This window comes from Pongo pygmaeus, chromosome 1, assembly GCF_028885625.2.
Source record: "Pongo pygmaeus isolate AG05252 chromosome 1, NHGRI_mPonPyg2-v2.0_pri, whole genome shotgun sequence".
NCBI classification, from domain to species: Eukaryota; Metazoa; Chordata; class Mammalia; order Primates; family Hominidae; genus Pongo; species Pongo pygmaeus.
In genome coordinates, this window is record NC_072373.2 from 113,839,449 (window position 1) to 113,911,537 (window position 72,089).

At 40.1% G+C, this 72,089-nt stretch overlaps 1 protein-coding gene and 1 pseudogene across 1 annotated transcript; both read left to right on the forward strand.

Annotated features, from left to right (window-relative positions):
• Positions 1-8,512: 8,512 nt before the first annotated feature.
• On the forward strand, positions 8,513-9,425 carry LOC129011748 (heterogeneous nuclear ribonucleoprotein A1-like; annotated as a pseudogene).
• Positions 9,426-25,223: 15,798 nt separating this feature from the next.
• NHLH2 (nescient helix-loop-helix 2) lies at positions 25,224-29,977 on the forward strand. The gene is made up of 3 exons (XM_054461172.2): positions 25,224-25,409; positions 25,822-26,150; positions 27,975-29,977. Exon 3 carries the CDS (start codon positions 27,983-27,985, stop codon positions 28,388-28,390), a length of 408 nt encoding a protein of 135 aa, XP_054317147.1. The 5' UTR covers positions 25,224-25,409; positions 25,822-26,150; positions 27,975-27,982; the 3' UTR covers positions 28,391-29,977.
• Positions 29,978-72,089: the final 42,112 nt, after the last annotated feature.

Below are 72,089 nucleotides of genomic sequence, written 5' to 3' on the forward strand. Positions count from 1 at the left end.
AAATTGGCAGTTTATGAATAAGCACTGTAGCTCAGTTAATACTACTGTATCAATGTTAAATTCTTGGGTTTCATAATTGTGGTTATGGAAGATGTTAATAGCACATCTTAATAGAAATGCACATCTTAATAGAAATATAAGTGCTTAATAGAAATAGCACATCTTAATAGGAATATTAAGATGTTAATAGCACATCTTAATGGAAATTCTTTGTGCTATTTTTATATTTTTGGCAAGTCTGAAACTGATTCACAATAAAAAGTTAAAAAATTAAAAAGAAATTAAAAAGAGACATGAGTTATGCCTGCTTATTGATGCATAACACTTCCATAGTCCACCATCATCTCTCACTTTGAGTATTGCAACACCCATTATCTGACCTCTGTACCTCCACTTCCCTTTTTCCAATCTATTCCCCACATAGTAGTTGAAATGATCTTGTAAACAAAACCAAATCATGTCACTTTCAAGCTCACATACCTTCAGTGACTTCCAACTAAACTCAGAATTAAATCCAAACTCTGAATAGTACATGCCATGGTGTCCACCACCCAGCATCACCTGGCCTGTCCTCTTGTCACTCACTTCACAGTATCTCTTTTCTTCTCACACACCATGTTCTAGCCAGGCTGATTTCCTTTCAGTCCTTCATAAGCACTAAGGTCCTTCCTTCCTCCAGGCCATGCATTTACAGTCTTCTCTCTGGGGTCACTCTTGCTCCAACTCTGCCTGGCAGACTCCCTTCATCCTTCAGGGCTTATCCTAAATACAACTTCTGAAAGAGGCCTTCTATGGCCACTCAATCTAAATTAACCCCTCCTTCCATCACACACCACCCGAAGAAAGACTGATACTCTCTATTTTGTCATTCCATTTGCTTCTTTCATTTATTTTTTCTCAACTTATAATTTTTGTTTGTTGGCTTATTGTCTGTTTCTGTTTCTGCCTCTAAACTATAAGCTTCATGATGGCAAAGACTGTGTTTTCCTGTATGCCCCTAGTTCCGCTCTCAGAATCTGGCAGGTAAGTAGTCAATATTTTTTTAAGTAAATAAATAAAATCCGCAACATGGGCCAAGCTTCCAATTCTGGAAGAAAGCAAAAAGTTCTCTGAACAGCAAACAGCAGTCACAAAGTCTAAGTGGGTGATCCCATTAGAGAGGCAGAATTGCCTTCAGGACTTTACCTAAACAATGCTGTGAAGAATGAGGCAACCATTAGAAGAAGCAAGGAAGTAATGAGTGCAGTCAAGGAGGCAACAGAACAATGACAACAACAACAAAGTGGTCCAAGAGCCAGTTTTTAGGGACTGCTTAGTAACCACAGCATAGAGGCTGCTACTAGTCTGTCTCAAAAGACCCTGAGCATCAACATATAACAGGACATGTAACTGACGTCAATAATGATGACCATAGTCACCATCATTCACTTATTTATGTGCTATGTCTTTTCAAAACAGAAACAAGGCTCCTTAATCATTACCAAAAAAAAAAATTCATATTTAAAGTTGTCCTTTCACAAACAATGCCCATTAAAAACATTTTTGTCAGAATTGGTGATTTTAAAAAAATTTCCTTCCTTCCTTCCTTTCTTTCTTTTCTTTCTTTCTTTCTTTCTTTCTTTTTTCTTTCTTTCTTCTTTCTTTCTCCTTCCTTCCTTCCTTCCTTCCTCTTTCTCTTTCCTTTCTCTGTTTCTCTTTCTCTCTTTTTTGAGACAGAGTCTCACTCTATTACCCAGGCTGGAGTGCAGTGGCGTGATCTTGGCTCACTTCAACCTCTGCCTCTCAGGCTCAAGCAATCCTCCCACCTAGGCCTCCCAAGTAGCTAGGACTACAGGCATGTACCACCACACCTGGCTAATTTTGTTATTTTTGTAGAGACAGGGTTTCACCATGTTGGCCACGCTGGTCTCGAACTCCTCACCTCAAATTGATCCCCCCGTCTCAGCCTCCCAATCTACCAGGATTACAGGCATGAGACACTGTGCCTGGCCAACTTGGTCAATTTCTATCAAAAAATTTTAAAATATGAAATTGATTCTCAAAAGACTGAGTTTCTATCATCTGGAAAATGGGCTTACATAGACACTCTTCTTTCCCTTGGTAGTGCCAGTGTTACAAAGTGCCATGGCCCCAGGCTGGGGATATGCAGAGGGTCGGGGAACAGGTAAAAAGAAAAATCAGTGTGGCACCATGGAGGCTGAGAAGGCTTGGGGGCTAGGATAGCAGCATGCAGTCATCCTCCTGGCCTCTTTCAATGGCCTCAGTTCCCATGGCCCTGGGGCTGCAGCTGAAGCCTGTGCTGCAGATATGTGCAGCTTCCCCAGCCACAGACTCCCACTCCCTGGCTTGGTGAGGCCTCTGGTCCCACCTTAGGGACCTCAGATCACTTCCTCACTCACAAAAGCAGCTCTTTGTCCAGCCGAGCCCCTTGGACCACTGACCCCAGCATCCTGCCCCCAGCTTCAGCTCCTAGCCATCTTCCTGTTGCAGCCTCTCCCACACTCTTCCCAAACTGCTCTGTGCTTTCTCTTCTTAGATTTGACCTCCACTGCCCCTCTTCTCAGACCTTTTCACTGAGTGTCCTGAGAAACTCTTGCTCATGGTAGGCATATGAAAGTTCATGTCCCAGTTTTCGTGACCTTAAGGAAAATCTGTCTCTTCCTTGAGGACACTGAGGCCTTCTCCTGGGGCCCTCCCTCAGGGAGACTGCTTATTCTCCACATCCCCAAGACTTTACCTGTCCTCATTTCCCAAGGCTGCTCCAGACTACTTCCTTCTACTCTCAGGTAAATATCCGGGCTTCTCTCAGGTGGGTGTCACAGTGCTCTGCCATCTTCCACCCCTCTCATCTCCATCACTTACTGACTTCCTGTCCTTCCCCAAACTCATTGAAAACTGACCAGCCTCCCAGTATCCCTGTTCATTTTCTAGTGACTTCAGTTTCCATGTGGACAGCCAGTCCAGCTCCCAGCCTGACTGCTCCCTGACGTCCTCAGTGTCACCACAGTTCTCTCTGGTTGCCCTTCCCATGGGGCAGGGAGAGCTCACTGGAGCAGCCCCGCTCTCTGGACACAGCCCTGCCTCTCCTTCCCACTCTCCTGCCAAACTTTCTCCTGAGTCTCAGAGCAGACTCGATGCCTGAGAGTTGTTGGGATCCTTCTTCCTTTCCTCAGCCCAGACCTGAGAGAGTCCAGATCCTGCTTCCACCACTGAGATTGCTGGTCATCTTGACATTGCTAAACTCAAGGAACATTCTTCTCTTTCTGAAAGTCTCTGCTGCACTTGACACCAGGATCACTCTCTCCTCCTTTTTGTTTTTTGTTTTTTTTCAGAGACGCAGTCTCCCTCTGTCACCCACGCTGGAGTGCAGTGGTGCAATCTTGGCTCACTGAAGCCTTGAACTCCTGGGCTCAAAAGATCCTCCCACTTTGGCCTCCCGAGTAGGATTACAGGTGCAAGCTACCATGCCTGGCCTACTCCGTCCTTCTTACAATGTTTTACCATCTTGGCTTCTGTGATCCCACCCTCTCGTGCTCTTTATTTTTCTCGAAACTTCCTTTGCTGACTTTTTGTGGACTTTTGTCCTCTGAGCCTATTTTAAATGTTGCGGGTCCTTCAGGGATATGTCCTTGGGTCTTGGCAGGATTCCTGGGTCACTCACTGGAATATGGCTCATTTATCCAGTTGTACTTGCCCTACTGCTTTTAACCGTGCGCAGGGTTATGGGGATGATCTCATCCACATCTCATGGTTTCAGCTATTACACATGTATTGAGGATTATTTCCAGCCCAGCCTACTCACCTAATATCCGGGCTTTGTGGTCCGACTGCCTGATGGAAACTTTTGCCTGGGTGTCCCACTGGTCCCTTAAACTCATTATCTTCAAAACCAAACACATTATCCACCTATAAATCTTTTCTTCTTTTGATTATTTCCAACTTGTTTCACGGTAGAGATTTCAGATTCATGTGGTTTCATATCCAAGTAGTCGTGTGCTGCTGTCACCATTGCTATATTTTTGTATCTGTCCCCTCTTCTCTACCCTAACTCAAGTTACTATCATCTCTCAGCTAAATCACTACAGTTGTTTTACCATGTTGTTAAAAGATACTTCAATGCACAGGTCCCTGCTTAACTCTCTAGACTAATTTTTCTCTACTACCTGCCTTTTTATTAATACTTCTTAATCTAGTAGCATTTATTTTTCTTCTGCTTCAAGTAGCTCTCTTATTCCCTGATTACCTAAATAACTCTTACTCGACCCTGAAGACTCAGCTTTCTTGTTCCTTTCTCTAAGAAATTATCTCTATTGCACGATTTCTCTTCATCCCACCTCCCTTTGCCCCAGAGCTGGATTACTTATCCCTCCTCTGATCTCCTGTAATGTGTTGTGTAAACTCTATGTTGGTACTTAGTGCATGACATTTTGAATATTCACTTTATGTCAATGTCTCTCCCATAAGACTAAGTTCCTTAAAGGCAAGAATTACATCTTATTCTTCATTAACTTTGATGCCTTGTATAGTACTTGCCTCATTTTAATCACTAAGTAAATATTTGTTTTTTAAGGTAAGCAAGCTAAGCAAGGACAAACTCATGCACCAGGGAGTGATATGGAGGGAGAAGAGGCCATGGTGATATCCATTTCTGCTTAGGCTTCTGTGGTTCTGTGGCTGCCCCAGTGCATTGGCTTCTGCTGAACCAGCTAGAAGGCACTGAAGACCAGAAGTGACAATCACAGTTAGGGCCAGTGAGTGCGTCTTTGCCTGAATAAATTCCTCAGCCCTCCCAACACCCATGCTGCTGGTGTGGTCAAATTGCAGGGACGGCTGCTCCCACTCCTTATGATCTGAACTCTCCAGACCCTGCTTATGCTCTACTTTGCTTGTGTTGTTCTCTTTGATGGAAAAGGACATTTTTATCTCTGACTACTACAGTGCTCCCCAGTGTTAAGGCTCAGCCCAAGTGGACTTTTTCTATGACTTTTCTCCAAGACATCAATTTGTATTTAACTGCCTTTTTAAAAATCAAATGGATGTCATCAGTATGGTACAATTTAGTTATAATATATTATCTTAGATAGGTTTCTATTTTTTTCACATGTTCGTCATAATTGACCGGATCCATTTGGTGAATGACAAGGCTTCCTGATGTCAGGGACCATACGTTCATTTATGCATCAAGTAAGTATGCATTGCCATTGCATAAAGTATCAGGCCTATACAAGGCATTGGGAGAAACAAACAGTGATTAAGACAGAAGTTCTACTCTATAGAAACATATACACAAGTGCAGCATCGCTTAAGTCGGGGATATGCAAGCCAGGGAGTACCTAAGAAGATCTATTAAAGTGAGAAAATATTAGAATTCCTAATATTTCTAATTTTTGTTTCTAATAGTCTAACGTTTCTAATATTCTAGCAAACTTTTTATCTAAGGAAAGAAATTAAGCTTTATAAATATTAAATATGTGGATTGATCCTGATTCCCTCAGCTGGTATTTATGTCATATAGTCATATATCATGTATGATACAAAAGGATCTTTGAGGCAGAGTGGGAGTTCTCAAACTCATAGGGGTTGACAGTACAAACCTCTGCCATTTAATCACTTTCAGTGTAATGTGATGTATTGCAGTTTGAGTGTGCTTGGTTAAGAGGTTTGCTATTATCTAGCTTTAAGAAAATTAGCCCTCACAAAGAGACTAGTGGCCTAAAAAAATAATTCATTTAAAGATACCATCACTTAAAGGTAATACTAACAATGCAAGCACAAGCAAACAAGAAAGTGTCAGCTGACATTCTCTCCACTCTTAATAATGAACATTTCAGCCATATTTCAATAAAAAACAATGTTTATCTAAACAGATCTAACAAGAACTTGTCCAAAATTTTAAATGATCTAGAATATTAATTAATTAGGAAGCTCAACCTAAGAACACCTTTTACCTTGAGATACACTTACTAATAGTTCAATGTCATCATCACCATAAAAAAATTTAAAAATTAAGCATGAATTTTCACTTCTGCTTTGTATTTAAAAAGCTGCAAAGACTATTGTTCTCATCACAACAATGAGAAAAGTCCAGAAAAAAGCAAAATCATAACTCTATTGAACCAATCAGAAAGCTGAGGAAAATAGAGTTATCTGAGTTTGAAAGAGAGATAAACCCTTCTAAGGAGAGATAAAAGACACACTCTCTCACCTGTAGCAAACCACATGAGAAAAAGCTGTAGGCCACAATACAAGTGGGGAAGAAGAAATCAGTCACATTTTAAAGGAGCTTCCAAAGGCTAAGTGTGGGTTAGTGTGCCAGTCTAGAATATTGAGGGCACCAAAAGGGAATTAATACTCATTCACAAACTCCTATCTGTGGACTCTACTGAGTGCTCATGAAAAAGACAGTGCGTGGGCCTGCACCCACCGTGCAGGGGTTTGGGTATAGGCCCACCTTGTGTGCTGCCACCAGTGTATGTGAATGCTGTCTAGCAGTATAAGGACAGGACCACCCCACATGCTGCTTGTGCCCATATGCACCTCCTAAAAGCAGAGGGACTTGCCTGTCTACACTGACATCGCTGCCACCAGCCCCTGCCCACATGTACCACCGAGGAGACTGTGGACCAGCACACCCAGCCTGCCACCACCACTGCTGGTGCCTGTGTGCACTGCTTGGTGCTCTGAGGGTTGGCCTGCCGCTGCTACTGCCACCACCAACATCACACATGCTGTCTGGGGACCAGAGGACCTGCCCTTCAGGACCTGCCACTGCCGGCACCATGCACAACATCTGGGGGCCCAAGGCTCTGCCCTCCTGAACTTGTCATTGCTGGTGCCCACATATACTACCTTGGCACCTGAGGACTGGCATGCTCAGCACACCACCACCACCATTACCACTGTTGCCCGAGGACTGGCCCATCTGGCATTCGCATCATCAGCAAACTGTCACCACAGCCTCCACTAACAACTGCAGCCTAAGCCACTGAGGAACTCACAGATGCCACTGATGAGCTGATTACAGCTGAAGAAATCATACAAAGGCTACACTACTACACCCACAAAGAATCAATGCCAAAATGCCTTTTCCAACCAACACTATAGAGACATCTACAGGAAAAAGTATTTCACTGCAAAAGCCAACCGATACAACTGGAAGAAGCAACTGTTAAAATAGATGTGTAGATATTAAGGTAAGGATACAAAAACATGAAAAAGCAAGAAAACATGACACCTCCAAAGGAACATTATAATTACCAGTAACAGAGCCCAAAGAAAAGGAAATCTATGAAATGCCTGGAAAAAATTTCAAAATAATGACATTAGAAAAAGTCAGTGAGATAGGACAACCCAAATGAACGGTACAAAGAAATCAAGGAAAGAATTCATGATCTGAATGACAAATTCAACAAAATAAATTATGAGGAGCTTAAGGAAGTCCTACATCTGGAAGCAAAAGAACTACATCTACATATATATGAAAACACACACAAAAAAAACTCATTGATAAAGCAGACACACAAATGAGAAAAAAGGAGTCAACTGTTATTACTACAAAACAGACCAAACTGTAGAAGTGAACAATAAAACAAAAACTACAAAACAATCAGAAAACAATGAACGAGATGATAATAACATGTCGTCACCTATCAAAAACAACCTTCAATTTTAAATTCCTCAATTAAAAGCTATAGACTGGCTGCATAGATTAAAAAAAAAAAACCAATTATATTCTGCCTAAAAAACTTACTTCACTTGTAAAGACACACATAGATTGAAAGAAAAGGAATAGACAAAAATATTCCACACAAACAGAAGCCAAAAATATGCTTCTGTAGCTATACTTATATCAGACAAAATAGACTTAAAGTCAAAAAACATAAAAAGGGACAAAAAAGGTCATTATAAAATGATAAAGGGATCAATTAAGCAAGAGGATATAGCAATTGTAAATATATATGTACCTAACACTGGAGTACCAGGGTATATAAAACCAATATTGTTAGAGCTAAAGAGGGAGACTCCAATATACTAATAGTTGAGAACTTCAACATCTCACTTTCATCATTGCACAGATCTAGACAGAAAACCAGCAAAGAAACATCATACTCAATCTGCACTAGAGACTAACTGAACCTAACAGGCATTTACAAGACATTTCATCCAACAGCTGCAGAATGCACATCCTATTCATCAACACATGGAACATTCTCCAGGATAGACCATATATTAGACCACAAGACAAGTCTTAACAAACTTTTAAAAATCAAAATCATAACAAGTATTTTCTCAGCCCACAATGGAATAAAACTGAAAATCAATAACAAGAGGAACTTTGGAAACTGTACAAATACATGGAAATTAAACAACACGCTCCTAACAATTGGGTCAATAAAGATATTCAGAAGGAAATAAAAAAATTTCGTGAAGCAAATGAAAATGGAAACATGTCCTTTCTGCCCATGGATGTTGCCAAGGAAGCATTGTTAAAGTCTCTCATCCCCCTGCCCTCATGTCTAAGTCAGAGTCTCCTAAAGAGCCCTAACAGCTGAGGAAGCTCTTCATTGGAGGACTGAGTTTTGAAACAACCAACGAGAGCCTGAGGAGCCATTTTGAGCAATGGGGAATTCACGGGCTGAGTGTTAATGAGCGATCCAAACACCAAGCTCTCCAGGGGCTTTGGGTTTGTCACATATACCACTGTGGAGGAGATGGATGCAGCCATGAATGCGAGGCCACACGAGGTCGATGGAAGAGTTGTGGAACCAAAGAGAGCTGTCTCAAGAGAAGATTCTCAAACACCAGGTGCCCACTTAACTGTGAAAAAGATATTTGTTGGTGGCATTAAAGAAGACACTGAAGAACATCACCTAAGAGATTATTTTGAACAGTGTGGAAAAATGGAAGTGATTGAAATAATGACTGACTGAGGCAATGGCAAGAAGAGGGGCTTTGCCTTTGTAACCTTTGACGACTATGACTCCTTGGATAAGACTGTCATTCAGAAATGCTATACTGTGAATGGCCACAACTGTGAAGTTAGGAAAGCCCTGTCAAAGCAAGAGATGTCTAGTGCTTCATCCAGCCAAAGAGGTCGAAGTGGTTCTGGAAACTTTGGTGGTGATCATGGAGGTGGTTTTTGGAATGACAACTTTGGTCATGGAGGAAACTTCAATGGTTGTGGAGATGGCTATAATGGATTTGGTAATGACGGAAGCAATTTTGGAAGTGGTGGAAGCTGTAATGATTTTGGCAGTTACAACAATCAGTCTTCAAATTTTGGACCCATGAAGGCAGGAGACTTTGGAGGCAGAAACTCTGGCCCCTATGGTGGTGGAGGCCAATACTTTGCCAAACCATGAAACCAAGGTGGCTACGGTGGTTCCAGTAGCAGCAGCAGCTATGGCAGTGGCGGAAGATTTTAATTACTGCCAGGAAACAAATCTTAGCAGGAGAGGAGAGCCAGGGAAGTGACAGGGAAGCTACAGGTTACAACAGATTTGTGAACTCAGCCAAGCACAGTGGTGGCAGGGCCTAACTACTATAAAGAAGACATGTTTGAGACAAATACTCATGTGTATGGGCAAAAAACTTGAGGAGGACTGTATTTGTGACTAATTGTATAACAGGTTATTTTAGTTTCTGTTCTGTGGAAAGTGTAAAGCATTCCAACAAACGGTTTTAATGTAGTTTTTTTTTTTTTTTTTTGAGACGGAGTCTCGCTGTGTCACCCAGGCTGGAGTGCAGTGGCTCAATCTCGGCTCACTGCAACCTCCGCCTCCCGGGTTCACGCCATTCTCCTGCCTCAGCCTCCTGAGTAGCTGGGACTACAGGCGCCAGTCACTACGCTGGGCTAATTTTTTGTATTTTTAGTAGAGACAGGGTTTCACCGTGTTAGCCAGGATGGTTTCAATTTCCTGACCTCGTGATCCGCCGGCCTTGGCCTCCCAAAGTGCTGGGATTACAGGCGTGAGCCACCATGCCCGGCCAGTTTTTTTTTTTCATCCATGCTGTTGATTGCTAAGTGTAATGGTCTGATTGTGATGCTGAATAAATGTGTCTTTTTAAAAAATGTGCTAAGTTAGTCTACTCTGAAGCCATCTTGGTGAATTTCCCCAACAGTGTGAAGTTAGAATTCCTTCAGGGTGATACCAGGTTCTATTTGGAATTTATATACAACCTGCTTGGGTGAAGAAGCCACTGTCTTCAGAAACCTTGGTGTAGTTGAACTGACAGTTACTGTTGTGACCTGAAGTTCACCATTAAAAGGGATTGCCCAAGCAAAATCATGGAATTATTGGTTATAAAAATGATTGTTGGGGGCTGGGCACGGTGGCTCAGGCCTGTAATCCCAGCACTTTGGGAGGCTGAGGCAGGCGGATCACCTGGTCAGGAGATCGAGACTATCCTGGCCTACATGGTGAAACACCGTCTCTACTAAAAATACAAAAAATTAGCCAGGCATGGTGGCTGGTGCCTGTAGTCCCAGCTACTTGGGGGGCTGAGGCAGGAGAATGGCGTGAACCCAGGAGGCGGAGGTTGTAGTGAGCCGAGATTGCGCCACTGCACTCCAGCCTGGGCGACAGAGCGAGACTCCGTCTCAAAAAACGAAAAAAAAAAGTTTGTTAGCACATCCTATGCAGTATATCTAAATTGAATAATGGTACCAGATAAAAATATAGATGGGAATAAAGCTTGTGTATCATCCATTGTCATGTGTAATCAATAACCCATTTAATTCTCTTGAAAAAAAAAAAAAGAAAAAGAAAACACAACTTACCAAAACCAATGGGATACTGCAAAGCATTGCTAAGAGAGGAGTTTATACCAATAAATGCCTACACCAAAAAAGTAGAAAGATTTCAAATAAACAACCAATTATGCACCTCAATAAACTAGAAAAGCAAGAGCAAACCAGACTCAAAATTAGTAAAAGTAAAGAAAAGGTAAAGATCAGAGCACAACAAAATGGATAGGGACAAAAAAAAAAGAAAAAAAAGAATCAGCTAAACAAAAAGTTGGCTTTTGAAAAGATAAACAAAACTCATAAACTGCTAGCTAGACTAAGAAAAAAAGAGAGAAGGCCCAAACAAACACAATCAGAAACCAGAAGACCTTACAACTGTTACCACAAAAATACAAAGATCATTGACAACTATTACAAACAATGACCAATGATGTGGCTAACAAACTGCAAAACCTAAAGAATATGAATAAATTCTTGGGCGAACACAACCTACCAAGATTGAACAAGGAAGAAATAAAAAACCTGAAAAGAACAATAATGGATAACGAGATTGAATCAGTAATAAAAGGTTTTTCAGTAAAGGGAAGACCAGGACTGGATGGCTTTACTACCAAACCTGTAAAGAACTAACACCAATTCTTCTCAAATTGTTGCAAAAATAGAGGAGGGAATTCTTTCTAAATCATTCTACAAGGACAGCATTACCCTGATACCAAAACCAGAAAAGGATACAACAATAGCGACAACAACAAAAACCAGTGGTATGAAACACACTGGTTTTGGTAAATTGTGTTTCCATTTTCATTTGCTGCAAGAAACTTTTTTATTCCCTTCTGAATGTCTTTATGGACCCAATTGTCATTTAGGAGCATGTTGTTTAATTTCCATTTATGTGTGCAGTTAAAAAAAAAAAAAGGAAACAGACCAATATCCCATAGATGCAAAACTCCTTAAGAAAATACTAGCAAAACAAATCAAACAACACATCAAAAAGATAAGACACCATAATCAAGTGGGATTTATATCAGGTATGCAAAGATGTTTTAATATAGGCAAATCAATAAATGTGATACATCACATCAACAGAATAAAAGACAAAAACCCTATGATAACCTCAATAGATGCAAAAAAATCATTTTATAAAATTCAACATGTCTTCATGATTAAAAACTCTCAACAAATTAGGCACTGATGGAACATACTTCAACATAATAAGGCCATATATGACAAACCTACACCTAACATTACATTAAATGAGGAAAAGCTAAAAGCCTATTCTCTAAGAACTGGAACAAAACAAGGATGTCCACATTTCACCACTCTTATTCAACATAGTACTGGAAGTCCTAGCTAAACCAATCAAAAAACAGAAAAATAAAAGTCATCTAAGTTAGAAAAGAGGAAGTCAAATTATCTTCCTTTGCAAATGACATAATCTTATATCACGAAAAACCTGAAGAATCCACCAAAACCTCTTAGAACTGATAAACAGATTCAGTAAAGTTGTAAGACACAAAATCAACATACAAAAATCAGTAGTGTTTCTAAACACCAATAACAAACTAGCCAAAATGAAATCAAAAGAGCAATCCCACTTACAATAGTTACAAAAACTAAAATACCAGGAATGAATTTAATGAAGGATATGAAAGACCTCTACAACAAAAACCACTGATGAAAGAGATTGAAGAGGACACAAACAAATGGAAAGACATCCCATGCTCATGGATCAGAAGAATTAGTATTGTTAAAATGGTCATACTACACAAAACAATCTATAGATTTAATGCATTCCCTATCAAAATACCAGTAACATTCTTCACATAAATAGAAAAGAATTCTAAAATTTGTATGGAACCACAAAAGACCTCAAATAGCCAAAGCAATTCTAAGCAAAAAGAACAAAGCTGGAAGCATCATACTACCTTATTTCAAAATATACTATAAAGCTATAGTAACCCAAACAGCATAGTATTAGTATAAAAATTGATACATAGGCCAAGGGAACAGAACAGAGAACCCAGAAATAAACCCACATATTTACAGCCAATTGATTTTTGACTAAAGTGCCATGAACATACACTGGGGAAAGAACACCTTCTTCAATAAATGGTGCTGGGGAAACTGGATATCCACATGCAGAAGGATGAAACTAGACCCTTGTCTCTCACCATATACAAAAGTCAACTTAAAATGGATTAAAGACTTAAGGATAAGATCCAAAAGAAAACATATGGGAAATTCTATAGGACATTGGACTAGGTGAAGATTTTATGGATGAGCCTTTATTTTTTAATTTTTAAAATTTTTTATACCTGGGATCTCCTCTGTTGTCCAGGCTGGAGTGCAGTGGCATGATCATGCCTCACTGCAGCCTTAAGCTCCTGGGCTTGGGTGATCCTTCCACCTCAGATTCCTGAGTAGATGAGACTACAGGCGCAGAACACCATGCTCAGCTAATTTTTTTTTTTTTTTTTTTTTTTGTAGAGACAGGGTCTCACTATGTTGCACAGGCTGGTCTCAAACTCCTGTCCTCAAGTGATCTTCCCACCTCAGCCTCCTGAGCCACTAGGATTACAGGCATGAGCCACCATGCCCTGCTGTAACTAAGACTTTAAAAGCACAGGCAACAAAAACAAAAACAACAAATAAGACTATTTGTTGTCTTATTATTTAACAAATAAGTTAAAAAGGTTCTGCACTGCAAAGGAAACAATTGATAGAGAGACAACTTGTACAATGGGAGAAAATATTTGCAAACTATTCATCTGACAAGGAACTGATATCTAGAATATACAAGGAACTCAACTCAACAGCAACAAAACAAAACAAAAGCCAGTAATCCCATTAAAAAGTGGGCAACAGATGTGAATAGACATTTCTCATAAGAAGACATACAAATGGCCTACAGACATGTGAAAAAATGTTCAACATTGCTAATCATTAGGGAAATGCAAATGAAAACCACAATCAGATATCATCTCACCCCAGTCAGAATGGTTATTGTCAAAAAGACAAAAAATAACAAGTGCTGATGATGATATGGAAAAAAGGGAATCATACACTGTTGGTGAAAATGTCAATTAGTACAGCCATTATGGAAAACAGCATGGAGGTTTCTCAAAAAATTAAAAAATTGAACTACCATATGATCCAGTAATCCCACTACTGGGAATGTATTCAAAGGAAAAGAAATCAGTATATCAAAGGAATACCTGCACCTCTATGTTTATTTCAGTGCTATTCAGAATACCCAAGATACAGAATCAACCTAAGTGTCCATGAATAAATAAAGAAAATGTGGTATATATACAATGGAATACTATTCAGCCATAAAAAGAATAAAAGCCTGTAATTTGCAGTAACATGGATGCAACTGGAGGACATTATGTTAAGAGAAATAAACCAGGCACAGAAAGACAGTTATTGCATGTTCTCACTGCATATGTGGGAACTAAGAGTTGATCTCATGGAGGTAGAGATTAGAATGATGGTTACCAGAGGCTGGGAAAAGGTAGAGGTATGAAAAGAGGTTGGTTAATGGATAAAAACATACAGTTAGAGAGAAGGAATAAGTTCTAGCATTTGATAGCACAGTGGGGTGACTATAGTTACTAATAACTTATTGTCTATTTCAAAACATCTACCAGAGAAGATTTGAAATGTTCCCAACACAAAAAGTGATAAATATTTGAAGTGATGGATGTTCTAAACACCTGACTTGATCATTACACATTATATGCATATATCAAAATATCACATGTACCCAATGAATATGTACAGTTATTGTGTATCAATTAAATCAGGAAGAAAAGACTATGGGTGTCGCAGGTATACAGAAAGTAACCAGTAGGTCTGTGTGGCCAGACACAAAACACCATACACTTCCCTCCCCAGACTCTTTTCTCATGTGAAGCAAAAGCTTTAAACTTCTGGAAGAATGGCAGCAACGACTGTTGCCCAAAGCCCAGGAAAAGATGCATTATGGAGAGTGGTTAGGGGTATAAGAAAAGGCCATCTCTGGGGAGATGCACAAAATCATCTTGGACCTAACATCTCAAACTGATATAAGGCAGAGGTTTTCTACCACTAGGAAAGGTGAAGAAAACTGTTGTTCAAGATCAGCTATTATTAATACAAAGCAGAATTTGGCTGCCACAAGATGGAGTGACAGGAATGCAGAGAAAGGCCCTCCCTAAGACATAGACTGGAGTAGAATAACAGATAAATCCATTTACCCTGAACACAAACCTGGCAAAAAGTAACAAGCAACAGTAGTCTAAGACTGGGGATGGGGAAAATCCATGGTGAGAGATCTTCCCTGTGGTACAGGCATTCAGGAAAGCTGAAAGCTGATGGTAGAGTAATAAACCTGAGAGAAGACTCTGGCATACCAGCGTCCACTCTAAGCACACGGCAAAGGCAGGCCACCAATGGAAGAATTAGAAGCCTGTGGTGCACTGATGGTAACCATAGCAACAACAAAACCTAAACCCAGCTCAACTCCTGACAGATTGAGTCAATTCTCCACATTAATGGCCTTACACAAGAAGAGTCATTCTCATTTTCCACTGTTAACAATATTTACCCCAGTCTCTACTGTTCATGCAAAGTCTGGCATTTGCTCAAAAATTACATCACACACACACACACACACACACACACACACACACACACACACACACTACTTACTATCAAGAAACAATGAAGTCAACATCCAATACCCAGATGTTGAAACTAGCATATGGGAACTTTACAATAACTATGATTAATATGTGAAAGGATATAGTAGAAAAGGTAGCATGTATAAAAGATGGGGAATTTCTCCCATCTTTTTGAGAAGAAGAAACATGTATAAAAGGTAAGGAATTTCTCCCATCTTTTTCAGAAGAAGAAGCACGTATAAAAGATAAGGAATTTCTCCTATTTTTTTCAGAAGACACCGTTCTTCTGAAATTCCCCATCTTTTATACATGCTACCTTTTCTACTATATCCTTTCACATATTAATCATAGTTATTGTAAAGTTCCTGCATGCTAGTTTCAATATCTGGGTATTGCTAGAAATTAAAACCTAATATTGGCCAGGTGCAGTGGCTCATGCCTGTAATCCCAGCACTTTGGGAGGCCAAGGCAGGTGGATCATCTGAGGTCAGGAGTTTGAGACCAGCCTGGCCAACATGGTGAAACCCCTTCTCTACTAAAAATACAAAAATTAGCCAGGTGTGGTGGTGGGTGACTGTAATCCCAGCTACCTGGGAGGCTGAGGCACAGGTGCTTGAACCTGGGAGGCGGAGGTTGCAGTGAGCTGAATCATGCCATTGCACTCCCTCCTGGGCAACAAGAGTGAAACTCCATCCAAAAACAAAAACAAAAACAAAAACCAACCAAGCAAAGAAAAAAAAAACAAAAATAAAAACAAAACTAACAGTGGAGATAAAAACTGCTTTCAACATACTCCTTAGTAGAAGTATGAACCCAGCTGGAAAGAATCAATTAACTGGAAGATCTGTCAACAGAAATTACCCAAACAAAAATACAGAAAGAAAGAAGAAGAGTGGGAGAATGAAATCAGAACAGGGCATTCAAGAGATGTAGAATCATATCAAACATAATAATGTACATATAATTGGGGTCCCAAAAGGATAAGAGAAAGAAAATGGGAAAGAAGAGATATTTGGAGACATAATGAATGGCCAAGAATTTTCCAAAAATAGTGAATGACAGTAAATCACAGATCCAAGCTCAAACAACCCAAAAAGGATATACACCAAACAAACAAACAAAGAAAACCTTACACATACCTAGATACATCATAATTGACCTGCTAAAAATCTAAAATAAAGAGAAAATTTTGAAGGCAGCTGGGGAAAAAGGGTGAGGAACACATTATATACAGCAAAACAAAGAGAATACTTAGTGTAGACTTTTCATCAGAAACTATACAAGCCAAAAAAGAAATGAAGCAACATTTTTAAAGTACTGAAGGAGAAAATAAAAACAACTGTCAACTTAGAGTTCTATACACAAAGAAAATTTTTTGAAAATGAAAGCAAAGACATTTTCATAAAAACAATAGGTGAGAAAATTCAATGACAGCTTACTTGCTTTGTAATAATCGTTAAAGTTCTTCAGGCAGAAGGATTACATTACCAGATAGAAATTTGGATCTACACAATCAACTGAAGAGCTCTGGGAAGGATGAATGAATACTACTTAGCAATAAAAAGGAACAGCTAACTAATACATAACAACATGGATGAATCTCAACAAAACGACTGACTAAAAAAAGGCAGACAAAGCCAAAACATATTGTATGGTCAATATGTAAAATTCTAAAAACACGAAATAATGTCTAGGAACAGAAAGTAGATCAGTGGTTTCCTGTGGGCTGAGGAAACGTACATTCACCATAAAATCCAACAGTTTTATTCTTGGTTATTTACCCAGGAGAACTGAATGCACGTGCCCTCATAATACCTGTATATGCACGGTTATACCAAATTTATTAGCTATATTCTTAATATCCAAAAACTAGAAACCACCCAAATGTCTATTAGTTTGTGAATGAATAAACAAATTGTGCTACATCTATACAATGGAATACTACTCAGTAATAAAAAAGAATAAAGTACTGATACATGCAACAACATGGATGAATAATAAAAAAAAACTTTGTACTAAGTGAAAGAAACCAGACTTGAAAGTCTATACTTCCTATACTAAGCAATTCTATTTTTATGACATTCTGGAAAAGACAAAACTATTGGAATGGAAATCAGATCTGTGGTTGTCTGAGGTTGGATGCAGATAAAAGGACTGGCTACTAAAAGGCACAGGGAACTTGCCAGGGTAATGGAAATGTTCTATATTTTGAGTGTGTTGTTTATATGAGTGTATACGTTTGTGGAATTTGTAAAACAGGACACCTCTGAAGGATGAGTTTTACTGTATATAAATTATACTTCAGCAAACTGATTTTAAAAATTAGGCATCCAAAATAGGAAAGCAAATCTCTCAAATTTTTCAGTGATGTTTAAAATTATACCACACTCAATCCAGTACTTTAAAACATTTCACTAAGTATAAAGATAAATGTTTAGAAACCTCTTCTAAAGTTTCTTATTTTATAGCAAAAGCCAAACTGTTGGGGAAATAGCTGAAATAATACTCAGAAACCAGTAAAGTGATAAACTAAAATCCTTTCTCATATTGACAGATTCCATTGATAGACACCTGGGAAACACTCCTGAACATTCCTGAAAATTTGAAGAAACAAATATTAGATCAATTTATGCAGTGTTGTGATTATGTAAGTTTGCTGTTTATGTGGATTAAAAAACAGCAGCTATTTCTAACATGTTTGAGCTTGTGGTACTTTATAGATTCTGTCTCAGAATCTTTTGAAATACATGAAGAACTCTTTTTAAGGGGGTATAAATGGAAAAATATATGGGAGCAGATATATTCACAATGGAAATGATCTTTAATGAAAGAATAATTTATGGAAAAACTATGGAAGTGTAACCACTGAGGAAAAGGCTGCTTTAACTCAAATAAATGTAAACAGCCTGGAGTCAGAGATACCATCACAAACAAAATTTATTTACCAAGTAATTACTATGCAAGAAATGTGCATAATTTGAAGCCAAAGTATACAAGATGTACCCACGTAGTTAGTTTTAGAAATATGAGTCTTTTAAAATATTATAGAATCTTTGCAATAAATGAAATGGGAAAATACCATAAAATTCTACTGTTTCACAATGAAAAATGCTGTTTGGCAAGTGGTAAAGTATGTAAAGAGTACTTAAAGAGTTGCTCAACTTTAAGATAAGTGTTCCAAAGTCATTTTTTGTGACAATGTCAATGGTATGCTACCAGCAGATAAAAAAAATGAATGCACACGCAACGTGTCTCTTTAAGTACATATTTTTAAATGAATTAAATGGTAACTTTTAAAAACATTGTGCAATGGAGAAGGCATTTTGAAGAGATCTAATTTAGAAATTTTCCCATTGTTATGTGATTTTTGCTACCCCAAATAATGAAAATGTGACATATGTTAAAATCTATTATATCTGAACACTTGAAACACTTGGAAGCATAAATATCTAAGCTGTTAAAAATTGTTCCAAATCAAGAGTTTTATGGATTTTAAACACATTGTTAAAAGAAAAACTAATTCACATTAGAAAGATACTATCCAAATTTCAATAAAACTTTAGAATATTTCATAGATAAGAAAGAAATAATGAGAATAATAATTTAGTTAACACAATCAGTGATTAACTTCTGTTAGACTTTTGATTTTTTTCTTATAGCACATACTTTATTCTTTCATAAGTAAATAAATGATCTCCCACAACAATGTGTATATGTCTGAATGGGCTGAGGGATTGGAAACATTCTTTTATTAATATATGTTTAGTGAAAATAAATAGCTCTCAAATTATGTCCTATCACTTATGGTGTTTATATAGATGCTAAAATATTTTTGTCACAAAAGAGTTTCTATTTTTTCCCACGTAATTATTACTAACGGGATAATATTGGCTTCTATAAAATAAATTGAAATTGTACTTTAATTTTAAAAAATTGGCAGTAGTTATCCACCACAGATATCAGCTCACCAGCACAAGTGGACCATAGATAAGTACAGAGCAAACTAGGGGATACCACTGACTATCTTTAACCTCTGATTGTGTTCACTCCTACCACAGTTCAGGTCACATAGATGGTAAGTTTTCAAAAGTACTGCTACAACTGGTGATAGTCTCTTCTATTCCTTTAAAGAAAGCAAACAAATAAAAAATGATAAAAACCCTCACCATTTAAGATATAATCAATAACAATAAAGAAAAATATATACTAGATAAAATAATAAATAGAGAAGCACAGTGAAAATAGGAATTGTTGGGGCTCAGAAAATGATAACTTAAAGTATGGCACTTTGGCATGCTGAGTACTTTGAACAAAAGGTGACTGAAAATCCCTTAAAAGCAAAGTCTCTCTCTGGACTTCTCATGCCCTCCTTTCTCTTTGCTCCGTTTTCTCCCCCAAAGGCAAGCCATAGAAACTAGAATTTCTCTTCCCCAAGGTGGATCATAGAAACTAGAACCCCTCTCTCCAAAGCCAGCCATAAAACCTAGAAATAGTATTCTAACATTCTCCCATTTTTGTGTGTAAGAGCTGGCCATAAAGAAATTCTCTGACCTACTCTGTCTGCAAGTAGGTTATAAGACCCTCATTCTAGAAGGGGTCTTGCCCTATCCCTGGAAAAAGGAATGCCACACAGAGAGACCAAGTAGAATCTTAACAGGCAGGCTTTCCTGGGTTTCCTCATTCAGTCTGTTGCTGTAAGATCATTCCCTTTTTGTCCAGTCACATTTCTGCATGGCTATCCACTCTGCATCAAATCTAGGCATAAAAATGGACAGTTTTCCTTTGGATCTTTGGGTCTTCATTTTGAAGACTCCTGTGTCATGTAAAACTCTGCTTAGATAAATATGTTATGCTTTTCATGTTAACCTGTCTTTTGCTAAAGGAGTGTCAGCTGTGACCCTTATGATGGGTGAGAAAAGACATCATGCCCTTTACCCACTACAGTGACATAAATATCACACATTATGTCTTCTGAATTTTCTAATAGCTTTATTGAGATACACTTAACATACCATAGTTAAGGTACACAGCTTAATGTTTTTTAGTATATTTACAGAGTCGTGAAATAATCACCAAAATCTAATTTTAGAATATTTCCATCATCCCAAGGTGAAACTCTGTGTTGATTAGCAGTCACTCCCTGGTACCTTTCTTTACCCGATCTTATCCCTGTACAGCCATTAATCTACTCTCTGTTTCTATAGATTTGCTCATTCTGTACCTTTCCATATGAATGGAGTCACGCAATATGTGGTCTTTGTGTCTGGCTTCTTTCACTCAGCGTAATGTTTTTGAGATTCATCCATGTTGTCACATGTATTAATACTTTCTTTCTTTTCTTGCCGAATAGTAGTCTATTGTATGGTTACATCACATTCTGTTTATCCATCCATCAGTTGATGGACCTTTGGGTTGTTTCCACTTTTTCTTATTTTTTTTTAAATTGACAAATAAAAATTGTATACATTTATGGTGTACAATGTGATGTGTTGATATATGTTTACATTGTGGAATGATTAAATCAAGCTAATTCACATATCCATCACTTCACATGCTTATCATATTTTGTGATGATAACATCTGAATTTTTGTATTACATCTCTTTCTGCTGTATCAGCCAAAAAACAGATTCTAAATAAATTGATCTTAAAACCAGATGATCAAATCATTATCTCAAAGGGTTAAACAATGAGTTTAACAAAATTAAGCTTATTGCTCTCAGAAGTTATACATGATCAATAAAACCTTATGCTGTTAATTGGTTTTTGTGCTGTTAATAAATAAAATTAATTATTTTATTAATATTATTTTATTAATATTATTTTTAAGTTTGTCATATATTAATAATAAATATGAATATTTAAATTTATAAATATATCTATTGATAAATACTTATAAATTTTAAAATAAATACTTTTAGCATATCTTTGCATATCATCTTTTTGTATATCATAATTATATAGTATACTAGTACAGTAGTACATGTACAAAGCTTATACATGTACTACTGTACTAGTGTATTATGTAGTTATAATTGGGTATATACATATAAATATACATATACTCAATATGTATGTCCCAAATTTTTATCTATGGGGTACAAAATTTTTAAAAATAGATTGGAAACAGCTGTCTAATGAAGGTAACAAATAATTACAAAGCCTTTGTAGTCCAACAGTATCTGGCAAGGTACTAGATGTGCAGTAAGTATTTAAACTACACTGACACTGTATCAGTCCATTCTCATGCTGATATAAGAACATACCTGAGACTGGGTAATTTATAAAGGAAAAATGTTTAATTGACTCAGTTCCTCAGGGCTAAGGAGGCCTCAGGAAACTTACAATCATGATGGAAGGGGAAGCAAACATGTCCTTCTTTACAAGGCAGCAGGAGAGAGAAGAATGAGAGCTGAGCAAAGGGGGAAGCTCCCTATAAAACCATCAGATCTCATGATAACTTACTCTTTATCATGAGAATAGCATTCAATTACCTCCTACCCGGGAATTATGGCAAGTACAATTCCAGTTGAGATTTGGGTGGAGACACAGCCAAACCATATCACTCACTAACCACCCCTGAATGTAAAGGTGGCAATTTATCTAAGTTTTGTGTGTATGTGTATTTCTCCCTTGCCATATGCATTTTGGTGAATAGTTCTGTGTGAGTATATCTGTGTAGGATACAATGACAGAAACAGTAGTATTTTGTGTTTGAGAGTGCAGTTTCTGAATTTAGACCACCTGAATCTCTATCTTAGCTCCATAATTTATTAGCTATGTGACCTTGAGTAGATTACCATCTTTTCCATGTCCTAGTTTTCTTATACACAAAATCGGGACAACAGTACCTACCTACCTCACAGGTTTGTGGTGAAGGTTAAATAAGTTAATATGAGCAAAGTCACTATACCTAGGTCTGACACATGGAAAATGCTCATTGTAGTTTGGCCACCAGAGCTATGGACACACACACACACACACACACACACACATACAGCTGGGTGAGTATATCTGGATATGTTCTGGATATGTTTATTTTTCTATGTCAATATATATCTGTTCCTCAATATGTATTTATACTGAATAATAACAATAATAATGATAGCCAACACTTACTGAACATGAGTTCTAGGCATTAGTTTAAGCACTTTACATAGATTATCTTGTTCACCTTCAGAAAAAAACATGACATAACATTACATAACATGCTTTGATTATTCCCATTTTACAGATTAGAAAACTAAGGTCCAAAAAGCTTAAGTAAGTTACAACTAAATTCACACAGCTAGCATATGACAGAGCCACAAAGCCTGACTTTTTAAGTCACTACTTATCACCTCCCCATTCATTTAATAATATTATTTAGTATTACTCTTATAGTCTGTAATATTATAATTTGTATGGTGCTTAGTATTTTATCAAATATTTTCAAATACATTAGGTCTCATAGCAAGCCTGTGAAATGAGAAGTGCAATATTATTATTCTCATTTTTATAGGAAAGAAAATTGTTAGAACTGAACCATGGGTGTCCTTTAGTGGAAGCGTTTCTACGTTACAAATATCTGGGGTACCTCTGTACATAGAGTCACAGCATAAATGAACCGAGTACCTATAATGTGTCAAGCTCAGACATTAGTGCTGGGGATATAAACTACAGACCTCCCCTGGAAGCATCATAGCCTAGGGAGAGAGACCAGTGTGGTAACCAAGAACCAAGAATCAGTACACAATATGTAGTCTCTAAGGGAGACATGAAAGGAGTGCTTATGGAGCACAGAAGGAGGGGCCATCTGTGCCAGAGAGGTCTTAGAAAAGGCAAAGGGGTGGGGGAGGGGGAGGCTTTCCTGGAAGAAAGAATGCATGTGTGTGAATGTGAATCCATGTCTGTGTCTATGACAGTGTGGCTAGGCATCACTAAGTATGGATCTGAGTGTGTACCTGTTTATATAGGCTTACTTCTGTAAGCATTAATTTTTGTGTATGCTGGCTGCTGGTATAGAATGAGTAAGCTGAATATAAAAGAGAATTTGTCTGGTATCACACACACCATAGCAGAATTGGACCTGCCCTGATATGCACACCCCATCATGACCCCCCAACACCAGGGGAACCAGAGATGCTGGTCCTTTCCCACTGTAGCAGCTGCCCACTCTAGAGCTATGGTGATTAGACCTACCAGTTTTTTTCAATCCATCAGTCTGGATGTATGGTGGTCTAATAGAGCCAGCCAGCTTGTATGAGTAAGGGTCGGGGGAAGGGGGAGGAGGTACAGGTATCTGTGGGTGTGCATCTGTGTGCACACTTCTGGTTGTGTGTGAATGCTTAGCATTGGCTGTTCCTAACTAGAGTGAGAAAACCTCCATTCTCCCTTCATCGTCACCACCTTGGGGTATTTATCTACTCACCCGTTTCCGTTGCCACCTGTATGGGACCGGCTTTTGTCTTCACTTTAACGTTCTGGGGATATCTAAAATATACCTCTGTGCTGGGATTAGGCAGAAGCAAGGCTGGGGAGTGTTGGTGCCCTTATTTGTTGGAGGCACTCCCTCTTTTCCCAGACCCCTGCCCCATTCTGGTCCAGGAATCTCTCAAAGGAGCAAAAATGTGGGCAAAGGCAAATAGTACTTGTGGAAGCCATGAAAAACCCGGAGGGTCACTCCTAGGGGTGGGCTGCTCAACGTTCCTCCCCTGGTGATAAAATCTGCTTTTAGGACAAAATTAAGGAAGGCAAGTGAGGACTCCTCTCCCCACAAATGTTCCCCTAGGAACTGGCGGGGTGGCAGTAAGGCTACAATGCTCTTTTATTTCTTTAAGCTTGTATGATCAAAACAAGCTAAAATAATCACAAATAATATGTTATTGATATTAACTATGAGTATCTTCATAAAGTGGCAAAATAATTGAACTAGATTTTATTTTTTATTATAAGGTATATAAATTCAGGGCCATGGGATCATGTAAGGCAAAGGCATTATGTACTGGAATACACTGGTAATTTGTGTTTACATCTTAGCACAAGCACTGCCACACAGTTAAATATATTAGCATGTTAAGATGGGCAAGAATGAAGTGCAATAATCAACACATGTAGCATGTCATATTTCAGCTTGAATGAATGAGTGGGTGGAGAGAAAAACAAACATACAGAAAACTAGAATTATCTCATATAGTGGTCCTTGAATATGTGGATTCTCTTTCTAGTTCCACCAATGGCTTAATCTATTGAAAGGTTCTTAACCATCTATTGATAAGTTAGTCTCATAGCAGATCATTTCTCAAAAATGTTAATATGCTTAATCAAACCTTACTGAAGTATCTTTTAAAATGTAAATGATCTCTAATAAATGTTAGCTGTTGCATGTCTAAATACTTTATTGCAGCATCTTATATAGTATATATTTCCATGTTCTGGACACAAATATTTTTCTAAATATTAAGGGAAAGTGGTAGCTTTGTAATATGCCAGGGGAATTTTTTGAAAGTCAATATATTGTTTATTTGTACTTAAATATTTCATCAATAATCTGGAAAAGAGAAAGAGCCTGACTATGGCTAGAGACTGTTTAGAGGCTAAGATTTCTACCATGAACTGCTTTCAACTGTTATATTTTATGGCACAGATTCAGTGGGAATCTGATCTGCTAAAATATTTGGGCTGTGAAAACTCCCACACTGTGACAGATGTCAAGTCCAATTAAGTGACTCATGTCCAGGTTTCTGTCCAATAGGATTTCCCATTAAATATCAATTTAGGGGAAAAAAATTCCATCCCCCTTCCTAAGCCTTTATCTCTTCCACCATCTCCAGGCTGAATCAATTGGTACCAGGAGAGCCCAGAAGCCACACACGCATCTCTGCCTCTTTGCTCTGGCTCTCCCACCCTCTTCCCGTCTTTCTCTGCTTCCTTGTCACTGTTACTCCAGGAGACGTTCACTTTTCACCAACCTTTCTCCAAGCATCTCCAAGCCACTGACTATATATATTTTGCTACAAGGTAAAGAGAAGAGGGGGTGGGGATGGGGGATATAACCAAACCTTGAAAGACTTTGAAACTGGAAAATAGGTGTCTATTTATACAACATACAAGTAAATGAGGGAAGAGGAAGAGGCAACCTTAGCTCCTAGTTACAGTATTGTGTTCCTGGGAACTGGGGAGATATCAGCTGAACAAAGCCTTATCTCAAAAAAAAAAAAAAAAAAAAAAAAATCACTTCTGAGCAAGATCACATCTCTGTCCTGCACTTCCCAGTTTCTGCTCAGCCGTATTAAGGGAAAGAAAGGCGTCCGATAGGAGTGGAATGTTATCTTAACCATCTTTCTTATTGATTATTCCGCTATTAGAAAGTGGAGAAATCAGCCCTTTGATGTGATTGTGTTTATCTCTGAATCTCTTTTGTTATTTTTAGAGACCTAGAAGAGGAAAAAAGGCACGAGACTTTTCAACACATCGTTTAAAAAAATCATCAACGAATTCCTTGAAATGTTTGAGAACAATTAAAAGGAAAAAGCGTTTTTTAAAAAATCTATCAACTAAGTGAACAATCATTCATATCGTCTACATCCTGAGATATTATCGTCCCTCGCTGCGGACACCAGCGAGATGACAGCTGCTTTTTCATTTTTGAATGTAATACATATTTGCTGCTTTTAATATTTTCCGGAATCTCCCCTCGCTATTCCCTGGAATTTTAACTCTAAAGATTGGAGAACAGATTATCAAAAAGGCTTTTGCAAGGTAAGACTCCTTTAAATAATTTTTTTCAGCTTGAAATAAGTTAGATTATTCATACTGCATCTATAGATGCAGTTCATTCCATAAAGAGACAAAACGCATACACGACATACTATTTATGAATATTTTTAAAGATCTAGAGGCGAATTTAATATGCTTTGAGGGCAACCCAGGAACTTTTTACCAAAACTACAACTATTTAGTGGCTTATTGTGATTTTCCATTACTCGTCTATTTATTTCTGCCCTTTCAAGCTGACTGTATAGGTGCAAGTTGTTCTACTCATAAACGTACCCGAGAAAAGCCCGTAGGGAGTCACATGCAGTTCACTGGGAGCATTTGTTTTTATTTTGCCGTAGAGGACCTGATTTCCTCGCAGGGAAATTAAAGCTGTTTTGGCCCAATTCGCTCCTCAGCAAGTGCGGTGCTGGGAACCCATCACCCATCCCCTTGCTTTTGTTTCTCTAGAAGCAAACCCTCCTATACGTCGCCAACGCGGATTTCTCCCGCGCCGAGCGTCGCTGTGGCTGCCCACGCAGGGGCCCCGAGTTCGCAGCCGGGTCCTCACTCCCGACGCCCGTGGGCGGTGCGTGCAGCCCCCGCGGGGGCCTTTCTCCTCCTGCCGGGACCTTTCTCGAAGCCCGAATTACCCGGGAGCCCAGCGGTTCTGAGCGGCCCCCTCCCAGAAGGCGCACAGTCGGGGCCAGTGCTCCAGACGCCCCGGAGAAGCCTGGCCAGGTGGCGTTTCCAAGAAGGCACAGTTAGAGGAAGGCTAAGCACCGACATGCCCGGACTTGGCCAGGCCACCCGGGGACAGCTGCGGGCTGCCGAGCTCCGGTTCCGGGAGCGCCCGAACTTTGCCGGCAGAGATGCAGCTCACGCCGGGACAACACACGCTGCACCCGCTAGCTAGTCCCCGCCTGCCCCGCCCCGGGCCCTTCCCTTCTCTTCCCTTCCCTTCTCTTCCCTTCCCTCTGCATCTTCTCCTCCCTCAGCGTCCCGGCTGCCGGCATTTTCCCGCAAGGTGGTCGCCAGACTACCGGGCGCATTGTCTGATCCCACGTCGCCGTGTCCCTAGGTCCTCTATGTGTGTGGCTGTCTGCGTGACAGATGGTGCTCCGGAAGCCTGCGAGGGCATCGGAGTCAATTTTCTTTTTAAAGGCTCCCCCACGTTTGTTTAGTCATTTCTTTATGATTTCGGAGAAGCGCGAGGGGTCCAAGAAGGCTTCCCGCCCCCAGCCGCTGGCTTTCCGCCTGCGCTCCAGGATGGGGATTCCTGACCGCTCGCACCCCAGAGCCGGGCGCCCCAGGCGCAGCCCCAGACCAGCGCCAGGACCTCGGGCGCCGCGGCTGCCCGGTTGCTTCGCCGGAGGCCCTCGGGGCGAGAAGCCCACTCCGCGTCTCCCCGCCCCCGTGAAAACCCAGATGTATTCGTTGTTCGGAATCACTCGTTTGTCTGGGAAGGGGACGAAGGGAGGGAGGAGGAATAGCGCGGTTGGCATTTGGCCGGAAGAGGCACAAAAACCCAGTCGCGACCCCACAGGCCTGCGGTCGTTCCCCAGGCCCAGGGCCACAGGCCCGCTGTGGCAGTCTGCAAGGCGAGGTGTCGAGTCCAGTATGCGGCCTGGGTCAACCGCGTCCCCGCCGGCTCCCGCGCCCTCGAGCCAGATCCTATCGGCGCCCTCCCGCGTCGCGCGCCGGCCTGCTGTGGGGAGGGTCCCGGGCCACGCGTCCGCTGGGAGGGCCGGCGTGGTAGGCCTCGGCAGCCATCCTTCCAGCAAAATACCCTGATTCCTTTTACTGATTAATTTTCCGACCCCTCCTCAGCCTCCAAAATGATGCTGAGTCCGGACCAAGCCGCAGATTCGGACCATCCCAGCTCGGCGCACTCGGATCCGGAGTCCCTGGGTGGCACGGACACCAAGGTGCTCGGCAGCGTGTCGGACCTGGAGCCGGTGGAGGAGGCCGAGGGCGACGGCAAGGGCGGCAGCCGGGCCGCGCTCTACCCGCACCCGCAGCAGCTGAGCCGCGAGGAGAAGCGCCGCCGCCGGCGCGCCACGGCCAAGTACCGCTCGGCCCACGCCACCCGCGAGCGCATCCGCGTGGAAGCCTTCAACTTGGCCTTCGCCGAGCTCCGCAAATTGCTGCCCACGCTGCCTCCGGACAAGAAGCTCTCCAAGATCGAGATCCTGCGCCTGGCCATCTGCTACATCTCCTATCTCAACCACGTCCTTGACGTGTAGGGCGGGGTGCGCCGCGGGGGGCCGCCTGTCCCGGCGTCCGCGAAACGCGACGGATCCGGGCGGCCGCCGCTCGGGTGGCGGAGGCTGCGGTGGCCCAGCGAGACGGCCGCCTCGAGAGACTCGGGCCGGGGAAGAAGCTCGCTACCTGTTCTCTCTGGTCAGCAGGGCGACGAGGGAAGGTTTCCGACGCAGGCAGGTGGGATTGTCTGGCGATCCCGGGGGCTCGCAGGGGGGATTTTCCAGGCCAGGAGAACCTCGTGGAGACACCCGAGATGAGCCACCTCTGGGGCTCCCCAAGGGTTGTGGCTTTAACCCACTGGAGACTTTGAGTACTCCTACATTCATTCGCCACAAATCTTAATGTGTTGAAAGAATGAGGGCAGAAGTTCAGAATATGCAGGCTCCTAACTTTAGGCTATCTGGAATTTTTCTAATGGACAAATCACCAAACACTGGGAAGGAGGAGAGAAGAGGGATCTCTCCCATAGAGATGGAAGGCACGGAAAGGTGCGACTGGAAACTTTCCTTTCTGTTGTGAAAATAAAGATTATATTAGAATCCAAATAAACCCTGAATATTTAGTAAGGTTAAAAAGACAAATTGAGAACAAATAGACACACTGTGGGAGGATCTGAGCTTGGTGAGATTTCATCCCCAAGATATGACACCAAGGTAGACAGGAAAATCCATATTTAAATGGAAAATTTAATATCTGATTGCTTTTGCAGGCGAAGTGCCCCTTTATATATCCAAAAACATCTATTTGTGACCTTAAACATGTGGACCCATAGGTGCAGTTAGAAAAAGACAACCTATTTTTATTTATGTTAGAAGGAGTAGAGTATTTTTTTCAAGACATTTATTTTTCAGAGTGGTGATACTTTTACTTTGGATACTCTGTGCCAATTTATTTATAGTCAAGTGTTTACACTTTTTCCTGTGGAATAATTATGTCTAACTTTTTACGTGTTTGTTGAGATTATACTGTGGTCTTTCTTTCTGCTCTAATTATATTGCACTTGTATAACCAATTTCCCACTTCTCCCTGTTTCTAAACATATTTTATATATTAAGATGTTTGTTCTTGAAAGGTTCTTTTGTTGTGAGATCAGCAACACTAGCACTTCACTATTATAGTTTTTTAAAAAGTGTATTATTCTTATCTGTAGTTATGTCTGAGAAGTCCTTTACAAGCTGTTTATAAGGAGAGTAGCTTCTTTGTGTGTGTGATGTTTGTGCGTGTGATGAATTTAGCAAATTAAGTTATTTTCCTAAAAAAAAAGAAAAAAAGAATTCAGAACTACTTTCCTCTGTGACACCAAAAAGAAAAGTCTATAACCTGAAAATGTTTCATGTTCTCTGCTGTGAAACTCTTAAAACAAGGAGTGTATTTTAGAGACAAGGGAAAAAAACCACATCTGCTATCCAAAGATTTTAGTCTTTTTCAGGGTTTTTTTGTGTCTCTGTTGCTTTATATAATGCAATATTTTGTAGTGAAAATAGATATAATCTGGTTTCTATCTGACGAGTTTTTCATATCTCATGAATGGTGCGCTGTTTTGCATATAAATAAAGGTATCAAATAAAGTCCTCTCTTTTATTTTAAGCACACTGTCTAAAAATAATGGACATGTTAGCCGAGCATGAAATATCTTAATGGACTCAATTCCTTAGAAAGGAACTGGTAAACACAACAAAATCTTAACATAAACATATTTATGTAGTGAAATATTTGATGCTCAAATTTGAACATGGATCAGTCCCATAAATAGATGCCCTACATATGATGGTGACATAGATCATTCTACAATGAGGAAAAGAAGTATAGTGTTTATATAAAATATCACTTGAATTGTGGATTCTTTGCCTCTAAAAGAAAACTTAGTAACTCTCTAACCCAGCCTCTTCAAATTAGAGTTGGGAAACTGAGGCCCAAGGAGTGACCTACACTAAAACACATAGCTATTTAATGGCAGTGAGAAGAAGATTCCTGATATGATGACTCTCAATCCTCATGGCACTTCTTAAGAACAAGGTGTGTATTACTATTGTAATACTCAAACATCTAATCAGTACACAGATTCAAGACAGGGCACCTGCAAACAAGAAAAAAAAATTGAGCCCTGGACCAACCTTGAGATAAGAAGAATGACATCTGCAAAAACCTGTGGCTAGTATAAAAATGCAAAATATATTGCTTACAAATAGAAGACATAAATGACTTAAAAACTATATGTACATATGCATATATAGAATATTATGAAGTATGAGTCTATATCACACCAAATCTCTGGTTTCAGAGTAAATGCAGTTAGATGGATGCTTGGCCTCATGCATATAAAATGTCTGTGGGATTGCTGGTATTCTTCACTTTTCACCCAGGTGTCTTCTTGTCAGCTTCACAGATACCTACTAGGTAGAACCTCATCCTCTCCCTTATATGAAGGTGTATAGTAGGAAAGTACTTCCTAGTGTGTGAAAAAGAACAGCACCTTCTGTTGCCTTGTATCTGGACAATGTCCTGGCCACTAGAGCAATGACTGGTTACTCTGTGACCTGCAAAACACATGAGTGCCTGTAGGCCGTCTCACCTCTAGGCAGTGTGGAGGGATAACTACTCCTAGTTCTTATAGCACCTCTCTATTATACAAGACAATAATTAGCTCTGCTCCTATGCCAAGGGTATGAAGTCAACTTCTAACCTCTGGAAACCTTCCAAGTGCCTCTCTTTCCCAGTTTAGGGGCTCAACTTCCAACTGACCAACACAGTCCTCCCATTCACATGTAGGAGGAACCTATTGATACACTCCCCTAGACAAAAGGCCCTTGCTTTGGGATTTGGACAAAGGGCAGCATCCCTTCCTAGCTATGCAGCCCATGTGATTTCAGGAGAGGATCTTTGCAATGTCATTTCAAATCCAAAGCTGCTGAGCACCCTCCAAGAGAGACAAGCATGGTGGCAGTCTGCTAGACCAGAGGGTGACTGACTCATTCCCTGAGCACAGCGCAGAGACAGTGATTATTCACCCATCCGTGAGGTCTCGATTCTTCTTTGAATGACGATGGTGAGCATTCATTCTTACATTTAACCTTTGCTTATTGAGGACCCACTGTGTGCCAGACATTGTTCTAAATGCTGAAAATAGAGCAACACATGAGACAAAGTCTACTAGAGAAAAGCAGTACACTGAAGCAAAAAAAAAAAAAAAAAAACCCAATATTTGATTTTAGATATTGCTAAATGCTATGAAGAAGAATAAGCAGGGTAAAGAACACAGGATGGGGGCTGGATGTGCTGGTGCTGGGTAACATTTTAGAGAGGGCTGTTGGAGAAAGCCTTTCTGAGGAGATACATTGGTACCCTCTGCCTAGAGACTTAGGCCTGCTGGACCAGCTTATACAGTTGCTGCCACTGGCACTGCCTTTTCTTTTCTCATCCTATTAAAATGTTCTGAGTGCTCATGCTACCAAAACAGCCTGTGCAGGTCACTTACCTTTCCACAGCTGGCCCCAGCCTCATCCTTTACCCTGAGCTTGGTCTTTCACCAAACAGACCCAGAACCACATGTCTTCCTGCTGTCCCTTCACCTTCTTCTCTTTGCCCACAGCCACTCAACAACTTGCCAGGCCATTGCTGCTCCCCAGAAAGCCTAGCCCCAGCTGGCCCAGTGGACAAGGCTGCCTGTGCTGAATATTTCTCCACCCAAATGGCCTTCCCCTCACTTCTACCACTGCCCGGAAACTTCCAGAGAACAAGGGCAAAAGTATTGGGCAAAACAACCTTCCTCTCCAGGGAGAGGGGAAGAGGAGGGGCAGTGTATGATGGGATGGGATGGTAAAGGAAAGGCCGACTGAGGAGAGAGGAATGGGTAAGGAGGAAAATGAGACTGGGTGGGAGTGGGGGACTCTGGAGGGAATACCTGTTTCCCATAGGAATGCTGTTTGCGGGGGCTCCCTCCAGTGGCCCTGCCCCATGAACATGTGTCACCAGAGCACTATGATAAGGTGAGTAGCCAGAGCCAGCCTCTGTGGTGCTGTGATTTATCCAACTCTCCTCACTGCTGTCTCTGGCTGCCAGTTTTCTTGCTGATGTTTGGGGTGGAGACAATTTAAGGGGAGAAGAGGGCCAACTTAAGAGCATGCACAGCCAATACCCTTTTCCATATTTAGATGTGCTATCTCATTTATCAGTATTAGTAGTAGAAATAATAGCTAATGTGGGTTGAGTTTTTACTATATGCTTACTAAAGTGCTTTGCATGCATTATCTCCTGTAATTCTCACAACCACCCAGTGAGGTAGGTACTTTTATTGTCTCCATTTAACAGATGAGTAATTTGAGGCTTAAAGAAATTAGATGACTTGCCTAGGGCCATGAAGCCATGTTTATCAGTTTATCAAAGTGCCTGCCCCTACCCATCATACTCTAGAGTTGTCCTTTGATAGAGGGGTAGCTGTGCCACGCACACACCCTCCCCTTGGTGCCTGCACTGCATCTTTCCATCCATGTGCCTAGGGAAAGCTTCAGCTCATATAATGCCTAAGGAGTGCTGCGTCTGCAGTACACACATCTGCCCAACCAATGGGACCAGTGGAGGCCAAAACCAAGCCTGTGCTCTTGGCATACATGCTTGACATGTATGCCAAGTCAAGCATCTGCCTTGGCTTGAAGTTGAACTATCTGGAAGAAGGGGAGCGTTTTTCCACTTTGCAAGAAAACACTATAGGATAATGGTGGTCCTGTGACAACTCCCCCACCAGGGCACCATCACTGGTGAGACTGGCTCCATCCATACTCCTCTGCACCTTCCAGTCCATTCTCACGCTGCTTCTAGACCTATCTTTAAAAATTAGCGTGCCATTCTTCTTTGTGAATGTTCATTTTATTTTTTAATAAAACTCAAGTTCCCAATCTAGGCATAGAAATGTTTCACAGTCTTATTCCAGACCCTCAGTAGTGCCATTTTCAGCCACTCTCCAGAGATTAAATATTCCTGCAAACTCGGTTTCCTCACTTCCCCAGAGAGGACAAGTCTTTTTCTTTTATGACCTGGGCCTTTGCATTTACTTCCCCTTTACTCACAATACTCCCCTAACCTCATTTTTTACCCGGAAAATTCAGATGATTCCACTGTGACCCAACTCAGACCACACATAACCACACGTATCATTACAAAGCTTTCCGTTTCTTTCAGAAACATTAGCTGCTCCATTCTCTGAGTCCCACATACATACATCGTTATAACTGAATTTACCTGTTCCTCCCATCTCTGTGTTTGAGACTCAAGACTCTGGAGCCAAGTTCCGGCCCTGGCTCCAATTATTCTAAGTGTATGACATTGAACATGTTACTATATCTCCTCAAGCCTCCATTTTCCTCCATAAGATGGTACAATATATGTACCAATCTCAAACGCATGTTATGAGGTTTCCATGGGATAATGTATAGTGCTTATCAGAATAGGAATACATGGGAAGTGCTCAATAAATGTGAGCTATTTTTATTACCTTTGTATTTATAATATGCACAGGAATTAATATAGGATAAGCTAAAATCAGTTTTAATTCTTTAATATATTAATGATTTGTGGTTTCCACCAACTATGTCCATCTGCATATGATACATTACTAACTCAACAGTCAGCCAGAAATCATCCTGGCCTTTTAAGACAGGAAACATAGGTAAATTAATAGTGATCCATGGAATACACCACACTTGCACACATGTAGAGTTATCTACAGGTCTGAAAGCCCCACTCGACTCATGATAAAGGCCCAGTCTATGCCTTTTCTCTTTTACCTTGGTTTTTCCCATAGCACGAATGCTGTGATAAGCACTATAGCAGACTGGTCAGGAGCACAGACTCTGTCAAAGCTAATTTTTAAAGATAGGTCTAGAAGCAGAGGGCCAGGTTTCAGGCCTGCTCACCCATGATAGATCAGGCGGAGGGGGATGAGCGGGCACTCACATCCAACGTGTGTGTACGAGCAATTGCCAAAGTTAAGGAGGACAAGGGGTAAATTTTTTTTTTTTTTTTTTTTTTTGAGACCAAGTCTCACTCTGTTGCCCAGGCTGGAGTGGTGCAGTGGCACAATCTTGGCTCACTGCAACCTCCGCCTCCCAGGTTCAAGCAATTATTCTGGCTCAGCCTCCCGAGTAGCTGTGATTACAGGCATGTACCACCATGCCCGGCTAATTTTTTGTATTTTCAGTAGAGACGGGGTTTCACCACATTGGCCAGGCTGGTCTTGAACTCCTGACCTCAGGTGATCCGCCCACCTGGGCCTTCCAAAGTGCTGGGATTACAGGCGTGAGCCACCATGCCCAGCCAGACAAGGGGTACATTTTTAAGATAGAAGGAAAAGAGTCATCAGGGAAGGTGGGTTAGATCAGCTGTGAAAGCCCCCTCAAATATGCAAGTGCTCACAGATGATTTTCAGGAAATGCTGTTCGTTTTACTGTGAAAATGGTATATTTGTTGTTAAAAGAAAAAAGAATACTTATCTTTTAAAAGATACTTACTGATGTCTTCATGGATGAAATGATGTGATGTTTGGGATTTGCTTCAAAAAGTCTTAAGGAGTAGTGAGAAAGACAGGATAAGAAAATAAATGAAATGTACTTATTGGTGTTGTGTATATTTGAATCCATTTCACTATTCTCTTAGCTTTTGGAGATGTTTTAACAGTTTTCTATGAGAGTGTTTTTTAACACTCAGAAAATTTGTGCCAGTTGATTTTTACTCACCAGGAAGTCGACTCCAACCTGAACTAAGGCCACCACCCCCTTTCGCAGAGCTCCACCCTCTAGCACAAGTCACCTCATGCCGCTCAGAGAACCATCTCCAGCCCTGGTTACTTTTTGTGAATGCACCAGGTATTGCTCCACAGAGTCATCTCTGGAGAAAGTTTTTTTCTTTGTCTTTGGTCAATGATCCTCTGTCCCTCTTGGCAGACTGACTCCAGTGGCCTTTTATTTTCAGTTATTCCATCCTAACCCCAGGGAATCCTAAGAGGACCCACCCCCATATACATATCTACCAATCATACCACCTTTCTCCTGATTCCAGAAGCCCCTGAAATCTTCCCTTTTTCTGATATATTGCTGGAATGATCAGCAAGGAGTTGAAGAACTCCCTCCTGACCTGGAAATGCTTACTGAAATGAAGCAGGAAATTCCAACATTTTCTCTCTCCATTATCTCAAGAATAATTAAACTGTTTATTGTTAAAAAGGTTTCCTGCCATAAATGCTAATATAGTGAGCGCTATTGAGCTCTTTACAAGCACAAGACATGTTCTAAGTACTTAACATGAGTTAACTTAATTAATCCTCCTAACAATGCTACTGGCTAGGTACTATATTCTCCCTATTTTACAGGTGGAAAAACTGAGGCACAGAATTAAGTAATTGGTTCAAGGCCACAGCCAGTTAGTAGGAGATGGAGAATTGAGCACAGAAGCCTATCCATGGCCCAAAGTTGCCCTGCGGGATGTGCTGGGGTAGCTGACAGCTGGGGGCTGGCTAAATACAGCCACAGGTAAATGGGAAGTTATCAGGGACTGCTGGAACATGTTAGAGTGGATATGCTGCCAGATCCCAATTTAGGCAGATTTTAAAGATTAAATAAAAATCGGGTGGACTCTTTCAGCCATTGGTCAGGCACTAAAGTCAGGAGGGAACTTTGGAGTAAGGACCTCCTAGACCTCCCTGGCAGCAGCAGCCTGGAGCCTGAGGGTCATTTAAAACAGGCCTGTGCCTCTCTTTTTTTTTTTTTTTTTTCTTTTTATTATTATTATTATTATTATACTTTAGGCTCTATGGTACATGTGCGCAATGTGCAGGTAAGTTACATATGTATACATGTGCCATGCTGGTGCGCTGCACCCACCAACTCGTCATCTAGCATTAGGTATATCTCCCAATGCTATCCCTCCCCCCTCCCCCCACCCCACAACAGTCCCCGAAGTGTGATGTTCCCCTTCCTGTGTCCATGTGTTCTCATTGTTCAATTCCCATCTATGAGTGAGAATATGCGGTGTTTGGTTTTTTGTTCTTGCGATAGTTTACTGAGAATGATGATTTCCAATTTCATCCATGTCCCTACAAAGGACATGAACTCATCATTTTTTATGGCTGCATAGTATTCCATGGTGTATATGTGCCACATTTTCTTAATCCAGTCTATCATTGTTGGACAATTGGGTTGGTTCCAAGTCTTTGCTATTGTGAATAATGCTGCAATAAACATACGTGTGCATGTGTCTTTATAGCAGCATGATTTATAGTCCTCTGGGTATATACCCAGTAATGGGATGGCTGGGTCAAATGGAATTTCTAGTTCTAGACCCCTGAGGAATCGCCACACTGACTTCCACAAGGGTTGAACTAGTTTACAGTCCCACCAACAGTGTAAAAGTGTTCCTATTTCTCCACATCCTCTCCAGCACCTGTTGTTTCCTGACTTTTTAATGATTGCCATTCTAACTGGTGTGAGATGGTATCTCATTGTGGTTTTGATTTGCATTTCTCTGATGGCCAGTGATGGTGAGCATTTTTTCATGTGTTTTTTGGCTGCATAAATGTCTTCTTTTGAGAAGTGTCTGTTCATGTCCTTCGCCCACTTTTTGATGGGGTTGTTTGTTTTTTTCTTGTAAATTTGTTGGAGTTCATTGTAGATTCTGGATATTAGCCCTTTGTCAGATGAGTAGGTTGCGAAAATGTTCTCCCATTTTGTAGGTTGCCTGTTCACTCTGCTGGTAGTTTCCTTTGCTGTGCAGAAGCTCTTGAGTTTAATTAGATCCCATTTGTCAATTTTGGCTTTTGTTGCCATTGCTTTTGGTGTTTTAGACATGAAGTCCTTGCCCATGCCTATGTCCTGAATGGTAACGCCTAGGTTTTCTTCTAGGGTTTTTATGGTTTTAGGTCTAACATTTAAGTCTTTAATCCATCTTGAATTGATTTTTGTATAAGGTGTAAGGAAGGGATCCAGTTTCAGCTTTCTACATATGGCTAGCCAGTTTTCCCAGCACCATTTATTAAATAGGGAATCCTTTCCCCATTTCTTGTTTTTGTCAGGTTTGTCAAAGATCAGATAGTTGTAGATATGTGGCGTTATTTCTGACTGCTCTGTTCTGTTCCATTGATCTATATCTCTGTTTTGGTACCAGTACCATGCTGTTTTGGTTACTGTAGCCTTGTAGTATAGTTTGAAGTCAGGTAGTGTGATGCTTCCAGCTTTGTTCTTTTGGCTTAGGATTGACTTGGCGATGCGGGCTCTTTTTTGGTTCCATATGAACTTTACAGTAGTTTTTTCCAATTCTGTGAAGAAAGTCATTGGTAACTTGATGGGGATGGCATTGAATGCCCTCTCTCACCACTTCTATTCAACATAGTGTTGGAAGTTCTGGCCAGGGCAATTAGGCAAGAGAAGGAAATCAAGGGTATTCAATTAGGAAAAGAGGAAGTCAAATTGTCCCTGTTTGCAGATGACATGATAGTAAATCTAGACAACCCCATTGTCTCAGCCCAAAATCTCCTTAAGCTGATAAGCAACTTCAGCAAAGTCTCAGGATACAAAATCAATGTGCAAAAATCACAAGCATTCTTATACATCAATAACAGACAAACAGAGAGCCAAATCATGAGTGAACTCCCATTCACAATTGCTTCAAAGAGAATAAAATACCTAGGAATCCAACTTACAAGGGATGTGAAGGACCTCTTCAAGGAGAACTACAAACCACTGCTCAAGGAAATAAAAGAGGATACAAACAAATGGAAGAACATTCCATGCTCATGGGTAGGAAGAATCAATATCATGAAAATGGCCATCCTTCCCAAGGTAATTTACAGCTTCAATGCCTGTGCCTCTCTTTGAGGTCTGTTGCATATTCTGTGTCTGTGTCCCTCAGGCCCCTGGTAGAGAGGGCTCAGCTGACCTGAGTGGTTAAGTGACTTGCTCACAGCATCCTGTAGGCCTTTCACACCAATCCTGTGCTCCTTCCACACATAGACCCCACACTGTCTACCCTGGGCTGCGGCCTGGGGACTAATAACAACATCAGCAAAAACTGCATAGGCATAGCATTCACCCTGTGCGAGGCACTGTCCATTATTACCTCATTTAATCCTCTAAAAATTCAGTGAAGTAGAAGGTGTTATTATTCCTAAATTATAGATGAAGACACTGAGACACGAAGTTAGGTGATATGCCCTAGGTCACATTGCTAGTTAGGATTGAAACGGGAAAATGAGTCTTTAGGGCAATACAATTAAAAAGCAAATACTTTGATAAAAGGAAAAAAAATATGTTTCCTTTGTTGTGAAAAGAAAAATAAACGACAGCAACTGAAAGTGAGAACAGCTTTTCCCTTAAGCGGCGTGGGCCCTGGACTAGAAATGGACCCTGCTCAGTGGACTTGTCCTCTGGCGCCACTCGGAGAGTGCGAAACTTCAAAGGGACTGCAAAGGAGCAGGTGAGGGAGGCCTCCGTGTGGGCCGGTTCTGCGTGTGTCTGGAGAAGGCACTGTGCTGACATCATGCCTTATATAAGCTCTGGATCAAGCCTGGGGGAGGAGATCCCGATGAGTCACTCTCACCAGAGGATCCTGACGAGGATGCTTAGACTTTGGGAAATATTCAGAAAGGCTTAGTGGTTACTGCCCTTGCACGATGCCCACTAAACGGAGAAAGAAATGAGTGTCCTTCTTAATTTAGTCTAGATATGGGCACTAAAGGCCTTACACAAAGAAAGTGATCCCCTCCAGGATCGCACACCCATCTTCGGCCGGCAGCCGTCTACACAGCCGCACACCTCCATTGCCTTGTTCTTTATACCTGGCTCTGGTTCCTAACCTCGCTGTCAACACAGCCTAACGCCAGGCACTTGGTGTTATTGTGAGGTGGTGTGAGTGGAAGAAACTATCACTTGCTGCAGTAGTAGCTAACTCTTGATTTTTTAAAAAAGTGTAAATCTGAGACTGCGAGTTGTGGGTGATGTTTAATGTGAAGTTCGGGTGTCCCTGGATGGGCTCGGTGAGTGGTGGGCAGCGTCTGCCTCGCAGGCCGCGCTCCTTTCCGCGTCGGATCTGCATGTGGGCCGGGATTTGTCTTTGGCTTCTTGTCTGGTTTGGGATGAGACCCTCGCGTCCCAGGGGAGGGGGGCAGGTGTTGCTCCAGTCGAGCGAATGGAACCAAATTACAGGCCCGTCTGTCACCTCCTCTGGGAGAAGGTGGGGGAGGCGGGACGGGCGCAGGGTGGGCGGGGGAGGGGCCAGGCGGGCCCGCGCGGAGAGCGGAGAGCCCCGCCCCCAGCCCGCCGCCGCCCGCGCAGCCTACACGCCAGGCCCAGGGTCTTCGACCACAGCTCCCGGGCCGCGCCACCTCGCTCGGCAGGCGCCTCAGACCCGGCCGCGTGTAAGGGGCGCCGGCGAACGCCTCACACTGGAAGTGTTTTCCACTAAATTGACTGACGTGTCTTCTGACGGCACTGACTCGGGGGCTGCGTCTGTCCTGCTGAAAACAGAAACATTCTCCACACAGATCTGTTTCCCTGGGTCTTCAGTCTAGGATAAGCGGCTCGCTCACTCACGCACTCACTCTCAGGACGCCACACCAGTGGGCGTCTGTGGACACAGTGATCCCTGCCCCAGGTTGGCTCGCTCGCCGCTCCTCTCAGGGCGCGGACCTCAGGGAGAGCGGGCGGACTCGGACGCTGCAGGTGGGATCGCGGCCACGGAACCTTGGAAGTCACTCGGAGGCTGCCGGACGTAACCGGCGATAATGATGACACCTCGCTGTCTGCGGCAGTCTCGGGAGAGCGTCCCTCCACCGAAGGCCCCAGTGGGGCACAGCAGTGTTAGTCTGAGCTACCTGAGAAAAACACCAACAGATAACGCCCGCCCTTTGTGGACAGCAGTGGACAGGAATAATAAATTGCCGTCATTTTGTTTGCTCTTATAAATAGAGCAACAAAGACTATAGGAGAGAATGAGGGGAAAACAAGATCTCAAACCAGACAGAGCGTTTCTAATAAGAAACAAGTTCTTGTCAAATTCTCCAAACTCGAATGGAGAAAACTGTTTCATATGCCTTGTTCTTTCTCCTTGCCTCTGGGGTGGGAAAGGCTAAAGAAATTGTCAGTTCCTGGGAGCTCTTTCAGTAAGAAAAGAGCTGAGGCAGAGAGGGCGGATGTACTGCGGGCCCAGGAAGACACACATTCCTTCCCCTTTTCTTTGACAATAAAGTGATTGACAGAGATAATTTCCCATGTGAGAGGATAAAAACATTGCGAGCAGATAATGGCCCGTGTTTAGATTGTGGCTGATAAGACTCTGTCCATCCCATGTCAAGAGATGACTGAAAAGTGAAAAATTAATTCCATTATCCAGCTGTTGCTGCTGTGAAGTGCCAAAATACCCAGATGTTTCCAAACATCTGAGTATTTGACAGCACGTTTTTACTATAGATCCAGATGTTTGGTATTGTGTAGACAAAGACCAAACCTAAACACGGAAAAGAAAAATAACTAACTGGGAATAAGGAAGCCAAGAGGTGGTTAAGAGGACAGCAAGAAGGGGAATTGAGTGGTGATGGGAAAGAAAAGGAGAAATTAAAGACAAAAAATGTAAAGAAAGGTAAAATATAAAAACCAGTAAATTTTTTTAAAAAGAACAACATTCTATTTCTTCATAGCCCACACCTTGGCCTCATTCTTACCTGGCTGCATGAAAAGCATTTCTGCTTGTCCAGGTCTGGGTTACATGGCGGGTGGGGGGCGGGGGGTGGGGGGAGGCCGGAGGGGAAGGTTTAAAAGAATGGGAAGAGAAATCCTGAGGAGACCTAGGGAAGCAAACTTGGCACTAATGCCTGGGCATTAGGCTTACCCAGGGAGGGCAGCTGTATGAAGGGGAGAGGCTACAAAATGGAAAAGTGATTAATATACTGGGGTGGGGGCGGGGGTGATTTTCACACTCAGAAATGAAAAGCCAAAATTCCAGTCAAGGATATTCACATTAAGCAAAGCACTGAAATGTCTTGATCAGTCAACTTTGTTTCCAGTTATCAGTGAGGATGTTGAGCTCCGTATAGATAGAGCCAATGATAGTGTAACAGAAGGAAAAGGGTAATTGAGTGGGGGAAGGTTGTGCAGTTTGGTGACAGATTTAGAGGAGGGGACATCATGTGATTGAGATGATGGTGGGAGTGTTAGGCTTTCAGCACAGCTCACAAAGGCTCCTGTAATTCCCAAGCTGTCTGTTATCTATGAAATGCAAATCAGGAGGGGAGTGACATCATGTCGGATTATGGCCACAGGGAGTAATTATTTAGACATTAAAGGCTATTGGAGGGAGTGGTTGACAATATTAATGATGTCCAGATGGACAGAGTGTGATGCTAAAACTATTTTCTAGTACAAAGAACAAGAGAATTTTTATCAGGTTTACTCTTCTATTGGACAGTCTATCTTTTGGAGGTTTGCCCCTCAAAGAGATGGTGATACTAAGAGATGGCCTCTGGAATCAAAGCACAGAGGGGATTGTGGACGGAGCTATGTTCTCCAGCTTCTCAGAGGAAAGGCACAGTCAATATGTGAAACATTCACACAATAATTATGATGATTAAAAAGGGAAATTATCTAAGGATAGTGTATGTAACAAGTCCCTCCATCTCATTCTTCCTCTCTTATCCAAATATAGCAGCACACAGGAACTTCTTGCTTTTCATGGTATTGTTCCCTCTCCACCTCCTGCAATACAAACACTAGTACAGACACCTTGGTCCTTAATGCTGGTATCAGTTGTATAACCACAGATAACAGTATTATCAGCCATCGATTTTTAAAAATGGTCTACATGAGGCAAAATGCAGCCTTGCTAACACCTTAGCATAAACAAAAAAAGGAGGAAGCCACAAACCAGGACTCAAATTGGGAAAGATTCACAGGCAATGGGAAGATCCAGAGGCCACGTATGCTGATCTGGGCTGTAGACCTGACAATGCCACTGGAAGTTCTGCCCTCTTCCCAGAGCAGATAACCAATATTTGAGTGGGAACTCACAGGGGTCTCCAAACCAGCTGCCTATCTTTCTGAATCATGTGAGAATGAATGATGCAGCCAAAATAAACAAAAATGTGCCTCTGACATATGTGGATTCTTGCATGAAAATAAAGGGACCAAGGGCACAGGTAATTTTTTTTAGCTTTTTACATGTAAAAGTTATGAAATTGGTAAAGAAAGGAGGATTTGGAAAGTGAATAGAAACACCCGAAGACAGTTTCAATGATTTCCCTCACCCCTGTCCTCCTTAGGTTGTGGCTTACAATACCAACATGCAAGGCTTTTGGGAAGGGTCAATTTAACGTGATTCCCCTAAGCTAGTAGGCTTCTAAATGGTCCCATAACCCCTTGTACCGGCCTCTACCATAACACTGATATCACTGCACTATACTGGCATATTTATTTCTCTCACTTCTCTCCTAGGTTGTGAGCTTTTCAAAGGCAGGTAATCTGACTTATCAGTACCTGTGATGTGCCTAGTATATAACACGCCCTCAATATTATAATACAAACTAGAAGAACATCATAGCAAGCTTTGCAAACTGTTCAAGATGGTGTAACAAGGAAATCTCACAGGGAGGGAGACAAATGTTATGAAAACATTAAATCTATTATTATGGAGGATAATAACTATGATATATAAACAACAACAACAGTGGAGAAGGTACCCAGTAATTATTAATAGAAAATAGTTAGAAGAGGATCAAGAATGAAATGTGTTGTCTCAACCACAGGCCAGTAATTCAATTCAGTTATTTCAATTTAATTCAACAGATACTTACTGAGTACTTACATGCCATTGTGTATCATATACAGTATGAATAACTGTAAAAGGAATATACAATTTTACAGCAAGAAGATAAATATTTTATAGAAAGTATTTAACATTTTGGTGTTTGGGGACACATGAATAGAAAATGTCAGTAGTTCAAGTGGAAAGCAGTACAGCATCATGGTTTAAATTGAGGGTTGACAATACTCACAATATGAAAACGGCATAAAATTCAAATTTCAAGGTAGGTAAATAAAGTTTTATTGAAACATAGCAACACTTTATTTATGTGTTGTTTTTGACTGTCCTTGAGCTGACAATGGTAGAGTTGAGTAGTTGTAAGAGAGACTTTACGGTCCACAAAACCTATTACTATTTGGTCCCTTACAGAAAGTTTGCAAACTCCTGGTGTAGAGGAAGAGCCCTAGAATTAGAATGCCTGGTTTCAAATCCCAGTGCTGACACTACTTGCTAGTCACAAGATTTGAATAAGTTACTTTTCTCTTCTTTGATTTAATCATCTATAAAATAGGTATAATAATAGTACTTTCTTCAAGGGACTTTTGAAGGAAAAAAGTGTTCAAAATGGTGTTTAGAGTGTGTCTAGAATACATAAAAAGTTCTCAAAACTCAACAATAAGATAACATACAATTCAATTAAAAATGAGGCATAAGATTTAAACAACCACTTCACTAAAGAAAAGATATGAATGGCAAATAGCACATGTAGAGTTGCTCAATATTATTAGTAATAGGGAAATGCAAATTAAATCCATGGGAAGATATCACTATACTACTACTAGATTAACTTAAAAAAAAAAAACTTAGGATACCAAGGTCTGGCAAAGATGTTAAACAATTGGAACTCTCATACATTGCTGGTGGGAATGTAAAATGGCCCAGCTATTTTGGAAAATAATTTGGCATTGCCCTTCCTACCCTTATCAATGAGTCTTTACTTTGTGCTTCGCTTAGGTGCTATAGTCACTTACCTGGATTCCTTAGGTCTTAGGAAGGTATTTTTGTGTGTGAATAGTTGTTCAAATTGATGTTTTTGTGAGGGGATGAGCACTAGGAAGTCCTATTATGCCATCTTGCTGATGTCAGTCTTAAGTACATTTGACACTAGAATTAAGAAAGATAATTCAGAAAATAGAAAACTATTAAAGTAACTGAGTAGTATTCTCAGGAGATTATATTAGTAAAGATGTTGTATTATTATTATTATTATTTTGAGACAGAATCTCACTCTGTTGCCCAGGCTGGAGTGCAGTGGTGCGAGCTCAGCTCACTGCAACCCCTGCCTCACAGGTTTAAGCAATTCTTCTGCCTCAGCCTCCTGGGTAGCTGGGATTACAGGTGTGTGCCACCACACCTGGCTAATTTTTTTTATATTTTTAGTAGAGACGGAATTTCACCATGTTGGCCAGACTGGTCTGGAACTCCTGACCTCAGGTGATCCCCCTGCCTCAGCCTCCCAAAGTGTTGGGATTACAGGCATGAGCCACTGCGTCCAGCCTCAGATATTGTATTCTTAAAAGAACAAGATAAGAGAAAGTAAAATCAGAGATCAATATAACTTTTTAGAGTAAAACAATATAATTCATGCAGAAAAACTAGAAGTTAGAAAATAAAGACAGGAAAATCTTTCACAACATTGAACAAAAATATGAAAAATATAAGAGAAAACATAAATCATGGATATTAACATCTGAAGATCAAAAATAGTAATTCTAGAAAGAGAAAATGAAATCAATGGAGGGGAGAATATTATAAAGAAGTAACACAATAAAAATTTCTATGAAGAAAAGGATACTTCAGTATGCACATTATTAGGAACTTTTAGATCTTCAAAGATACACAGAAAATTCTGAGTTTTCAGGAAGAAAAAAAAGGTATCCTATAAAAGAACATGATTTGAATTGCTATCAGCAATGTATTATGCCAAAAGAAAATGAAGCAGTATCTTCAAAGGGTTGAGGGAAAAATGATTTTGAAATTGGAATTGTATACCCAGCAAAGTTATCAATCAATTGTGAAGACAAAAATAAAACCTTTTTTAAACATGCAAAGCCTCAAGAAGTTTGCCTTTCACATGCCCTTTCTTAGTAAATTATTTGAATACATACTGCAAGAAAAATAAGGGCTTAAACAGCAACAGCAAAACCAAGATAATATGAAAGCCAAAAAAGAGTGAATGCTGTTTAGGAGAACAAAGAAGCAAAGTCCCAGGATGATAATGGCACAACTAATCTAGAAAGAAAATAGTCCAGTTTGGAGCAGAGAGAGAAGGTATTAGGATGGAGGTCCCTCATTATCAAAGGGATTCTATATACTTGAGGTCTGTGGAAAAATAAACTTGAGGGTATGCAAAAGAAATTGGAAAGGTCACTAGAAACATCAGGAAAAATACAAAGCTTCATACAAATATTAAAGTTAAAAATATAAAGCAGCTATCCAAATATGAGAAGTTAGTGGGCTTCAAGTAGAAAACTGGAATCTATTCTCAAAGGCAAAATGTGTTAAAAAGGCATGGTCCAGATGTGAAACACCAAAATGTAACAAAATATTTAGCAATTAGAATATTGCAAGAAAGGAATGAGTATTTAGCTTTGATGTCAGAAACATGTCTTTTGAGAGGCACAGAGTTTGGGACTTTGGGACCATAGTGCACTATACCACTTTGCATTGAATATTTGCATGGTCCTAAACTGTAAATGTGGTTTGTAGTTTGTTTTTCACTTTTTATTCTGAAAAATTTTGAACACATATAAACATATTGTACAGTACAATGAACTCCTTATGCCTATTACCCAGCCTCAATGCTGATCCATCTCATGGTCGATTTTCTTTCATTTATACTCCCAACTCCCTGTATTATTTGGAAATATATTCTAAGTCCTTATATCATGAAATCCATAAATAGTTTAGTATTTAGCTCTAAATGATAGTTTTTCAAACTCTATACATTGCGTGATATGCCCCCTAAGTCTCTTTTAATCCATAGGATATTTCTTCTTCTTTGCATTTATTTTTATTTATATATTTTTTTTGTAGAAACCACATAGTTTTCTCTATTGAGTTTCTCACAGTCTGGATTTTTCTAATTAAATCCCCATTGTGGGGATTTTGCATTTTCTATAAATTGGTAAGTAGATCTAGAAACTTGACCAGATTCAGTTTTCAATTGTTGGCAAATCTGCTTCATAGGCAGTGGTATGTGTTTCTATCAGAAGGCTCATGATGTCTAGTTGGTTCTCTTTTTTTGATATTAGCAGCCACTGATGACCATGGCTTAGGTTCGTTAATTCATTAGCAGTTATAAATTGTTTTTCTAATTCTATTATTCTTTCTTCATCTATTATTTGGGACACTTTGTGAAGATAAACTTCTTGTCATCAACCATTTGGTTAACCTTAGGTACTGCTCATCAAATAGGAAAGACAGGATCAGTTGTTGTTTCTTTACATTAATTTACCAGTTTTCATTAATGAGTTGATTCTCTAGCATCTTCCAAAGGTGACTAATAAGATTTTTAAATATGTTTTCTATGTGTTATAAAATCATGGTTTTAAAGTAGATGATGTGTTTCCATCCATTGCAGTTATTATCCTTATTAATACTTAAATTGTCCCATTCTTGGCCAATGACAGCCTTTTCAGGTTGGCTTCTAGGTCTTTTCAACACGATCTCAGTAGTGTTTCATAATATTCTTGCCTTTGATATGACAAGATGTTCCAAGTTTGTCTTATACATTTCCTTCCTCAGATCGTGAATCAGCCATTTCTCCAAGGTACTCTAGTTCTTCTTAGTGCACAGTGGTGCTTATAAACCACAATCTGTGAATAGGGGTCCTCATTGCTACTAGCTTGGCTGTTGCTACCAAATCTTTTCAATGTAAGGAGCTAGGAAATATTTTTGATTCCTTGTTTTGTTTTAGGACAAATTATAACTTTCAATTCAAAGTCAAGACTACAGGGCTTTTAGTCGCCTTTTGATTTTATATCTCTATCTCCTTTCTTTCATGCTGAATATATCAGTTCTCAATGACAGCAATATGATTCCTTTTTTATTTGCCTTATCCTACATAAAAACAGTCTTAAGAATAACAGAAACAATATTACTGTAAAAAATATGATAATTGAAACAGTCTAAGATTTTTTTTTCTGAGAGCCCTTTTTGTCTTAGAGTATATACTACTAGATAAAATTGTCATATTTATTTTATTTTATTTTATTTTGGTGACAGGTTCTTGCTCTGTAGCCCAGGCTGGAGCACAGTGGTGCAGTGAGCTATAAAGCTCACTGCAGCTTTGACCTCCCCAGACTCAAATGATCCTCCCACCTCAGCCTCCTGAGTGGCTGGGACTACAGGCACATGCCACCACACCCAGCTAATTTTTTCTATATTTTATAAAGACGAAGTTTCATTATGTTGCATAGGCTGGTCTTTAACTCCAAGGCTCAAGCGTTCCGCCTGCCTTGGCCTCCCAAAGTTCTGGGATTACAGGTGTTAGTCACTGCACACAGCCTATTGTACTTTACAGTTACTTGAAATAGTTTCTCTCTGTGTGGTAATGCTACCAACTGGACTTATGGTTTGGATCATTTATTTCACTTTTGCTTTTTTAAATTTAGTTTTATTTTAGAATTATGTTAGAATATAGAGTTTATTTTAGGATTATTTTAGAATATATTTCAAAGGCCATATCTATAGAATTAGGTATATTTTAAGAATTTATGTTCCCATGACCCACTCCACTCTGTTTCCTCTCGCTATACAGAAACTTGTTTTCATGGTTTGTTCTTTTTTTATTCTGCAAACAAGTGTGTGTATATGTATAGACAAATATCTGCACTTATATGTGTATGTGCATATGTACATATGTATGTGTATATATAGATATATATGCACACCTTCCCACATACTTGTGTATATTAATATCACTTACTTTCTTAGATAAATGGTGGCATACTATATGTATTGATCTTCATGTTGTGTTTTCATTTAGTATATCCTGAAAATCACTCTATAACAACAGGTAGAAATATTCAGATTCCCTTTAAAAATATTTTTTGCCCAAGTCTAATGAGGTATCACTGAAAGAAAATAATAAACTACAGGTATTTAAAGTATACAATTTGATCTCTTTTGACATGTGCATACACCGAAACTAAGATGACAAACATTTCTATTACTTCCAGAAATTTCCTTGTACTTCTTTATAATTTATTTCTCCAACTACCCATTTCCAATCTCTGATCAGCTTACTGTCACCATAGATTAAATTTCATAATCTAGAATTTTATGTAAATGGAATAATAGAATATGTTCTTTTATTTCTGGCTTCTTTCACTAAGCACAATGATTTTAAGATTTATCTATGTATCAGCAGTTTGTTTCATTTTATTCCTGAGTAGTATATTGAATGGATATACCACAATTAGTTAACTCATTCACCAATTTTTGGATATTTGGATTGTCTCCAGCTTTTGACTCTAACACATGAAGCTGCTATGAACATTCATGTGTCAGTACTTGTATGGACATATCATTTTATTTAAAAGTTAAATATATATGTATCACACAAGTCAATCATTCCATTCCTAGGTAATTACTTTTTTGTAGCTGCTCAGTGCTCTGTTGCGTAGATGTATCATAGCTAATAAGACAAGTTCCCTATGGGTGGACATTTAGGGTGTTATTAGTCTTTTACTATAATAAATAGTACTGCAATACAACATCTTGTGCATATGTCTTTTGGTATTTTTGTTAGTGTATACATAGGGCAAATTCCTAGAAGTAGGAAACCCCAGGCTTTTCTGAGAAAATAGCAGCAGAGGAGGGGCTAATAAGCAGAGAAATCATGTAGTTCCATGCTTTCTCGTAGTGATTCGATTCTGGACACTTATCAGAGTCAAATTCGAAGGTGAACCAGAAATATCTAAAATTGTATTCAACACTCTCCTAGCCCAAATAATGAGAAAATCAAGGACAGATGCACTTTGAATTCAAAGTCCCAATAGGCTAAAATTAAAAGGATGAAAAAAGATATATTATGCACACAGTAATCATAAAAAATCTGATTTGGCTGTATTAATATCAGACAAAGTAGACTTTAAGGCAAGAAGTAGTGCCAGAGATAAAGAGGAACATTTTATAATAGTAAGAGGATCAATTTCTCAAGAAGACGTAACAATCTTTAGTCATACACTAAATTTTCTTTCCTTTTTTTTTTTTTTGAGATGGAGTCTCACTCTGTCGCCCAGGCTGGAGTGCAGTGGTGCGATCTCGGTTCACTGCAACCTCCGCCTCCAGGGTTCAAGCGATTATCTTGCCTCAGCTTCCTGATAGCTGGGACTACAGGCGCGTGCCACCATGCCCAGCTGATTTTTTATTTTTAGTAGAGATGGGGTTTCAACATGTTGGCCAGGCTGGTCTCGAACTCCTGACCTCAGGTGATCTGCCCACCTCGGCCTCCCAAAGTGCTAGGATAAAAGGTGTGAGCCACTGCGCACGGCCCATATACTAAATTTTCATATGTAGTTGAGTATTCCTACATTTTTAGAAAGTTTGTTTCATTGTTCTGTCTGTCTAGTCATAGGCAAATGCCATCCTGTTTTCATTATAGCTCAGAGAAGCTTTTAATATGCCTTAATATCTGGTAGGTCTAGACCCTGGCACCACTACTGTTCTCAAAGGTTTTCTATCAATTATTGTTTATTCCCCCTGCAAATGGACTTTATAATCAACTTGTGTAGATACAGAAAAAGAAAAAAAATCCTGGTGGTATTTTTTATTGTGTTACATTGGGTTTATAAATTTAGGAAAAAAAGATATTCAGTCTTCCTTTTTAAGAACATGTATTTTCTTCATTTATTCATCTCTTTTGTTTATTAGTTTTTGACTTTTAGAATAAAGCTATAGACAAATAGCACACTTAATAGTAGTTACAAAACAGAATGTTATCAATCTTATTAAGGTTAAAAAAAAAAGTATAGCTAATTGCAGTTGAGGGATAGAAGGAGAGGAGAAGGGGTGGAAAGAAGTATAGGGATTTTAATATCCTCAACTTACAAAGTAGGAAATCAGAGTTTACAAAACAAAAAAGAGGGGTTTATGTATTTTTAATAAAGGTAGAGAAATAAAAAAATAGTTATATAACTAAACTGTAGGAAGGAAGAAAGTCCAGGAAGGTGTATAGAGCTAAAGCATTGTCCACCTTGACAGAAGTTAACAGGTGACATCTAATGTGATACTCCTGTAATTTAGAAATATGGAAGGAACCACTCTAAGAATTCAACACAAAAACAATTAAAAGTAGTTGCCCCTCAGAGAGCAGACTTGGGTAGCCAGGTAAGAGCCTGTGGTATTTTATTACAAACACCCTTTTGTACTATTTGATTTCTTAGCTATTTGCATATAACATCTAGGTAAAAATATTTTAATAATTATAGTATATCATGAATTAAAAGATAGCTGTATATTGCTCAACTTCAAGATAAATATTTTATTTATTTACTTATTTCCTTAAGTAGGAGAAAGTAATTGAGTAGTAATTAGACATCTCTTCTGCCTGGATATTAGAAGATAATACACAGTTAACGATCAGCCTCCTACTTCTGATATAATAGCCTTGGGGAAGCCAGACCACAGTAAAATGATTATTTAATGGACAGTTGTGGGAAGTAGGTACCCTTAAAGACCTGGGCCCTGTTCTCAAACCTGGGCTGCTGCCACTTAAATTGCCTTCACCGGACCAGCACCTTTAAACCCAACCTTGTTTTGGAGGTTTTTCGCCTGAACAGCAGACAGGAAGTTGCACACCAATTAATGTGCAATAATTCCCCACCCTAGGAAGAACAAGATGGATTGAGGGTGAAGAAACAAGAACTAGACAATGAGTGTCTTTCTATCTTTTTCATCTTATCCCTGTACTCCAAGGACTTTTTTTTTCTTTTTATTAAGTTCCAGGGTTTAATTGGATTGCTCATGCATACTAGGGGAAAATAAGTAGGCTGTAAATTTCTGAAGTGAGTTTACTGAATTCAGTCTACAATCACAAGTGGTGATTTGGGGAATTATTTAATAGATGATGGTGTAAAAGGACGAGGCTCCCTCAGTTAGTGTTAGAAAAGGCCCCAGCCTCAATTACACAACCAGCGCCTAAATCCTTCCATGACCTCCCAGCAAAGCCTCTCTCCACTTCCACCTGCTTTCTTCTGGCCACAGGTTACCCTTTTATGCCTTTTATTTTTTATCCTTTAGGGCTGTCCCTTTACGTATTTGGATTAAAAATATGTGGGGTGGTGAATAGAGGTGGGGTTTGGGGAATGAGTAATAGAGTACAGAGTGCCATCTCTAGTCTTTTATCATTTTCCCCGTTTCTCCCAAGTTACATTCCAAGTTTTAAATTTACCACCAGAAAGATGATTATTAAGAGTGAGCATGGAGGCCCATGCCTATAACCCCAGCACTTTGGGCATCCAAGGCTGGCAAATCGCTTGAGCCCAGGAGTTTGAGACCAGCCTGGGCAACATGGTGAAACCCCGTCTTTACAAAAATACAAAAATTAGCCAGGCATGGTGGTGCGCACCAGTAGTCCCAGGTACTTGGGAGGCTGAGGTGGGAGGATCACTTGAGCCTGGGAAGACAAAGTTACAGTAAGCTGACATGGAGCCACTGTACTCAGGCCTGGGCATCAGAGGAAGACTCTGTCTAAAAAAAAAAAAAATAAAAGATTATTAAGTAGACTGGATTCTCCACTTTCCTGGCCTGCATATCTTCTTCCTATGGTGAGCCTACAAGTGAATTGTAATTTGAAGAGCGCTTGGTGATTATGGTGATCATGAAATAAAAGTAAAAAGAGCTGGAGAGAGCAGAAGGACAGCTTTTCCCATGAATAAAGGAAAATCGCAATATGACAAGCACCCTCATATCTCCCAGCCTCTCACCCCTGGCCCTCATGGAGCATCTTGGGTATTAGCTTTCCAGGAAAGTGTCCAACCAGGGCTAAATAGAGTGCTACTTTGTTTTGGAGATTATTCAAAGCCAAACTACTGAAACAGTACACTTTTGTGTTTCTATTCCGCTCATGATGATCGAGTGTGGAGGCAGTTAGCACAAGGTCCCAAAGACTTCATTCCTGAATGCTGTGATTTGAAAACCACTCCATCCTACTTAACTTTCCTGATATTTGTCATTGAGAATTACTGTGTGTTTATTCCGGGAAAATGAATCATGGTTGTAAACATTTGCCTGGAACCAAGAGGCTGTCAGTCTGGGCATTGGAAGAATTACTAAGGACAAGATGACCTAATGTGACCCAGATATGGGAGGCAAGGAGAAGAAAAAAAGGAGAAAAATAATAACAAGAAAGGGGAGGGAAAAGGCCAGCAGCAATGATGGAAAACTAGAAAATTTTGTGTCTAAGAAGGAATTATGACAGAATACAAGTTGGGGGACAAGTTTGCCTTTGCCTCAAGCTCCTCCCTCCCTTGCCCTTCCCAGGCCAAAGGACCAGACTACCCTCAGAACCACCTGCAGAAGAATCCCATTCCCTCCCACGCTAAGTTTCTGGGTGCACAGTTAGAGGTCTTGCCTCTCTCTAACCCTGTTTTTCACCTGGCTTGGGATAATGCAAAGATAATGCAAAGAGTTGGAGCCTGTGCTCAGCTCTGTTAACTACTTGTGAGAGGTGGACACAAGCACAGGCCTGTAGTCAACATTTGTTTGCACCATGAATTTATTATTTATTATTGTGTCCCTGAGACAATATGACCCATAAAGAGGTGGTGCCAGTTAATCTTAGGTCAGTCTCCATTCAAATAAAGTCCACATTCTCTTTGGAGGGCAGACATCTTTGCAAGACTACTGACTACCAGACATCTCCAGCCTTTAGCTTAGGCTTGATCACTCTGACTCTGATAAGCTTCTCCTTGGCATACTAGCCTCACACGCTCTCTCTAAGTCTACTCCAACAGGCTTTCTGGCAACTCTATTTTGTAGGCTTGGTCTGTCGCACCCACATATTTTCTATTGCTGATTGCCAAGATGCCTGTAGCCAATGTTTGCTTGCATCATGAATTTATTCTCTAGTAGGAGGAGGGATAAGAAGTTCAATAGCAGAATTAGTATACAAAAAGGGCAAAAAGAGGTAGGGTGGAAATATAAATTAAACTCTGTGGGATCCCAAGAGAAAAGATGATTAATTACAACTAAGTGAATCAGGAAATGCTTCATGGAAATGGTATTCACACTGGGCTTCTGTGGGCAGGTTTCAACAGGCAAGGCGGGAAAAAGGCATTCCAAGTGAGAACAATGTAAGATGGGGACAGAGCTGGAAAAGTTCAGTGTAGGTGGAGTTCTGATCATCAAGGGCCTTCAATGCTGTGCTCAGGAATTTGAACTTCATTTCATAGACAGTTGTGGACCAGTGGAAGCTTCTAAGCAGAGGAATGGTATCAGATCTGAGGATAGTGACCATTTATTGAGTACTCACTATAATCTAGGCCTCATGCTAAACACTTCACAGGAATTCACTTAGCCTTCATAATCACCCCATGAGGATGGTGGACTTGGACGGTAGTTTGAGAATGGGTTAGAAGCAGAATGAATGGTTAGGGATGATATAGTAGGAGAGGCCATGGTCTCAGTGATTTAGTCTCTTGTCCCTAAATTGTAAAGTTTACTAATAATGGCAATAAGAACTGGAGTTAGAAATCGGAGGTGGCAGAATCAGAGGACCTGGTGGCCAGTTAGCTCCTGGGGTCAAAGGAAGCAAGTGATTAGGGGGTCTAGTAAACAATGCCAGCAGACCCTTGTCTTGGGAACTTAGCTCCCCTACCTTCCACCAAAATCCCAATCTCAGGAGAAAGGGGCATTTTGCTATCCACTGAATATGAGACTTGAAGATTCAGGAGATTATAGCCATGAAGGCTTTTCCAGTTCGTCCGGGTGGGAGATCGGACAAGATGTAGAAGCAAATCAATTAGGGGCAATAAAAACACTTCCCTATATGAAGCACTAACCATGTGGCAGGCACTGCACTAGGCACTTCATAGACCTTATCTCACTGAATATTAACAATAACCTCATGATTATGGTCCCTGCTGTACTCTAAGATATCCGAGATTTAGACAGATTAGGTAACTAGCCTGGGCTCACATACTGAGAAGAATTGAGATACACACCCAGAGTCTGTGCTTATGACAGTGCAAGAAACTGCCTAAGAGGAAGACAGACTTCTCAAAAAGCAGGCAAGACAAGTCTGGCTCAAACTGGATTCATTCTCATGTCTACTAATGCATTTATTAATTTACCCTTTCATTTATTCATACACTAAACAATTGCTGAACACCTGCTCTGTGCAGGCATTGTGCTAGCTATTTAGGATAAAAAAAAAAAAACTAATAAGACACCATGCCTGTCTTCAAGGAGAATATTCTAGAAGTGAAGGCAGGCAAATGAACAGATAATTATAATGCACAGAGGAGGAAAGCAGCTAACCTGGCTTGTGGGGCAAAGGAAGGGAGTTGGAGAAGACTTTCTAAGGTGATACCTGAGCTCAGTCCAGGAGTAGAGGGTGGCTAGGCTAAGGCAAGGAAGTGAGAAGAGAGCAATGTTCCAGGCAGTAGGACTGGTGCAAAGGGGTTTGGATCATAATCCTGAGAGACATGATCCAAAATGCCATAATCCTGAATATTGAAATCCCAAAAGATTTAAACCCCTGAAGTCTAAATTACAATCACAGTATAGACGTATTATTTTAGGCAGAACTATTACCTTGTTATTGTCTTCATTGGAAATGAGGTATGTTTAAGGAGATGTGTGTGAGTGCCAAGTTGACAAGGGGTGAACTTGTGGACTTAATTTTAAATGTCAACTTGACTGGATTAAAGAATACTTAGAAATCTGGTAAAGCATTATTTTAGGTGTGTTTGTGAGGGTGTTTCCAGAGGAGATTAGTGCCTGAGACTGAGTGGATTAGCTGGGGAAGATCTTTCCCCAATATTAGAGGACACCATGCAATCGGCAAGAGTCCTGGAGAGAACAAATACAGAAGGCTATTGGTATCTGAGAGCTGGAACAGACTTTTCTTCTGCTGCCTTGGACATTAGAAAACACTGAAACTTCCTCAACAAATGAAGAGATGTCCTTTTTGTGCACCTGTATTTATGAAAGATAAGATTTCTCGAGATCGGCCGGGCACGGTGGCTCACACCTGTAATCCAAGCACTTTGGGAGGTCGAGGCGGGCGTATCACAAGGTCAGGAGATCGAAACCATGCTGGCTAACACAGTGAAACCCCGTCTCTACTAAAAATACAAAAAATTAGCCGGGTGTGGTGGCAGGCGCCTGTAGTCCCAGCTACTTGGGAGGCTGAAGCAGGAGAATGGCATGAACCCGGGAGGTGGAGCTTGCAGTGAGCCGAGATAGTGCCACTGCACTCCAGCCTGGGCGGCAGAGCGAGACTCCATCTCAGAAAAAAAAACAAAAACGATTTCTCGAGATCTCAGCTCTTTGAGAAAGTGCATATGATGAGTTGGTGACCCATTGCATTTTTTGATCCATTTCATCAAAAGACTTAGGTTGTTCATCACAGTGTTTCAGATGATTACAGTTATGAGGCTGGGTGTACACAACTACCAACCATAATGATATTTATATATACATTTCCCTTTTTGACCTATTTCTTTATGAATACAGTTGTCTGCTCATCACGATGTGACTGTCAGTATACCTGAGTAGTTATGCTTGCAAAAATGTATTACTTTTTTCTATTTCATTGTATAAAGTGGCCTGTGAGTGTTCTGTCATTTTTATATGTATCTCAAATAAAATATCTTTAAACTAATTTTAAAACTACTTTTCCCAGAATTGTAATTTTGTGATTTTGATTTTTGGGGATTTCAACATGTGGGATTATCATATTTGAGATTGTGTCTTTTGGGATTATGATTGGCTCTTGGTGCAAAGAAACAACAGACAGAAACAACAAGCTCTATACTGAGATCTACAAGCAATTTGGATTGTCAAAGGCAATGATGAGAGGCAGGGGAGACAAGAGGCTGGAGTAGGGGCAAGAGAATGTTCCATTCAGAGTCATGGAGCTTGGATTTCATCCTACAGGCCATGGGGAGCCACTGAAGGGGAGACTTAGCTTCATTAAAGCTCACTCTGACTGTAGTGGGACAACAGTGGGCCAGGAGGTTGGGGAGGAGCCTGTTGCAATGATACAAGTTAAGGATGACGTTGATCTGGACTAGGGAATGCTGACAGAGGCCCAGAGGAAGGGCAGGTCTGAGTAATGTTTAAGGGTGAAATGGGCAGCACTTAGGAGTGATGCTGGGTGGGGACAAAGGGTTGAGGCCCCTTGAGGATGACTCATCCTTGAAGGAATCCTCCAGCAGGTTTCCCACTCTCAGCAGTAGCATAGGTAGTGTGGACACTATCAACCCTTATGCCCAGCACACATGGTCTGACCAAATGTGCATGGTTACCAAGACACTGCTATTGTGGGGAGCTGAGTCTCTATGCAGAAAGGCTTCAGTCCTGAGGCCACTGGCCAGAAAGAGTCCCTCCCCCTCCAAACTACCCCTTCTTGCTGGGAAGGAAAGCGTTAGCTCAGGAGATCTGAGTTGCTCAAACCCTATACATTCCCAAGAAAGGCCTGATTTCCGCAACGGCCCTTGGCCAGTTTCCAGGAGATGAGCTCTGAGTCCCTGGATATTCTGCCTGATAAGGGACATTTTGTTTGCTTGAGGCCTTGGGTCACTTGTTACCAGTTGGATCAGATTGTGCTAACAATGTGACTTGTGGCAAACACTTGCTTTTGGTCTAGGAGTGCTGGAGTCTGAGAAGCTGAAACCAGTCACACAGGTACAGCATGCCTACATGACAGATCCCCAATAAAAACTCTAGACACCAAGGCTTGGGTGAGCTTCCTTGGTTGGCAACACTTTATATGTGTTATCACACACTGAGGCTGAGAAAATTAAATACATCCTGTGCAGCTCTATTGGGAGGGGACACCTGGAAGCTTGCACCTGGTTTCTCCTGGACTTTGCCCCATGTATCTTTTCCCTTTGCTAATTTTAATCTATATCCTTTTGCTGGAATAACCTGTAACCATCAGTACAACAGCTTTCTGAGTCCTGTGAATCTCTCTAATGAATTCTCAATGAAGCCTTGAGCACTTGGGGACCCCTGACACACACCCAACTCTGGAGTGACAGAAGAAGGGACTGTTGGGAAAGCATGCAGCCAGAACCTGGCATTTCACCACAGAGTAGGTTCTGTGCAAACAACACAAGTGGGGCACTTATGTATTGCACAGAACAGATGGGCAGGAATGAACACTTGCAGAAAACACTGGGAGGATGTTTCCCAGCTTATCCAGTGTCCAAGGCCACTCCGCTCTTCTCCAAGTGGCCTTGGGGGGTCTTGCTTTGTTTCTGACCTTTTGTCCAACACAGCACTTCACCTTTTAATTTTCAGCTTTTCCAAAAAGTCTAATTGTCCTTTTTCAACTCTGTAGCATATTTCTTTTGCCAGATAGTCATGTCCAAACTGGGCCCAGGACTGTAGGCAATTTTCAGATACTGTAAAGCAGAATTTACACTGAACAACAGTTGCAAGAATCTACAGTATGTCCTAGAAATGCAATATATTGCTGTGCCAGCAACTTATAGGTTATTTGAATAACATGCTGTAAACAACTGGTAAATTAAACTTCTCAGCAATGGGTATAATCCACAGCCAGAAAACCTGAGGTTTGATTTTATGCAAATACAAGCTTTTTGTGCACAATCTTACACCTTACTTTTATCACTCTGTCAGCTGGTTTATAAACCATAAGATACATTTAATAAGTGGTGCCCACCTCCTCTACACTTTATCCAGACGAGGACTTAGATTAATAGGTATGTCTGCTCACCATGTAGTCCAAGCCCGTTCTTGTTTTTCAATGACAAGCCTAGGCACTATGAACATTTTACATTCCAGTTAACATGATGACATCCTTGTATATATTTGGAAAGCCTCTCTGAGGTCTCCCCACAACCAAGTGTAACAGCACATGTAACAGCACACTCCCTTCCCCTGGCCCTGCCACTTCCTGGCTTGGTTTTCCCTTCATTATCTCCCACTCTCCACTACTGTTGGGGCCCTCAGTTCTGCACCTAGGTTAGTGGCAAGCAAGACAGGAATTTCTTCATTGTTTATGACCTCGTAGAGGCAGCGTTCTATGCAGAATACAGAAAGTCGGTTATTATAAGCACACAGAAATGCAACACAGAAAATGAAGTAATACAAAGTGATTGAAAGGGTGGGAGGAGGGGATTCTAGGATGGGCCTCCAGAAAGCCACCACTGGAACTGCTGAGTTCAAAGACACGCTGCCCTGCCTGCTACCCAAGGATCCACATCCTCTGCTGCATCCACCACCTCTTGATGCCAGGAAGCTAGGGATGGATACTACCACAGGACATGCCCTCTGTCCTCAATCTTGCTTACCAGCAACAACAGCAAATGGGACAGGAAGGCAGCCTCTGCCTTGCTTCCACTATTCAAATCTCACTTGTGCATGTAAATGGCAGAACTTAAGTGTATGTAAGACCTTGCTTGCAAGGAAAGCTTGAGAAATGAAATGTTGAATTTTTCAGCACTCACAGTACAGGAAGCAGACCAGGAGGTGAGAGGATGGAGGTTGAGTCAAGCAGTTTGCTATATTCACAACAAGCTGGTAAGGTCCCTTTAAGATCTAACATTCCATGTCTGACCAGGATCCTGAGGAAGAAAATGCAGTAATTTTAAGGAAATAATACAGAGAGGGAAATGTGCCTTCTACTACCATCTCCTCTACCACTACCATCTACAGGAAGAAATAATTTCCAGATCACATGCTGGAGTGAAGAGAAACCCAAAGAAACTTGAATCTGAAGCTTTGCCTCTACAGTTTGGAGGCTTTCATGGGAAGAGTACATAGCTTTTTAAAACTATGATTTCAAACTTATGAGCTGTTTCACGTCTTGTAAGAGATGGAGGTGGATATATAACAAAATTTAGATACGTAAGTAGAAAGTAGGATCCATGCCTGTAATCCCAGCACTTTGGGAGGCTGAGGCAGGTGGATCATGAGAGGTCAGGAGATCGAGACCATCCTGACTAACATGGTGAAACCCCGTCTCTACTAAAAAATACAAAAAATTAGCTGGGTGTGGTGGAGGGTGCCTGTAGTCCCAGCTACTCCGGAGGCTGAGGCAGGAGAATGGCATGAACCAGGGAGGCAAAGCTTGCAGTGCGCCGAGATAGTGCCACTGCACTCCAGCCTGGGCGACAGAGCGAGACTCCGTCTCAAAAAAAAAAAAAAAAAAAAAAACATGAGAGAAAGAAAGAGAGAGAGAGAGAGAGAAAGAAAGAAGAAGAAAGAGAAAGAAAGAAAGAAAGAAAGAGAAAGAAAGAAAGAAAGATAGAAAGAAAGAGAGGGTACTTGGGATGGGGGTGATGGGGTGGAGACTTGTCTAGTGAGAGAAACACATCTGGGACATGTGATTTTGAAGGATATAACAGAACTATTTACAGGATAACTCTGAACGAAGAGTTCAAGAAATTTGAGAGTGTGATTTTAGGAATTCAGATGAAAGAAGAATGATGGGAAACTAAGAGTTGGAGAGTTTGTACAATTCAATATCATTGTAACTTGCAAACAAACAAAAGATTGTTTTAAGGCAGGATTTATTAACCTCAGCACTACTGACATTTTGGGCCAGATAATTCTTTGTTGTGCAGGTGTCTGATCACCAGCAATGTCTCCAGACACTGATAAATGTGTCCTGAGAATAAGGGGTAGGGGGTTGGGGGTTAGGGGATAGTTGGGAGCAAAATTTCCTCCAGGTAAGAACCACTGTTTTACAGTTTAGGCTTGGGTATCAGTGTGTAGACTCACATTAGCAATGGGAATAATAGGGAAGAGAACAAAGTTGGTAGAATTTGGAACTTGGAAAGTTAGCAGTTTCCTTTTAATCTTACATATTTGTTTTAAGGGTGTCTTCAGGACCTCAGCAAACACTTCCTCCTAGCATTTCCTGTTCATTCCAACATCCCACAGGTAGCTTCATTGATAAGGGCTCCCCCTACTGGGCATGATGTCCTTAGGCCTTCAGTTTCCAAAAGCTAAGATCTTAGCTAGGCTACTCGAGCAACCACCCCCTTTCTCCCCTGTCACTAATGTACTAAAGAAGTTCAGAGGCCATCTACCATCCCATTAGTGGAATAGTTCCATGTAAGGGCCTTTTAAAGTCCTAGTTAGATTCAAAGACTTCCTGGAAGAAAGGACAAAGTTCAGTGCAAGCATCAGTGACCCCTCTACTCTGAAATGAGATATCAGGGTTCAAGTCAGCCAACAGTCATACAAAACATTGTTACCTGGAGTATCTCCTTGCTTCATTACCAAAGCATGTGCTTATCTGTATCCTCAGTGAGTCTCTGCCTGTGACCATGTGTCTGACCCTGAGAAGTGTTTTCTTAATTCAACAACTGGAAAAGGTTCTATAAAAATATCCCTTCCTTTTCTCTCTTTATCTCCTCTGTGGCACCATGGACTTGGGAAACCCAGTCATGGCTAAAATACTACTTGTTTCTGAGGCCCATACTGAGTCCAATAGGGTGGCAGAATTTCTAGAAGGAATGCCTTTGATATTAGCAGGGCTTTAAAAGCCCCTGAAACACCCTAGACATATGTAACCCAAGAACCAATTTATGGCATGCATCCATTGGTTTCAGGAGATGTTAGGGGCAGAATTCATTCATTCAATAATTATCGAATACCAACTATATGCCAGATATCGGGTTAGGTGCTGAAGACAGGAAGAGATATGACCCTGACTTGAGGGAATTTACCATCAAGTAGAGAAAATTAAGGAATAAATTGTTGTACTAGGGAAGCACAGCATGCCAGAGAAACACTTTCAAGAGTGCAAACAAGGGTTATCCATGACATCTAAAACCACTAAGTGAAAGGTTGATGGAGGACTTTATAATACATGGTTCAGCTAAATGGCATCAGAACCCAATGATCAATTCCAATATCTCTAAAAGTGAAACAACCAGTAATAATGTTCCCAGCAATGTGATGGAGATAAAAAGCACACAGCTTTAGAGCATACCATTTAGAGTATTACTGTAAAAAAAAGGTACATAATCTAGTTAAGTCTCTGGATTTAACTACTCATTTACAGTAAATACAGGGAATAAAGGAACATGTTAAATGACACCATGTGGATACAATCAGGCAAATTCAGAATGAGAGAAATTCTACAGGGCAAATAACCTAGTTTTTTCAATAAATAAATTGAATGAAATAACAAAAGAAAGAAAGAAATAAGAGAAACTGTTAGAGATTAAAAGAGATTTAAAAGTCAAATCAATCAAATGCAATGTGTAGCTGTGATTTAGATCTTGATTTAAACAAATTAACTATAAAAAGACATTTTTGGGACAATCATTTAAAATTGAATATAGACTAGATATTAAACAACATAAAGGAATTATTATTAGCTTTGTTGAGAATAATAATGGTATTTTGTGTGTGGTTTTTTAGAGTCTTTATGTTAAAGATAGATAAAAAAGAACTCATAGATTAAATGATATGATGTTTGGGTTGGCTGAATACTCCAGATATATTCATGTATTACTGTTACAGTTAAAAAGTAAGTGAAAAGCAAAAGAGAAAAAAAGGAACCTGGCCTTTCTTATTCGTGATTAACATACATTAGCATGCGAGAGGGACCTCATTTAATCTATGGAAATGGAGTGAAAGGCAGGGCTATAGAAACCAGGTTCCAACAGGTGAAACCTTCAAGAGAGAAGCAGGGAACAATGTGGGATGTGTTCTAAGCCCTTGCATCTAAGAGTGGTTCATGGCCCAGCAGCACTGGCATCTCCTGAGTTATTATAAATGCAAAATCTCAGGCCCACCTCAGACCCACTGAATCCAAAGCCATTTTAACAAGATCTCTAGGTGATTCACATGCACATTAAAGTTTGAGAAACACTGCTCTAGGTGCATGCTCATGTTTTAATTCAGTTGTTCCATTTTCTAACTCTGAAAGCTCTTAGTGACCAAATCTAAGATTTCATGCAGGATCCCCTGAGAGCAAAGATTTGTGTATTAACCTGCTGCAACACCTACACTGGTTCCCTTACTAATGGCTGATCCACCAACTATTCCTGGCCCCCAGCCACACAACATCCTCCCCGCCATGCTTCCTAATTGGTAATCTGCCACCCATGACCTTGGCCAGATGGTGTATTGCCTTGGGACCCCTGGCCTCATCAGCTGATTCCACACTCAGGCAGAACCACATTACAAAGGGAGGCTAGTGCCCAGAGCATCCATAGAGATAGATGGGCCCCCAAAGATTGTGGCATGCAATTAAAGGGAAAGAACTCTATTAAGTATTTTTATGAGAGGTTAAGGCCCTTTACAGATAGGGGTCATCAGACCTGCCATTAATCTAGTCTTGCTCTGTCCTCCAAATAGAAAATACTTTACATATGAAGAGATATGAGGAGGGCATAGGGGCAGCTCTGGAGTGCTCCAAATCCATTCAGATAAGTGGGACTTTTTTCTACCCTCCCTCTTCTCAAGACAGGAAGGAAGGTTTGTCTCCATTAGTGTTCTCTCTCCTTTTGGGCAGAACCAACGTGGGAGTAGCATCTATGTCTTCTTTGTGATTAGCTTTTGTTCATGCACATGGCTGTTTAATGAATATTGATTCTGGTGATGGGTCTGATTAATAGGGTCTGAGGTATTTCACACTTAATACCTGAGTGGAGGTGAGGCATGTGGCATATTTCAATTCTCGGGGAACTGGCAACCACATCCTAGCCTGTTTTATGAAGTGTCTCAGAAGCAATCTCTTCCATATTTCTGAACATTTGCCATCAATATGCCCAGAATCTTCAAGTCTAACTTTTTCGGTGTTGCTTCAGCTGCCTGAGGATCAAGAAGACAGGGCTGAGTAGTGTGACTGTGTATGGGTAGTGGTTTAGGATATGGGTTTAAATCCAGTTTTGTCAGCTGTATAACACTGAAATTACTCTCTCTATGCCTCAGTTTCCTACATGTAAAATGGGGATGATAATGACATCTACTTCATTGTTTTCTTGTGAGGATTAGATGAGGTGATACATATCAAGCATCCAGAACAGTACTTGGCATAGAATGAGTACTCATTAACGTGATTTGTTATGACTCTCTACTTTCTAACCTCAATTCTCCAACACCAAGTGGATATCTTAGAATTCAAATCAATTTTGACACTGACTACCCACAGTTAGAGCAGACTGTACAAGTTAAGGGCAAAGTTATTTGCTTTTGACACTAACTACTCGAAGTTAACATTAGATACCACAAGTTAGAAGGCAAGGTCCCCAATAAGACTGCCCTTTCTTCAGATGTCAGCTGAAAGTGGTGTCCTTGGATACCTGCAATTCTGTCTGAGTTGGCTACAAATTTAGAAGTTCCCATGACCACATTCTAGTCATTTATTAAATGACTCACAGAATTTACTGAAGGCACACTAAAATTAAGGTTTTATTATAAAAGCTACAATCGGAGAACACCCCAGTGGAAGAGAAAAGCAAGGTCTGGGAGAAAGGCTTGGAGCTTCTTTGCCCTCTCTGGGTGTGCCAGCCTCCTAGCTTATCAACCTCTTCACCAACAAGGAAACTCCCCTGAACTATGGTGTTCAGAGTATTTATCTAGCGTCTCATTACATAGGTATCATTGATTAAATGATTGGCCAAGTGATTGAACTCAATCTCTAGCTTATTTGCCCTCTTTGGAGCTGAGGAGGTGAGGCTGAAAATTCCAACATTCTCATTACATCTTGGTGTTTCTGTCATGGTCAGCCTCTCCCTTAAAACTAAGGTTTTACCATGAGTTGCCTCATTAGCATAAACTGAGGTATGATCAAAAGGGGCTCTTATGAAAACAAAAGACACTCCTATCATTCAGAAAACTCCAAGAAATTTTGAGCCAGGAACCATGGGCAAAAATCAACTACACTCTTTATTATATCATATTCAATAAATATTCTGAACATTTATCTTGAGCTAGGTACTATTGTAGGCATTGGGTATATAAGAATAATAATCTATGTTTTCAATGGCTTTCTTTAAATCATAAGACAGTGCCATATTCAGATCATGAATTGGGATCACCAACCTTGCTTCACCTTCATAACTAATCATATAGAACAGCATCTCAGGGGTTTTGAGAATCAGAATATTTTCAAGCTGTGGGGCACTTAAGAATTTGTTAATACAAATCCACTCCTTCACAGACGGAGAAACCAAAAGTTAATTGACAAAATTTTACCCCATGACAAATGTCATGGCTGCCAATCTGGAGCTATTTCCACTACACCATGATCATGGGATCAGAAACATTGGCATCTTTGACAACGGAAGGCAGTAGATATTTACAATCCTTTGGATTAAGGACCTACTCATCTTCCTCTACCCACTTACTTATTATGGCCTTCAGAGTTGGTTCAGATGATGTATAGTACATGCTAGGGAGAACTGTGGTCTGGAAAATAGACTACCATTGCACGTTCCCTTCTCTCTCTTCTTCTTCTAAGTAAATCAGCTCTTCCACCACCAAATTCCACTGCTGGAGTAAAGATCCTAAAACTTTAGCTAGTCCATTCAACTCAGTATTTTGGGGGACATCTACTATGTAAAAAGGATTCTACAAACTGTTGAGCACACAGAGCTGAATAAGCCTTTGTCTTACATACTATATGTACTTAACTTGAATGCAAAACCCAATGTGAGAAATGTGGTACCAAAAGCATAATTTGCTATTAGAATATAGGGGAAAGGGAGATTAATTACTGCAAAGAGTCCTAGTGAAACATTATTTTACAAGGTACTGACTCCCCTGTTAGTCTGAAGGCCAATGAGGAAGGATGAAAAAATATGTTTAGTATCTCCTATGCCATGCAAAGATATATTTTATTTTACTCTTCTTCAATATCCTAAATGAGAAAAGTTTTCAAACAATTTTGATTATGCACTCCAATTTATAAAGCATTCTGACAATGTTATAAATATATACATATTTAGTTATGTATAAAATATGAAGACGTACTGATACGTTGTGTAAAACACAAAATGTTGTATGACAATAAAATGATAATTTTGTAAGATTGCATTGTTCAAAGATGGCCATATCAACATAATTTGTTCCTACCTTTTCATCTTGCAGTGCAACATTGATACTACTTGACTGAAAGGCTATGTTCCTTCCCCTTGAACCTGGCAGAACTTTATAACTGTGCTGGCTAACTAGACTAGGTCATAAAAGAAGATAATGCTTCCGCCTAGCTCTTTTTCTCTTGGGACACATGCCTTGGGAGCCCTGAGCCAGCATACGAGAAGATGGCCCACATGGAAAGGAGCTGACAGTTAGCATTAGCTCCCAGCCTTCAAGCCAACCAAACTGACACCATGTGGAGGAGAGACAAGCTATCCCTGAAAGCTTTCCCCAACTTGCAAAATAGTGAGCAAAATCAATATTGTTGCTGTTCTAAGCCAGTAAGTTTTGGGATGAATTGTTCTGTAGCACAGTAACTGGAAAAAAATAAGAAAGATGAAATTAACATTTCTAAAATTATTTTTTATTAATGATATGGAAACTTTTTGTACTCTTTTATAATTATAATTCACAATAATATTTTTAGTGGGAGTAATGTAGTTGGATACACTTTATTTTTAAAAATCAAATGTAGTTTAATGTTTTACAATGTAGTAATTCAAAATTGTGATTCTAAGCCCAGTTTATTTATCCACTAGATTTTCATGGCAGATATGGCCAGAAAGATACCTCACTTCATGAAAACATAATACACACCATATAGCTCATACCCTGTGGTTAATGATACAAAGCTGTATTTCAGAAACTCCTGATAATTTTTAATTTTTTTGGCTGACTTTTTTCAGAGTTTATTATTCATCTTGGCTTTAATCTAATAACATGGCTGACAAAGAACTCAGGCTAAGAGTAGAACGTTGGCTCTGCCATTCTGTTGTTTGCTTTAGTCTGCTATGTCTTTGCAGGAATCTCTCAATGCCACTAATTCATTTAGTGAGACAGAATTTGGTTAAACTAAAGAATATACAGTTGATTCTAGAACAACCCAGGGGTTAGGGAAACCATCTCCCCATCCCCCCCACCCCCCTATCCTGCACAGTTGAAAATTTGCATATAACTTTGACTACCTCAAAATTAAAGTATTAATAGCCTACTGTTGACCACAGCCTTACTAATAACAAGTAGTCAGTTAAACATATTTTACATGTTATAGGTATTATATACTGTATTTTTAAATTAAAGTAAGCTAAAGAGAATAAAATATTATTAAGAAAATCATAAGGAAGAGAAAATATATTTACTATTCATTAAGTAGAAGTAGATCATCATAAAGATCTTCATCCTTGCTGTCTTTATTTTGAGCAGGCTGAGGAAGAGGAGAAAAAGGGGGGTTGGTCTTGTTGTCTCAGAGGTGGCAGAGGTAGAAGAAAATCTAAGTATAAGTGGACCTGTGCAGTTCAAACTCCTGTTGTTCAACGGTCAACTGTAATTGCAAATACAGGCATACCTCACTTTTTTGTGCCTCACTTTTTTGCACTTTACAGTCTTTTTTTTTTTTTGTACAAATTGAAGGTTTCTGGCAGCCTGTGTCAAGCAAATCTATCAGCTCCATTTTTCCAGTAGCATATGCTCACTTGATGTCTGTGTCACATTTTGGTAATTCTCACAATATTTTAAACTTCTCATTATTATTACATTGATTATAGTGATCTGTGATTGGTGATCTTTGGTGTTACTATTGTAGTTGTTTTGGGATGCCATAAACCTTACCCATATAAGAAAGTTATCTTAATTGATAAATGTTGTGTGATCTGACTGCTCCACCAACTAACCATTCCATGTCTTTTTCTGTCTCCTCATGTCTCCCTATTTCCTGAGACACAACAATATTGAAATTAGGCTAGTTAATAACTCTAAAATGGCCTCTAAGTGTTCAAATGAATGGAAGAGTCACACAGCTCTCTAAATTGAAAGCTAGAAATGATTAAAGTTAGTGAAGAAGGCATGTTGAAAGCTGAGATAGGCCACAAGCTAGGGCTCTTGCACCTAATACTTAACCAAGTTGCAAATGCAAAGAAAATGTTCTTGAAGGAACAGTTCTTGAAATTCTTGAAGGAAATTAAAAGAAAATATGAATGATAAGAAAGTGAAACACCCTTATTGCTGATATGGAGAAAGTTTTAATGGTCTGAATAGAAGATCAAACCAACCACAACATTCCCTTAAGCCAAAACCTAATTCACAGCAAGGCCCCAAATATCTTAAATTCTATGAAGGCTGAGAGGTGAAGAAGCTGCAGAAGAAAAATTGGAAGCTAGTAGATGTTGATTCACGAAGTTTAAGGAAAAAAACCATCTCCAAAACAAAGAAGTCCAAGATGAAGCAGCAAGTGTTGATGCAGAAGCTGCAGCAAGTTATCCAGGAGATTTAGGTAAGATTATTAATCAACGCAGCTACACTAAACAACACATTTTCAAAGTAGATGAAATAGCATTGCATTGGAAGAAGATGCAATCTATTGCTACAGCCACTCCAACCTTCAGCAACCACCACACTGATCAGTCAGCAGCCATCAACACTGAGGCAAGACTCTCCACCAGCAAAACAATTATGACTCGCTGAAGGCTCAGATGATTGTTAACACCTTTTTAGCAATAAAGTACTTTTAAAATAAGGCATGTACACTGTTTTCTAGACAGAATGCTATTGCATACTTAATAGACTTCAGTATACTGTAAATATAACTTTTATATGCACTGGGAAACCAGAAAATTTGTGTGACTTGCTTTATTGTGATATTCACTTTATTGCGATGATCTGTAGCTGAAACTGCAATATCTGAGGTATGCTTGCTTCTCAGTGATCTGCTCACACCTTCTCTGTTTTCCACTTCTAGTGCCTCCTCATCACCCTCTGGATAAATATCCAAGCCCCAACCTGGCAGACCATATTCTCCACTCCCTCACATGTACCTGGACACAGCATTTTTTAATCCATTACAGCCTTTATTTAGTGTCTCACAATTAATGGTCATATAATAAATTGATATATCTAAATTCAAGTCTCACAGTGAATGGTTATAGAATAAATTGATAAGTCTAAATTTAAGTCAAATGTGAAGAATACATTGCCTCTTTAAAATGTATATATACCTCACCAATGATAACAGACAGAAGAAGTCCCATTTACTTGTATAATGACCTCATACGAAATGGCTGAGAAAACTACAGAACAATTTTTTTTTTTTTTTAAGTAGCCTGAAACTGCAGTGCTAGGGGCACGGGTTGGGGGAGTCCTTGTCATACCTAAGGAGTCTGTCCCAACCATGGCATGTTTGTCTCTTGTGGCTACTGTGGACAGCATAGTGAAAATCCTCCAATGGAGATCATCCAGTAGTTAGCTTTGATCATTTTCTCAACCTTAAATGTACTATATCATTATGTGATTTTTCCAGTGGGTTTTTCCTGCCCACTGCACAGACAAAATCAATTCTCTGAGACCACAGCATTGGAGTAGAGAAAGAGTTTAACTGATGTGAAGCCAGCTCATGAGGAGGAACTGAATTTATCACTCAAATTTGTGTCCCTAAAAACTAAGACATTAGGGGTTTTAAAGGATAGTTTGGTGGGCAGGAGACTAGGTGATGAGGGATGTTGCTTGGTTGGGTATGAAATCATAGGGGTGTGGAAAAAGGTCTTGATGTGCTGAGTCGGTCTCTGGGTGGGAACCAAAGGACCAGTTGAGACATGAGTTGGGGGTCTGGGTAGGGTCAGCCCTCATTAACAATGCAAAAGTCTGAAAAACATCTCAAAAGGCCAATCATAGGTTCTACAACAGTGATATTTACAGGAGTAATTGGGGAAGTTACAATTCTTGTGACCTCTGGAACAATGGCTAGTTGTCATTTAACTACGCCTATGTCTTAGCAGAATTCAGGCCCCTCATAATCCTAACCTTGTAAGCTTTCATTAGTTTTACAAAGGCAGTTTAGTTTTGGGAAGGGCTATTATCATCCTTGCTTTAAGATTAAACCATAAACTATATTTCTCCCAAAGTTAGTTTGGCCTATGCCCAGTAATGACCAAGAACAGCTTGGAGGTTAGAAGCAAGATGGAGTCAACTACATCAGATTTCTCTTACTGTCATAATTTTGCAAAGGCAGTTTCTTTTAGAGTCATATTCTTTTGTAAATATGGCTCCTATTATCTCCAAGAGCAAACTTTTTACATGGTATACAACTTTAGTTTTGAGATGGACATTCGTGGCAAAATCTAATTTTGTTAATAAAAAAATTTTTTTTGTAGCTGACCCTTTAAAGAGCTCAGGTCTTCTATAAAGTAGGCATATTTATATTCCTGTTTTCCTTTAGGAATAAAGGAGGAAAATGGAATAGGCGAATGCTTTCAGCCGCCAGTTATTAATGTTGTGGATTACATTCTCTGTGGATTATCAAGGGTGTGTTTTTCATTCCGGGCCAACACTGACTGTTGTACCAAGAGAATAAAAACTCATTTTAAAATTAGCCCAAGCAAAAATAAATAATGAGGAAAGAAAATGCTTTGTAAAAAAAGAATAATATGATGCAGGTGAAAGCCAGATAATATGGTTTTGCTCAATCACCACTTTGGACTGTCTTTTCCCTGCTTTTGCTTCCATTTGCATGCACAATTGAATGTTGATGACACAATAAAAATGAACATTTATGAGAAAATGTTCACTGAGATAATCAAGATTTGCTAAACTTGTGCTTTACACAAGCTTACTTATCCTTCAGAGGCCACCCCCATCATTCAGGAAATTTCTTTTCCCTTAGATTTCAGGTTTGGTTTGCCTTTCTTAAGTAGCTGATGGCCCTTCTATGGAAGGACCCAGACTTTGTGCCTCAGCGTGTCCTAGGTGTTCTAATTGCATTTCCTTATAAAATTTTCTCAGGCTTTCACATTTCCCAGGAGGTCCTAAGATGACATTTCTTAATGCTCACATTTACTTTTTATTTTCCCCTTCCTTTCTCTTTTTTTGTCATTTGGGAAATATCCTGAAGATGTGGATTTTTTCTTTTTCCAAATATATAGTGACCTAAACATCTTAACTCCTGGCAATCTCAGTTTGTGAATATCTTCATCCTTTCTTATTTTCCTTTTTACAGAAGTGATAGCATCAAAGTTAACTCAAGAGGAGAGGGTAGAATTTATTTTATACACTTTCAAAAAAATGGTAAGTCTGTATGTATGTGATGGTAATGCAGCTATTGTGGTGACTGACTTAAAATATACGGTTTATAATACAGATAAAAGAAAACTGATTGCAAATTCACCTTCCCATGGATGGTAAGATGGCCCAATAGCTCTGGCTTAAATTGTAGAGTAAATACCCAGGAAATCGTTTCTTCTCCTGCCTTAATGAACAGCAGCATGTACCAGGGCATTGGCAAATCTTGTGAAATAATCCCTTGAGGGTGGCCTATTGGGATTTAAGCAGCCGTCTCTAGGAGCCAGTCAGCCTCAATGAACTGCTCCAGGGAATGTTGCTCTGACCTTCCAGAGTTGCTTGCCATGCTTCTGCGGGCAAGCCGCTAACCTGATGAACCGAGGGCAACTGGTTTTCTTGTCCTCAACTGGAAATCACAATATTTTCATGGACTCTTCTTAGGAAGTTAAGGAAGTGCCTTTTCTTTTTTAACTCCTTTTATTATAATGCTCATTACTTGTCCTTCAACTTCATTCAAAGTAAGTGAAATTGGTCTTCTATGACTGTCTACACAGGTGAATTACTCAGCAGATTTCAGTACAAACAAATTGCTTTTTTCCTTTCCTTTCATAGTTCTCATTTTTCAATCTAGACTTACAAATGTAGTTATTTAAAAAAAAAAAAAAAACGACCTTTGGGCCTAATGTATTTTTTTTTTTTAATTTTAGTTTTAAATGGAACCTACATTGGCCTGACTTCCTTTTGTCTGAATAAAAGCTTAAGTACAGTATAAAAGGGTTGCATGTGCTGAAATGTTGCCTAAGGATATGTGTTATTATTCCTCCCCCCTTGACCAGCAGGGTCTCAGTTCTCTTTCCCTTTCAGCCTTTTGTTTGAACAGATGGGATTGGGGAAGCTTGGGGAAGAAAGCCATTCTGTTCTCATTAACTTTCCCCATACACAAACACAACCTGGGCTTCAGGGACTCAGAAACGGGACAGCTCCCACTCCATTGCCATTGAGACCTGATGTACCAACATACAAAGAAAGCCGGGCTGAAGACCCACATCACCATATCAACGAGACAGCTAAGCAGTGAAGTCACATTTATAGATGTTTTTAGACATACATTTACGAAAATAGCACCTGAATAATATACAACACAAATATTATGGGTATAGAATAAATCAGTCTGTCATATACACTATATTTAATATATATTATTTTCAGAAATTCATTCATCATGGAGAGTGATATCTTGAGTGTTCTCTGAACTACACAATCCTTTTTATTTTTACTATATCTTTTCTGTTTACAATAGAGTCAAAATATATGAAGAATGATGGGGTTTCTCTTATTTCACGCATTTTTGTGCAGTTGTAATATAAAAATTATTATTAAAGTTCCTAGTTTGGATGATCTTGTTTGTTAAAGCATTCCTGACCAAGAAAAAGTCACACAAAATTTTAAACTATAGACCAAATATTGAAGGCTCTCTCTTTATGGTCCTTTTAA

Coding starts and splice junctions, on each gene's coding strand:
- NHLH2 (XM_054461172.2), top strand. CDS start 27,983: ATGATGCTGAGTCCGGACCAAGCCGCAGATTCGGACCATCCCAGCTCG.